This window comes from Sander lucioperca, chromosome 11 (genome assembly GCF_008315115.2).
Source record: "Sander lucioperca isolate FBNREF2018 chromosome 11, SLUC_FBN_1.2, whole genome shotgun sequence".
Lineage (NCBI taxonomy): Eukaryota > Metazoa > Chordata > Actinopteri > Perciformes > Percidae > Sander > Sander lucioperca.
In genome coordinates, this window is record NC_050183.1 from 33,953,640 (window position 1) to 34,006,513 (window position 52,874).

The 52,874-nt window shown below is 39.9% G+C and overlaps 3 protein-coding genes and 1 long non-coding RNA gene across 4 annotated transcripts in view; 1 reads left to right on the plus strand and 3 right to left on the minus strand.

Moving 5' to 3' along the window:
* Positions 1-28,749: 28,749 nt before the first annotated feature.
* LOC118496324 lies at positions 28,750-29,788 on the plus strand. The gene is made up of 2 exons (XR_004898886.1): positions 28,750-29,148; positions 29,197-29,788. It is a non-coding gene; the product is annotated as an uncharacterized LOC118496324 (long non-coding RNA).
* Positions 29,789-34,285: 4,497 nt separating this feature from the next.
* LOC116063366 (protein wntless homolog) lies at positions 34,286-38,327 on the minus strand. The gene is made up of 12 exons (XM_031318322.2): positions 38,051-38,327; positions 37,562-37,825; positions 37,340-37,464; positions 37,070-37,225; positions 36,826-36,962; positions 36,048-36,216; positions 35,862-35,959; positions 35,717-35,780; positions 35,461-35,604; positions 35,284-35,367; positions 34,997-35,162; positions 34,286-34,864 (listed from the first exon to the last, which is right to left on the minus strand). The coding sequence occupies exons 1-12, from the start codon at positions 38,154-38,156 to the stop codon at positions 34,764-34,766; spliced, it is 1,614 nt and encodes a 537-aa protein (XP_031174182.1). The 5' UTR covers positions 38,157-38,327; the 3' UTR covers positions 34,286-34,763.
* Positions 38,328-38,373: 46 nt separating this feature from the next.
* Positions 38,374-42,048, minus strand: dr1 (down-regulator of transcription 1). The gene is made up of 3 exons (XM_031318413.2): positions 41,165-42,048; positions 40,899-41,062; positions 38,374-39,583 (listed from the first exon to the last, which is right to left on the minus strand). Exons 1-3 carry the CDS (start codon positions 41,382-41,384, stop codon positions 39,437-39,439), a joined length of 531 nt encoding a protein of 176 aa, XP_031174273.1. The 5' UTR covers positions 41,385-42,048; the 3' UTR covers positions 38,374-39,436.
* A 1,678-nt stretch (positions 42,049-43,726) lies between these two features.
* zgc:109982 (uncharacterized protein LOC553564 homolog) overlaps positions 43,727-52,874 on the minus strand; it is a 16,971-nt gene continuing 7,823 nt past the window's right edge. The window contains 1 exon segment of the mRNA XM_036007702.1: positions 43,727-43,895. Coding sequence (XP_035863595.1) covers positions 43,727-43,895 — 169 coding nt within the window.

The following is a 52,874-nucleotide window of genomic DNA, read 5'->3' on the forward strand; positions in this document are numbered from 1 at the left end:
TAGAATGTAATCAGAAAATAACCTTTTATTCATCTGATTCATGGCCTTTACCTTACTAACGGCGCTCCCTCTCTTCATTCACTCTTAGCTCGCTCCACCACCACTGCATGCTCTCTCTCTCTCTCTCTCTCTCTCTCTCTCTCTCTCTCTCTCTCTCTCTCTCTCTCTCTCTCTCTGTATCGTAGAGCCAGGGAGGAGGGGCCAACTTTGAATGCTGCATGTTTACAAACAGTAAGCAATACCTCCTACATACAACATATTCTCACTCCCAGCGTGTCAAAAACCGATGCTTGGTCAGGTGCCTTTGGCGTTTGTTACTGACGCAAAAAGTCTCCTTTAGTGGTCAGTTTTTGACACTCTGGATCGGGACGTATGTTTAACTGACATGCTGCACAAGAACGGGACAGTTTGGTTTAGGAAAAGATTGTTGTACAAAATGTACAATTCAGTGACATGCAGGACAAGAACGGGACACAAACCCCCGGTCTCCTGGGTGAAAGTCCTGTGTTGTTTGACCCACCTATCTCCTTATGTGGATTTGCAGCCTTTCATACATGCTACCGTTGTCGCTCTTAATACTACGCAATCTTGCAGTGTATGCCTGGTGCATCCCATACAGACGCTAGAGCAGGGGTCTTCAATGTTTTTTAAGCCAAGGTCCCCTTAACTTAAAGAGAGATTGACCAGGGACCCCCTACTACATATACTGTATGAAATGAAGTTGCATATTAAACTGGGCCTACAATGACATGTAGGGCGGCCTAAAACCTTAATACATAACTTTTTTGCATAGAATACTAAGCTATTAAAATAGCCTAATAATTGTTGGCATGGTTTTATAAATCATGTTTTAATGTTAAAAATACATGTGGCACAGTGAATCCTTAGGATTATCTGTGGATGGCCTTAGTCACTACCTTACCTATAGGCCAGTAAGCAGTGGGGATTTATATTTGCTAATAATATGTTAGATTCATGTTAAGACTTTTTAATTTTTGAAAAAACTTCTTCATTGCATTGACTCTGAGGACCCCCTAGGGTTCCCGGACCCCCTATTGAAGATCCCTGCGCTAGAGGGTGATTTTTGAGTCGCTATCTGACGCTGAGAGCAACTGACCAAATATCAGTATTTGACGAGTTAGGAATGAGAACGGGTTGCTACATATTATAGCTCTAAGTTGATATCGCAAACTTGTTAGCAAACAGTTGCTTATTTACACATCCAGCATTTATGGGGCAACATTATCATTCATTTGGAGTTGTGGTTTGTCCGCCTGATGAATGCCAGTCCAATATTCACTCTCTTTTAGCTCTGCTTTTGGACCCTACCAACTCCTGAGGGAAATATATGGCTCTTTAGTTTATAAATGCTCCATAATGTTCACCAGCTAATTAACTAAATTAACAAAAAAAACTTTGTCTGCCGCACTGAGCAGGTGTACTTTTTTTTGCTGAAAACAGCTGCCTGCTGTGGTCGATTAGGAGAGCAGTGAGAATGAACCTAACAGTGAAGCTGCTGCCGGATGGCTAAACAGTAAAAAGCTCCTTAAAGGTGAGGGGAGCTGCAGGTTTGGGGGATAATTCTCTATAGGTTCACATTGTTTTCACATTGTCATTTGATACATTGTTATTATAAAAATATTGATTATAGCAACTTTAAGTAAAAGATGTAAGTACTTCTTCTACCACTGGGGATCTATAAAGTTTCATTTTTAGGAAACCGACAATACACAATTTGGCACAGTCAGGTTGTGCAGACAGGGGCCTTCAGCATTTCTGTTTATGTAACTTTATTTGAGATATGTGACAGTATTTGTTTCTTGTGAATGTTGGGTTTTCTGTTCATTTATTGTCTGAGTTTTCTGTGCTTGTCTGTACCTTGTGTCTCTGTTCCACCTGTTCATCAGCCCTCATGTCACCTGTCCCTCGTTACTATCCTCGTTACCTTGTGCTTGTGTTTAGTCTTTGTGCTTTCTTTGTCTGTTGTCAGATCATCGTTACTTCCTGCGTCATTCCCTGCATCTCTCCCTGTGCAATTTATTCTTTGTGATTTTTGCTCTTCTTAGTTTTCAGGGCTCCCATTGAGTTGGTTTTTGTTTGGATCTCCTTTGCCAGTTTTGACCTGCCTGCTTCAGGACACCTTTTTGTTTGTAAGCTAAAGTTTTAATTTATTAAACCGTCAAAATCTTCCTGCAGCCTCCGCGTCTCTACCCTCTGCATCTTGGGTCCAAGCCTGCAACTCCAAGTCATGACAGAGTTTCTAAAGCAGTGGGCAAAGAAGATCCTTCATCTTGAGGCAAAGAGAGAAGAGCCCATCAGATTCTCCATGAAAATGAAGTTTCTACTTAAGGCACACTTTTTGCACAACTCATCATGGTGAAGCTCTGCAAAATAAAGGACCAGATGGAGAATCTGACTTTCTTGAGGGACTTGTTTGTGTATGTTCAGTGTAGACAACTGTGCAGAGACGGATTCTACCATTAACAGGCTATGACATTGTGGTACAAAAGCTAAGTAGTGCATATATTCATGCATGTTTAATTCACGTATGCAGGATGCTGAATAGCACATGAGTGCCAACACGGGATTTTGACAGTTATGACATACAAACACACAAACAGCTTAAATATACATGTGCAAAGAGGGAATGCTGCAAGTTATATATGTATTTCTTATAAGGTCTGCATGCACACCAAATACCATAATCTCTGAAATCCAATCACAGGATCAATTGCAGGACTTCACAACTTTAATGTCAACAGGTCTGTCGTTGTTTCTCAAGAGACACGTTCTGACCTGATGTGTAAAACTTCACAGCTTTTCTCATGATAAAAGTTAACAGAACAGGGTTTGACAATGAAAGGTAAACAGAACATGCATTATCACGGTGCAGTAAATAATTTACATGAGTAACAACATTTATTCAATTCAATTCAATTTTATTTATAGTATCAAATCATAACAGGAGTTATCTCAAGACACTTTACAGATTAGGAAGAGTAGGTCTAGACCACACTCTATAGTTTACAAAGCCCCAACAATTCTAGTAATTTCCCCAAGAGCAAGCATTTAGTGCGACAGTGGCGAGGAAAAACTCCCTTTTAGGAAGAAACCTCGGCAGACCCAGGCTCTTGGTAGGCGGTGTCTGACGGTGCCGGTTGGGGATGTGATGAACAGTGGCAATAATAGTCACAATAAAGATAATGGAACAGTGACTACAAATGGTAGTCGTAGTAGTAGTTCATGTCATAGCAGGGCACTGCAGGGCGTTACAGGATGTAGCAGGGAGTGCAGCAGGACCATGGCAACAGCTGCAACCAAGATCTTGGTGCCATCCTAATCCAAGGAAATACGCTGGGTGAAAAAAAAAACATAAGGACTCCGGGGAGTAAACTCCCCAGAGCTAGGTTAGTAACAAGCATTTCTGGGAAAGGGATGCACACAAATGGAAACAAATGGAAAGAGAGAGGAGAGAGCAGCTCAGTGTATCAAAGGAAGGAAGGAAGTCCCTCGGCAGTCTAGAACTATAACAGCATAATTAAGAGAGACAGGTTAAGGAGAGGAGCCTAGTCGGGCTAGAACTCTCCCCAACCGGATCGGGCTGTACTGGCCTGCCTCCCTCTACTTTGATTATATTACTGATTATATGGTAGATGAATCTGACGATTATGAAGAGAAGCAGGTGGGCCAAACTAGGCGGACGCTGCAACTCCTCACTCCCTAACTATAAGCTTTATCAAAGAGGAGGGTTTTCAATTTATTCTTAATAGTGGTGACGGTGTCTGCCCCCCGAACCCAGACTGGGAGCTGGTTCCACAGGAGAGGAGCCTGATAGCTGAAGGCTCTGGCTCCCATCCTACTTTTAGAGAACCACAAGTAGCTCTGAATTCTGGGAGCGTAGTGATCTAGTGGGACAGTAAGGTACTAAGAGCTCTTCTAGATATGATGGTGCTAGACCATTTAGAGCTTTGTAGGTCAGGAGAAGGATTTTAACTTCAATCCTGGATTTTACCAGAAGCCAATGCAGAGAAGCTAATACAGGAGAAATATGATCTCTTTTCTTAGTTCTTGTCAGAACACGCGCTGCAGCATTCTGGATCAGCTGGAGAGTCTTAAGGGACTTATTTGAGCAACCTGATAGTAAGGAATTACAGTAGTCCAGCCTGGAAATAACGAATGCATGGACTAGTTTTTCAGCATCGTTTTGAGACAGGATGTTCCTAATTTTGGCAATGTTACGAAGATGAAAAAGATGGCTGTTCTTGAGGTTTGTTTTAGATGGCCGTTAAAGGATATATCCTGATCAAAAATAACTCCTAGATTTCTGACAGTAGTGCTGGAGGCCAGGGCAATGCCATCCAGGGTAGCTATATCTTTAGATAATAAAGTTCGGAGGTGTTTGGGGCCCAGCACAATAACTTCAGAAAATTGTAGGTCATCCAGGATTTTATATCTTTAATGCATGCTTGAAGTTTAGCTAACTGACTGGTTTCGTCTGGCTTGATTGACAAGTATAATTGGGTGTCATCCGCATAACAGTGAAAGTTAATTGAGTGTTTCCTAATAATATTGCCTAGAGGAAGCATATATAAGGAGAATAGAATTGGTCCAAGCACTGAGCCTTGGGGAATGCCATGGCTAACTTTAGCGTACTTGGAGGATTTATCATTAACATTAACAAATTGAGATCGATCAGAGAAATAGGACTTAAACCAGCTTAGTGCGATTCCTTTAATGCCAACTAAATGTTCCAATCTCTGTAACAGGATGGTATGGTCAAAAGTGTTGAATGCAGCACTAAGATCTAATAAGACAAGTATGGAGACAAGTCCTTTGTCAGCAGCAATTAGAAGGTCGTAATTGTCACTAGTGCCATCTCTGTGCTATGATGCTTTCTAAATCCTGACTGAAAGTCCTCAAATAAACTATTGCTATATAGAAAATCACATAACTGATTAGCGACTACCTTCTCAAGGATCTTGGAGAGAAAGGGAAGGTTTGATACAGGTCTATAGTTGGCTAAGACTTCAGGATCGAGGGTGTTTTTTTTCAGAAGAGGTTTTATCACAGCTACTTTAAATGACTGCGGTACATAACCTGTTAATAAAGACATATTGATCATACCTAGTAATGAAGTGTTAACCACGGGTAACGCTTCTTTAAGTAGCCTCGTTGGGATGGGGTCTAAGAGACAGGTAGATGGCTTAGCTGAAGAGACATTTAACATTAATTGTTGAAGGTCTATAGAATAAAAGCAGTCTAAGTATGTGTCAGGTTTTGTTGTTCTTTCTAGTAGTCCTGCATTTAAAGGTGAACCGTTAGAAGTTGAGGGAAAAAGGTGATGAATTTTATCTCTAATTGTTTTAATTTTATCATTAAAGAAGCTCATGAAGTCGTCACTACTCAGAGCTATAGTAATAGATGGCTCAATAGAGCTGTGACTCTCTGTCAGCCTGGCTACAGTGCTGAAAAGAAACCTTGGGTTGTTCTTATTTTCTTCTATTAGTGATGAGTAATAGTCTGATCTGGCATTTCTGAGGGCCTTCCTATAGGTTTTCAGACTGTCTTGCCAATCTAAACGAGATTCTTCCAGTTTGGTGGAACGCCATTTACTTTCAAGTTTTCACGAGATTTGTTTTAATTTACGAGTTTGGGAGTTCTACCAAGGTGCTAGTTTCCTTTGCTTCATCATCTTCTTTTTGAGGGAAGCAACAGAGTCTAAAGTCGTCCGTAGGCAGGCCATAGCACCGTCTACAAATTTATCAATTTGGGGGGGACTAAAGTTAACATAAAGGTCCTCTGTTATATTAAGGCATGACATTGAGTTAAATGCTATTGGAATATCTTCCTTAAATTTAGCTATAGCACTGTCAGATAGGCATCTAGTGTAGAAGCTTTTATCTAATTTCGTATAGTCGGGTATTAAGAATTCGAAAGTTATTAAAAAATGGTCTGATAATACAGGATTCTGCGGAAATATTATTAAATCCTCAATTTCAATGCCATATGCCAGCACAAGGTTGAGGGTGTGGTTAAAACAGTCCGTGGCCTTATACACACTCTGACTGAAACCAATTGAATCTAATAATGAGATGAAAGCGGTACTAAGGCTATTGCTGTCAATGTCCACATTGATATTAAAATCACCTACAATAAGTACTTTGTCTGACTTAAGGACTACACATGATAAAAACAAAAAAATACGGACCTGGAGCTCGGTAAATAACAACAAATATAATTGGCTGTAATGTTTTCCGTGTTGGATGTTGAAGATTAATAACAAGGCTTTCAAAGAGTTATAATTTAGTTTAGGTTTAGGATTAATTAACAGGCTTGAGTCAAATATGGCTGCAACTCCCCCTCCTCGGGCTGAGCCTCTAGGAATTTGAGTATTGTTATGACTGGGAGGAGTGGCTTCGTTTAGACTAACATATTCTTCATTGCCCAGCCAGGTTTCAGTAAGACAGAATAAATCAATTTGATTATCTGATATCAAATCGTTTATCAATATTGCTTTAGAAGACAGATATCTAATATTTAATAGTCCACATCTAATTTTCCTATACTGTTCTATCATTGCAGTGGTTGTTTTAATTCCAATTAGGTTAAGTATAGCCCCTCTTTTGTTTACCTTTGATTTGACCGATCTGAGTCGGGGGACAGACACCGTGGTTATTAGACTATGAGTGGGCGACTGCTCCAACGGAAGCACGGAGGAGCGCGTTGCACTGCACCTCTGATTACTAATATCAAACTTGGGTTGTCATGGTTTATGTCATCATGAGGTCACGAAGATCTAGAGAAGTCTGCTCCTTAAAAGGGCAGCCGATAGTTTAATGCAGTGTTAACCTGCTTATTAGACAAAACAAGGACCTCATCGACCCAAACCAAAGTTCCTATTACCTCAGTCAACAATGACCTACATTATATGATATTCACACTATTCCCACAGTCTGGTGCAGAGAGTTCAAATGATGACTGAGCCTTTTTCAGTTGTGCATTTTGGAGCATTATACTGCTGTATTCATTCAAAGCAGTGACCAGGATCTCACAGGGAAAATATGTGTGGGCCGGTTGCAGCGGTTTGTTTTCAGAACAGTGTAACTCCAATGGAACGCGGCTGCAATGCCGAGCAGCATACCGCCCTGTTTCGCCCCTAATGAACATCAATCAAAGGCACATTCTTACAGCAGCACAGACCACCAAGTGTATACTCGCAAGGCAATGCAATTAAAAGCAACTTATTTCTGGACTGGAAAATATTTCCTTTGCCACTTGGTGGAGGAAAATGTTTCAGAGAAAAAAATCAAAGCAGGAAAGATTAGCTTGTAGAAAAGAATCCCAGGCATGCAACCAGTGGCTAGGCAGATTTTCTGGGCAGGGTGACACCCTGACTGCTGCATGGTCTTCCTCTCTTAACTGCAAGGCCCTTATGTTAACTGGAGGGTAACATTCTCTGGATGGCTCCCGCAGCAAAGATCATTGTGGCTGGAATTCTTGTCTGGCAGACACGTGGCACAGGAGCGTCAAAGTGGACACAGCAGCAGATAAAGCAAGCTGTGTTTATTGTCAAGACCCTGCAACCATGAGCTGAGAGCAGAAGGCAGCAGACATACATACATACGTTGCTATGCAGAAGCATTTTCCTTCCAAAGAGTTTCTATCCATAGACATAGAGAAGACAAATACTGTAAGAACTAAAACAAGTCTACAGCTGTCAATAAACACAAGCTAAGGCTGATGGGGATTAAGGCTGTTACTAACAATTACTTTTTAATTGATTAATCTATTGATTATTTTTATGATTAGTCAATTAATCTAAAGATTCTTTTTTTCAATGTATCTATTGATTATTTTCTGATTAGTTGATTCATCCTTAGGTTAATTTACCAATAATTTATAACCATAACTTTTACCAATAATCTTTTATTTAAGTAATATAATATAATATCCAATATTGTTGTAAATAATGATACATTACTGTATTGTGTTATATTGTGTTGTATGTGTCAGTGTCTCAAGTGAATCAATAAAGATGAAAGTAAAATATTTGAGATTAACAATTTGTGACATTGTTTGTGAAATAGCAACTGTCCAGCCTGCAGAAGTGGACTTATCATATGTGTCTCGGGGTGTACAGATGAACTGACTGGATGTTATTCTCTTAACTGGAGTCTGGTCTTGTTTATCTTATTAATGAGTTAATTATAAATTATGTATTAAATTAATTTAATTATTAATACAACAACAAGCAAACAGATGACTAATAATAATAGAGATCTACTTTGTTGGAGAAACTCACAAAATCTGAAATTCTGAATAATTTACACTTGCGTTACCTGTTCATAGATCAGAGATTAGATCCACCCCCAGTAACTGAATATAATTTCAATAAGTAACCAGTATCATGTTCAAATTCCCATGTTTATAGCAAACCAAATTCCATGAAAATCGGTTTAGAATTAAGCTACGCATCGATGCATTCCACACAAATCGAAATCGATAACTTTGGATTGTGTAAATCAATAGGATTCATCCTCTGGGGACTGCTAATTTAAAGTGGAACTTTTCAACCTGTTTTTGTTTCTACGTGACTAATGGCGGACAACATTTTTTTTTAAATTGAACCAGTTTTGAGCCTCTCTGCCTCACTCCCAGCCGCTGATACTAACATTACTTCCGGGAGCATAGCAGACGGTAGCTCCAGAGACAGACCAGCTGTAGAAATTCGAATTTAGTCAGTAGCAAAGCCCAGTGCATGGGGTCACAGCTTGCTGGGTTTAACCAAAGGGGTAAGCCAGCCTCTACAAAGCGTACCTTCTATGGCGCCATTTTAATGCTACCTAGCACTCACCCGCCGTTAGCATTCCATTGACTGCCATTCATTTTGACACAGTTTCAGGGCACCTGAATTAATTTCATAATTTTACATTCAGTTTTAAGATGATTAGAGTTAATTTCCAAACTAATTTCAATTTCAAATTATGCTATTCAAATTCAGTTTTTCAATGCAGTTATTCAAGTTAAACAATACAAATTCAAATTATGTGATTCAAATACATTTTTTAATGCAATTATTCAAGTTGAGCAATTACAATTAAAAAATAAATGATTCAAATTCAGTTTTGAGTGAACCATATTTCTGCCCACTGCAGAAATAGCAGAGGTTAACTTAGGTTATTTGATAAAGTTACTGTGTTGACCTGGCATCAGTACACTAGAAAGCATGGCAGGATGATGGCAACTTCTTTGTCTTTCCATAATGTTGTCAGACACTTATTATAAAAATCTGAGCCTGTCAGTGGCAAAAACAAGCTTTTAGTGGACGACGGTCGCTATTGCCCTGTGCAATTATTGCAGCCATGTTCACTCTTGATCAATACTGGACCAACTTAAAAAAAAAAAAAAAAAAGTGTTCCCATTATTCCCATTAATCACTTTCACACAAAAACATGGGAAAAATAGGGTCCAGGTTGAAAGATACCGAAGTTCCCCTTTAATCCATCCAGCGTTGTAATGTCACGAAGTACAAATACTTTGTTACTGTACTTAAGGAGAATTTTCACGTATCTGTACTTTACTTTGTTATTTATATTTCTGGAAACATTCACTTTTACTGCACTACTTTTCCTAAATAAAATGTATAATTTGACTTCACTACATTTCCCCTCAGCGTCTTTGTTACTCGTTACTTGCAAGAAATGTTTTTGTACATAGGAGTGAAAGATCTTCTTCCTCACAAAAAATGAAAATTATTTGTTTAAGAAGGTGTGAAAATCCTGAATATTATGCTTTTTAAGGAAGCCACAATAAAGTTCAGAATCAAAGTTTTTATTTACTTTTCTTTTACTTCTAATAATTTAAAGTACATTTAATATCAGAAAATGACTTTTGATAAGATTTTTACTCAAGTAATATTCTAAAAGGTAACTTCTACCAAAGTCATTTTCTGTTAAGATACTTTTACTTTTACTCAAGTATTGCTTTCAAGAACTTTATACAAGGCTGAATCCATCCAATAGTTGTTGAGGTATTTCAGTCTGGACGAAAGAAGTAGACAGTAGTGATGGGCGAAAATGAACGAACAAATCTTTTGAACGACTCTTTTTATTATCCTGTATGTATCAGGTCAGCCTGTCAAACATACCGAGTGCTCGCTGGGTAACACTTTATTTAGCATAGCTAAAAAAAAATACATACATGTAACCCTCCTTGCAATTCTCTCCACAGACACAGGTGAAATAAGCACCTAGTAGGCAGTTGTGTGAAAATCCTATCCATGGAAACAGGATCTGCAGTGACCTAGTTGTTGAGTGGGCTGATACTGAAACTGCAGTAATAATTCATTCACGCTAATGGTTTTGTGTATGCACAATGTTAGCTGCAGTGGACATTCTGTTGTCTTCAAACGGGAAATGTTCCTGCGCTAATAAGCATCCTTGCTACATTTTTAGTATTAAAGCTGGGGTATGCAGTTTATTCTTGGTGTCATTGGGTAAGAAATCCGTAATAATCTTTCAGCATATTGTAATTCCAGTGGTCTGAGGGAAAACTAGACTTCTGCACATCCTCCTTGGCTCTGTAAGGCTTAAATCTAGCCGTCACAAGAGACTTTGGCCAATCACAGGTTATTTTAGAGAGAGATTCCTATTGGCTGTTCTGCCAATTCAGATGTGCATTAACATCTCTTTGGGTTTAAGTACTGATTACCGTAGTCAAAGGCTCAGGGCTGCAGCTAATTCAAGGCTAAACAATTAAATAAGAGACTTTATGTGAGCAATCTATATACAGTATATATAGGAACAAAATTGTGTAAAAAAAAATGTAATCCTGCTTATTGTGCAGGAAGCACACATTTGCTGTGAAAACAGTCAGGACAGCTGGTCTGCTGGGCTTAGCTTTTATTCTTTATCACCGGCTTGTTTGTCGTGTTTACGTTTACTTTCACACAGCCTCTAGCATCTCCTCGTCCTAATGGCAGCATTAGCCTCCTAAGAGGACCAAAGGCAGAAGCCTCGGCACCGGCCTACTGCTGCCTCTGAAGGAGGACACGCCAGAGGCTGTCTGAGAGGAAACGTAAATGCGGTACACAAGCCTTAGTTTAGCCTTCTGCTAACCCTAGCTAACAGCTGTGGCTAATTCAAGTTATTGTTTATATAGCTAACTAGAACCTTGATTCACAGTATGTCATCTCAGGGCTTAAGAAAACTCATAGAATTGCCGCTATATATGAATGGAGATAAATGGAGAGCCGCAGAAGGAGGTCTCACTCTAATTCAAATTCCAGCGTCTTTTCAAATTTTGCCTGCCGCAGCTTTAATCTACAGCATATGGTTCTCATTGTTAATATTTTTCGGTGAACAAGAGAAAAAGTAGAATTCGGTGGCTGATGGAGAACCAGCTACACACGAGTGACACTTTCTGTGCCCTGTGGTAAAAACGTGAGGCTGTTTGTCCTACTTCAAAGCCAATGTGTCTACATTATAGCTATGCAGATAGGGCAGCTAATCTCATGTAGTATCTGCATGCACCCAGGGCATTTGGAGGCCACCCAGTGCACACCGATCCTGGCTGAGCAGAAGAAGGTTAGAAGAACGTAAATCTCAGGAAGTCTAAGATTTATTTTTACAAGCAACAAAGATTACATTGCAGTTCCTGAGAACAGAACAGAGCTGCTAAATACATTGCACATGTGAACAAGAGGTCTTGAATGTTTCTTAAAGATCAAATAGTTTTCTTTTTCTTCCGCTTCCATGAAAGAATTGAAGTGGGGTATGTGTGGCATGAAGGAAACAATCAGTTTCATGTGCAGACACATGAGCTATTTCCATCAGTCAGTACACAACCAGCTGTCTTGCTGGTCATGGATGCAAGTCATCAGAACTGGTGATCAAATGAGTATTAACCACATTACTTCCTGCAAGGGGAAAAGCAACTCCCGCCTCTGCCCATAGCTAACCAACATGAGTAGGAGTGTGTATATGTGTGTGATGGAGGGTGATGTTCAGGAAGTGGGTGTAGTGCAACTGAGCAGAAGGAAGGAAGATGCCCATATATGAGCTGATGCTTATGAAACAGGATAGAATACATGCCTGAAGAGGCCTGAGATCTTCCTTGGGTGCGTCAATGATGCAGTAAATTTGAAAACTTCCTCATATTAACACACATTGGCATTTGTTGCACCAAGCCCAAACATCCTACCTAAAGCTGTTATGTGATGATCATGACAATTACTGTAGGTGTTGGCAATAATTATTATTTGCCACCACATAAAGCCACTGACCAGTGGTATCAGTGTTTGGGTCCATTAACAGAGAGTGGGTTTCTATTATGCAAACTGAATAGAATAGAATAGACTGCCTGATACTGCCATCATGTGGAGGAAATGTATAATCACAGAACACAGGAGAGTGAGTTACTTCAGTATGAGTTGCAGCAAAACAGCATGGCATGTCTTGCTTGCCTAATGAATAATAATAATATTAATAATAATAATACATACATACATACATACATACATACAGTTAATGAAACATCCAGACTAAACACTTTGGCCATGATCGGCTTCCAGAGCAAGACAATAAATAAATAAAATTATATAATATCTGATAACTTCCTAACAATTAATATTAGTTCTATATGTCAGTAATAATGCATCCATGTTATACAGAAACTTACATGCTACAACTCCAGCATTCAACACAAGTAAAAAACATAGCTTATATAGTATAGAATCTACAAGTAGAAACAATAAACATTCTGAGTAACAGTCCTTATAATTAATTCATATTAAAAAGCTACTGCAGCAATTTAGTGTTGCACTTTCATATAGTTGGGGGACTAACATGAGACAGACCGACTAAAAAAGAAGGGTCAAAATCAATGCAACAGAGGCAGAGAGATTCTAAACTCAGTCCCTAATAATTGTATAATAATAGTCAATCAATAGTTGTACTATGCAGTGATGTTGCCACCTAAGTCATCATCTGCTTACTTATAAAACAGTATTTCTTGTGAATCTTTCCTTTAAGGTTGTGAGACGAATTAAGCAGGTTCCAGCCCCTCCTACATGCATAATTGTTTGTTAAAAGTTAAAAAACTATCAAAGTTTATTTCACTATCAATTCAACATTTATAAGTAATTATAAAATGTTACCAAGAACAGACATGCAATAGATGTTGGTTATGTTCAATAACAGTGTTACACTGTTCTTATCCGAAGCGAGGGTCAAAGCAAAGAGGGTATCGTGTGCTATACAGATTTTATAGCTCCTTGAGGCAAATATGTGATATTGGGCTGGCATGTGATGAAAAAGGCCAAAACAACAGAGTTCTCTTTTAGAATAAGAGAAGAAACGTTAGCAGTTTGTTGGTGGTTTATTTAACTGCCAGTATGACTAAGAACATTTTCCAGCAATGTAAAAATGTAAAAGCCAGCTTGCTGCCATTTGCAACTGCACTGTAAACTTTTTATCACCTCACATTTTATGACCTGTGTTGGAAAAGACCCAGGCCCCAGGCTGTGTGACCAGCATAAATAGATAAGATAATGTTGAAATTACAAACTAGCCATGACAACAAACTAAACAGCAACATTTGAATGGGTTTTCAACAGCAGGTTGACAGACTTTGCAGTGAGCATGGAAGTTGAAAGGAGGTAAATGTGTGTCAGAAACACTGTTTATTTATTAGTCCTCAAACCAGTGGGCAAACACAACTGTGAGAGCATGAGCCTCCTTAGTGTGATGAATACCAGTCCACTGACATCAGCCTTCTCGTGATTTAGCATGCCAAATCTGCTGTGGGTGAAGATAATCTAGCATCTGCTCAATTTGCATTCATTACTGTACCACATTCCTGTGAAACCAGTTAATGGCCAGTTCTTTGGTCTGGGAACTCTGTGTCTCCATACACTTTCTGTAACAAGTGGAGGCAGGGTTTGGTGGTCAGAATTAGAGATCAGACAGTCCAAAATACTGTTTAGTTTTTCTTCTTCTGTATACTTGCATTCAGCAGTCACCACACAAAACCATTCCCAGATAATGCATCTTCACTAATATCAAACATTTTTTAACAACACCCAGTGCTACTTAAACCAGTTAAAACAGAGACACAGAAACAAAATTACAGTTTTGGAATGCACATAGCTTGAGCTTGCTTCTCACTTAAGATAAGTATACGCACACACAGAATCACTTTCAATTTGGGATTCTGATTGACTTTTATCTATAGTTTTTTTTTAAATCTATTATCTGTTTATTTATTGATAATAGTCACATATTATTAATATGTCCATCTTGAAGTTTTTTTTATTGCTTTGGTACTATTATCACAAGTATGTGGTACAATTTCACAACATTTTGTACAAAACTCCAAACTCCTCACACTTACACAGCCTTTCAGTCTTTCATTCAAAACTTGCCACTTGCCACTCATTTGTATTGTAAACATCTCTCACCACACAACCATTGATTCAAAATGTATTTTTTTTTTGTGAAATGTCATGGGAATATTTGGTTTAATCACCAGAATACAACATAATGATATATTTTCAGCTTAGTGGTTTTAACTACCAATGAATCCAGTAACAAACAATGCAAGATACATGGTTCAAATTGCCGTTAGAAGTGCTGAAAGTAATGTGCTACAGTAGTGTAAAATACAGGTTACAGTTTCCCCAACACTTGCAGAATCTATTATTTCCATATCTATCCTATGTGTAATCACGTTGTAATCAATGAAGACATACTCTACAATCATTATGCCAGTATTTACAGTAACCTCTCTGACCTCTCTGTTGGTGCCCATGCTCACCTCTCTTACAGATCCCTTGTCCACAAGCTCTTTCTATTCCATGCTGTCTTTCCCGCTCCATGTTGAAGGAAATTGTCAGTGTTTACACCCCCCCCTTACTGTAATAGGGTGACCAACTGTGGTTACCACTAGATGAAATCAATTAGCAATAATGAGTATTCATTATGTGTGGTTACATGTAATTTAGATGTTCAAACATACATACACACATTTTATATAGCTGACAAACCAATTTAAAATCTATAGTTTTACCAAACGGTTCAGTGATTAACCATTCGGAGCAGTTTGATTAAATGTTGGTGAAATGTATTTATGCAAATCAGAAGAGAAGCACATCAAAAGTATTGCGAGCATTGCATTGTGAAAGACAATTACTTCATATGAAAGGTACTGTCTTTGATGACACACTGATTAGGTGTAGTGAAAAAGTTACTGTGTAATGTAAAGTGTTGTACTTAATTCAATTCAATTCAATTTTATTTATAGTATCAAATCATAACAATTTATTTCAAGACACTTTGAAGATAGAGTAGGTCTAGACCACACTATAATTTACAAAGACCCAATAATTCCAGTAATTCCCCCAAGAGCAAGCATTAAGTGCGACAGTGGCGAGGAAAAACTTCCTTTTAGGGAGCAACCTCGGATGGTGAGGAAAACTTCCTTTTAGGCAGAAACCTCGGACAGACCCAGGCTCTTGGTGGGCGGTGTCTGGCGGTGCCAGTTGGGGGTGTGATGAACAGTGGCAATTTATAGTCACAATAAAGATAATGGAACTATGACTAGAAATAGTAGTTGTAGTAGTTCATGGCGTAGCAGGGCACTGCAGGGCGTTACAGGGTGTAGCAGGGCACTGCAGGGCATAGCAGAACGTAGCAGGGCATTGCAGGGCATAGCAGGACGTAGCAGGGAGTAGCAGGGTACTGCAGGATGTAGCAGGGCGTTGCAGGGCACTGTAAAGCGTAGCAGGGTGTAGCAGGGCATAGCAGGGCATAGCAGGGCATGGACCAGGGCCACGGCAACAGCAACAGCTGCAACCATGATTTAGGTGCCACCCTAATCCAAGGAAAACTTCTGGGCGAAAAAAAAACATAAGGACTCCGGGGAAAAAGCTCCCCAGAGCTAGGTTAGTAACAAGCATTTCTGGGACATAGATGCACACAGAGGGAAAGAGAGAGGAGAGAGGGGCTCAGTGTGTCAAAGGAAGGAAGTCCCCCGGCAGTCTAAAACTATAACAGCATAATTAAGAGCTGGTGCAAGGCAAACCTGAGCCAGTTCTATAAGGGTTGGTAGGTGCATCTGACGACTATGAAGAGAAGCAGGTGGGCCGGGCTAGGCGGATGCTGCAACTCCTCACTCCCTTTTGATATAAGCTTTATCAAAGAGAGTTTTAAGTTTACTTTTAAATATGGTGATGGTGTCTGCCTCCTGAACCCAGACTGGGAGCTGGTTCCACAGTAGAGGAGCCTGGTAGCTGAACGCTCTGGCTCCCATTCTACTTTTAGAGACTCTAGGAACCACAATTAACTCTGCATTCTGGGATTGCAGTGCTCTAGTGGAACAATAAGATACTATGAGCTCTTCAATATATGATGGTGCTTGACCATTTAGAGCTTTGTAGGTCAGGAGAAGGATTTTAAATTCAATCCTGGATTTTACAGGAGGCCAATGCAGAGAAGCTAATACAGGAGAAATATGATCTCTTTTCTTAGTTCTTGTCAGACCATGCGCTGCAGCATTCTGGATCAGATGGAGAGTCTTAAGGGACTTATTTGGGCAACCTGATAGTAAGGAATTACAGTAGTCCAGCCTGGAAGTAACAAATGCATGGACTAGTTTTTCAGCATTGTTTTGAGACAGGATGTTCCTAATTTTGGAAATGTTACGAAGGTGAAAAAAGGCTGTTCTTGAGGTTTGTTTTAAGTGGGTGTTAAAGGATATATCCTGATCAAAAATAACTGCTAGATTTCTGACAGTAGTGCTGGAGGCCAGGGCAATACCATCCAGAGTAGCTATATCTTTGGATAATGAGGTTCGGAGGTGTTTAGGGCCCAGCACAATAACTTCAGAAAATTGTAGGTCAGCCATGATTTTATATCTTTAATGCATGCTTGAAGTTTAGCTAACTGACTGGTGTCGTCTGGCTTGATTGATAAGTATAATTGGGTGTAATCCGCATAACAGTGAAAGTTAATTGAGTGTTTCCTAATAGTTGTTTAAAAAGGCTTTCATGTTTGCTGCACCTTCTACTTGGAATGACCTACAGAAAACACTCAAACTACAGTGTTTAATTTCCTTAAATGATTTTAAAGGTTATGTTAAAACCATAGAACATGAGTCCATCCACACGTGCAAATGTTTTAACTAATGGTACTTTTATTTAATTGAAATGTACTTGAGATGTCTTTGCCTCTTTTGTGATTGTTTTGTGATTGTAAATTGTTTTTATATGTAACAAACTTGTTCTGCTATCTTGGCCAGGTCTCTCTTGAAAAAGACATTTTATATCTCAGTAAGACTAACCTGGTTAAATAAAGGTTAAATAAAAAATAAAAAAAATAATATTGCCTAGAGGAAACATATATAAGGAGAATAGAATTGGTCCAAGCACTGAGCCTTGTGGAACGGCATGGCTAACTTTAGCGTACCTGGAGGATTTATCGTTAACATTAACAAATTTAGATCAATCAGAGAAATAGGACTTAAACCTATTTAATCGCTTAGTGCGATTCCTTCAATGCCAACTAAATGTCCCAGGCTCTGTAACAGGATGATATGGTCAATAGTGTCGAATGCAGCACTAAGATCTAGTAAGACAAGTACGGAGACAAGTCCTTTTTCTGAAGCAGTTAGAAGGTCGTTAGTAATGTTCACCAGTGCCGTCTCTGTGCTATGATGCATTCTAAATCCTGACTGAAAGACCTCAAATAAACTATTGCTAAATAGAAAATCACATAACTGATTAGCGACTATCTTCTCAAGGATCTTGGAGAAAAAGGGAAGGTTAGATATAGGTGTATAGTTGGCTAAGACCTCAGGATCGAGGTTGGTTTTTTTTCAGAAGAGGTTTTATCACAGCTACTTTAAATGACAAAACCTGTTATGTCTGTTAAGTGCCCCTATTATGAAAAAATCACTTTTTCTGGGATTTGGGGTGTTATTTTGTGTCTCTGGTGCTTCCACAAGCATACAAACTTGGAGAAAAAAACATCCATGCTGTTTTGAGTGAGATACGGGTTTCTGTATATAACCTGCCTTCAGTCTCCGGGTGAGCTGTTCAAAATCTGCAGGGCTTTCTACGTCACTAGCCGAAACGAGGGGGCTAACCGCTAGCATGTAGCCCCCTCGTTCTCAATGGCAAAACACTGCTACAACACACACCAGTTCACCATAATCTGCAAAAGAACTACTTACATGTCCCTGTTCTGCAGGTATTCCACGCATAGTTGGAAGTGCGCCCTCGTTTAGAAGAAGTCTCCCAGCTAATCCTGCCTTGTACTGACTGAAGTTAGAGAAACAGCTAGCTAGCTGATGTGATCCTTACCTAGCTACTGCGCACGTGTGACTCGCAACAAAGATGGTACAGAAGTGAGATGTCTCACTCTGTAGCTAAAACAGAGACATGAACACAGGGTGAAAAGAGGAGCTGCAGCAATGTGCAGTACAACAAAAATATGGTGTTTTTTGAAAATTAAACCATGTAAACCTATTCTGGTACAACCTCAAAATACAGTAATTAACCTGAAAATGAGCATTATATGGGCACTTTAATAAAGACATATTGATCATATCTAGTAATGAAGTGTTAACCATGGGTAACGCTTCTTTAAGTAGCCTAGTTGGGATGGGGTCTAAGAGACAGGTAGATAGCTTAGCTGAAGAGACCTTTAACATTAATTGTTGAAGGTCTATACACTGAAAAAAGTCTAACATTGCTGTTGTTCGTTTAATGTGTATTTTCTCGTTGAAATAGCTGAAAATTATTAGTTTTTTCATTTAATGTAAACGTTCTAGTTTATGTTTATGGTTGAATCCATTTTCTTTACATGGATACAATATAAATTGGCAGCGGGACATTAAACTGTATTTATTCATTTGATCAGAGCATTTTTATTAGATCTGTTGAAATTCTCGAGAAGCCAAACCCACGACACGCGTTCGTCCAATCAGCTGCCGGTCAGGGGCGTGGCGCATCAACCATGGATGTATGACGTTGCGACACCACGCTTCAGTCGTGTCGGACATATGGATTTCTACCGTAAGGCTCACACCTGAATTATAAAATATATGTCCCGGTAAATTCACCATGGGTACTGCATGATGTCTTAGGAGTTGTTCTACTATTCACAGCTCCATGATTTGTCTTCTGATGACATCAATAGTCTCGTTTTGGGTGTTAAGCTGAAGCTAAACACCCACTTCAAACATTTGAAACAGATGTTCAGTGTTATCAATTTATTAAACAATAAATATAAATGTGTTCTAAAGGAAAGTGTTCTGATTAGTCATTGATCAAAATGTATTAAAATCAGTTTTTTTCAAATTTGATTTACTATACGTTTGAAATAATGACAAGTGTTAGTTTTTTATTTGAAACAACCTAAAATAATTAATTTACTCGGATGTATAAATAATTAGTTTGACCCAACCTTTAAAAAGTGGTTGCTTGGAGTTAAACTTTTCAGGTTAAACTAAATTAAATTATTTACTTTGAGTCAATGTCAACTATTTTGTGTGATTGATTACTTCAATTTTTTTAAGTTGATCCAAGTTTTTTTTTTTTTCAGTGTAGAATAAAAGCAGTCTAAGTATATGTCAGGTCTTGTCGTTTTTTCTAGCAGTTATGCATTTAAAGTTGAACCGTTAGGGGTTGAGGGAAAAAGGTGATGAATTTTATCTCTAATTGTTTTAATTTTATCATTAAAGAAGCTCATGAAGTCGTCACTACTCAGAGCTATAGGAATAGATGGCTCAATAGAGCTGTGACTCTCTGTCAGCCTGGCTACAGTGCTGAAAAGAAACCTTGGGTTGTTCTTATTTTCTTCTATTAGTGATGAGTAATAGTCTGATCTGGCATTTCTGAGGGCCTTCCTATAGGTTTTCAGACTGTCTTGCCAATCTAAACGAGATTCTTCCAGTTTGGTGGAACGCCATTTACTTTCAAGTTTTCGCGAGGTTTGTTTTAATTTGCGAGTTTGGGAGTTCTACCAAGGTGCCAGTTTCCTTTGCTTCATCATCTTCTTTTTGAGAGGAGCAACAGAGTCTAAAGTCGTCCGTAGGCAGGCCATAGCACCGTCTACAAATTTATCAATTTGGGAGGGACTAAAGTTAACATAAAGGTCCTCTGTTATATTAAAGCACAACATTGTGTTAAATGCTGTTGGAATATCTTCCTTAAATTTAGCTATAACACTGTCAGATAGGCATCTAGTGTAGAAGCTTTTATCTAATTTCGTATAGTCGGGTAGTAAGAATTCGAAACTTATTAAAAAATGGTCTGATAATAAAGGATTCTGCGGAAATACTATTAAATCTTCAATTTCAATGCCAGCACAAGGTCGAGGGTGTGGTTAAAACAGTGAGTGGCCTTATGGTGCGTTCTATTATTTATCCGAGTTGGATGTTCCGACTAGGAAGACAGACGTTGCCTAGCAACACGCACCAATCAACACACCTCGGATTTCCGAGCTCGGAACTCGGACAACCGTGAGGACACCGAGCAAGAATTCCGATACGGATTCCAAGATGGCAGCGCCCTGTGTGACTTCTTATATACTGTCTATGCTTGTAAGTATGAATTGTTGTCATTGTTTTTTGGACCGCTTTGGCTGTATAAATGAAGATTTTAATCACTCGTATTACTGCAATACCTTACTGCGTCCGTTTCACTGCCTGTTGGTATGGGAATCGGTCTTGTTGTGAGTGCAATATTGAATGAAGCCTTGTTTGCTAACGTGGCTAGCGTTGCTAACTTGGCCAGTGCTACCATTGCAACAGCTTTCCGGGTGGCGTCCATGTTTTTTCTCCGACTCGGACGCGCAAATCATACCAGAACGCATGAAGTGTGGAAGTGACATCATATCCGAGGTCCGAGTCGGTTCGTTGAGAATAATAGAACGCACCATTATGCACACTATGGCGTTTTCACACCTACCTCATTTGGTCCGGACTTTCGGACTTTTCAGTTTGATCCGAACCAAAATTACAGGTGTGAAACCTCGCTCCGGACCACGGTCCGGATCAAAAGACCAAATTTTGGTCCGATAAAAGGAGGTGGTCTCGGTCTGGACCAAACATGGTCCGGTTCGTTTATACTGTGAAAGCATTTTTTGGATGGTTCGGACTTTCGGACCAAATACAAGAAGCTCTGACAGGCTCTCCTTGTGTACAAGACCTGGGAAGCTCCTTTAAGGAATAGCTCGGTGCTTAGTGTGTAGGCTACATAAGAGAGTGTGTGACGGTGAATGCGCTCAGAGCAGACAGCTATCGGCTATATCAGAGCAGAGAATACATCAGCAGTTTATTTTAGGGTGACCAGACGTCCCCGGTTTCGGTGACCTGTCCCTGGCTGGAGATGTCCCCGGAAATGTCCCCGGTTTTCACTGTGACTGACAGACCCGAAATTGGAATGAAATAGTCGTGCACCCTACACGCACAGGCTCAAGACAGTCAGAGCAAGCCACAGAGATGTTCTAGAATGCCCATTTTACGTTGCTAAAATTACTGTTTATTTACATGGAGCCTGGTGGGTTTAGCGAACGCAATTTCGCGGACTTTTTATGTTTTAAAAAATTATCTTACTCTTTAACAGAAAGGTCGACCTCCTTAGAAATATATATATATATATACAGTGAGGAAAATAAGTATTTGAACACCCTGCTATTTTGCAAGTTCTCCCACTTAGAAATCATGGAGGGGTCTGAAATTGTCATCGTAGGTGCATGTCCACTGTGAGAGACATAATCTAAAAAAAAAAAAATCCAGAAATCACAATGTATGATTTTTTAACTATTTATTTGTATGATACAGCTGCAAATAAGTATTTGAACACCTGTCTATCAGCTAGAATTCTGACCCTCAAAGACCTGTTAGTCTGCCTTTAAAATGTCCACCTCCACTCCATTTATTATCCGAAATTAGATGCACCTTTTTCAGGTGTCTTTAGCTGCATAAAGACACCTGTCCACCCCATACAATCAGTAATAATCCAACTACTAACATGGCCAAGACCAAAGAGCTGTCCAAAGACACTAGAGACAAAATTGTACACCTCCACAAGGCTGGAAAGGGCTACGGGGAAATTGCCAAGCAGCTTGGTGAAAAAAGGTCCACTGTTGGAGCAATCATTAGAAAATGGAAGGAGCTAAACATGACTGTCAATCTCCCTCGGACTGGGGCTCCATGCAAGATCTCACCTCGTGGGGTCTCAATGATCCTAAGAAAGGTGAGAAATCAGCCCAGAACTACACGGGAGGAGCTGGTCAATGACCTGAAAAGAGCTGGGACCACCGTTTCCAAGGTTACTGTTGGTAATACACTAAGACATCATGGTTTGAAATCATGCATGGCACGGAAGGTTCCCCTGCTTAAACCAGCACATGTCAAGGCCCGTCTTAAGTTTGCCAATGACCATTTGGATGATCCAGAGGAGTCATGGGAGAAAGTCATGTGGTCAGATGAGACCAAAATAGAACTTTTTGGTCATAATTCCACTAACCGTGTTTGGAGGAAGAAGAATGATGAGTACCATCACAAGAACACCATCCCTACTGTGAAGCATGGGGGTGGTAGCATCATGCTTTGGGGGTGTTTTTCTGCACATGGGACAGAGCGACTGCACTGTATTAAGGAGAGGATGACCGGGGCCATGTATTGCGAGATTTTGGGGAACAACCTCCTTCCCTCAGTTAGAGCATTGAAGATGGGTCGAGGCTGGGTCTTCCAACATGACAATGACCCGAAGCACACAGCCAGGATAACCAAGGAGTGGCTCTGTAAGAAGCATATCAAGGTTCTGGCGTGGCCTAGCCAGTCTCCAGACCTAAACCCAATAGAGAATCTTTGGAGGGAGCTCAAACTCCGTGTTTCTCAGCGACAGCCCAGAAACCTGACTGATCTAGAGAAGATCTGTGTGGAGGAGTGGGCCAAAATCCCTCCTGCAGTGTGTGCAAACCTGGTGAAAACTACAGGAAACGTTTGATCTCTGTAATTGCAAACAAAGGCTACTGTACCAAATATTAACATTGATTTTCTCAGGTGTTCAAATACTTATTTGCAGCTGTATCATACAAATAAATAGTTAAAAAATCATACATTGTGATTTCTGGATTTTCTTTTTTTAGATTATGTCTCTCACAGTGGACATGCACCTACGATGACAATTTCAGACCCCTCCATGATTTCTAAGTGGGAGAACTTGCAAAATAGCAGGGTGTTCAAATACTTATTTTCCTCACTGTATATATATATCCCACTTACAAATATGAATATATAGTTCTACTGGTATGCTTCCTAGTGACATTAATGCAAAAATATGAAGAAAAAAACAATTCCACCTGTGTGTGCATGGTTATAATTCTGAAGTGCAAAATAGTTCAAGCTACAGCACAAATATTTCCATCCATAGATAAGAATAATCAAGTCTAACCTCTGAATTTCTTTTCAAAGTGCACCAGATTGATGCATTTAAACGTTAAAGTAGACAACATTTTCTTACAGGGGAGCATGCCCATGGACCCCCCCTAGGGGGGGCTTGTGCCCCAGTGCAGCTCTAGGTCTAGTGACGCTCCTGGGGCAGTGTCCCCATTTTAAGTTTTACAAAGATAAAAACACAACTTTTTTTGGAGGTATTTACGCTTCTGAGCTGAAAATGTCCCCGGATTTTGTCTCAGAAATCTGGTCACCTTAGTTTATTTGTTAAGTGGTAGTAAATGTACAGTGTAGGTTTCCGTTTGTCTCTGAATAAATGCTCCAGAAAGAAAGTTCCCGTGTCTTGCTTCTCAACATCACAACAAAACAAAAAGAGCCGTGGCAGTAGGGGAGAGCAGCAGTCAGTTGAAAAAACTCCGACACAGAGAGAGGATACGAGCGGACGGGGAAGCCCGACTACAAACCAATCAATTATAAGTATCTGGAGACGCAGCTCACGTATGTGATGACAGCAGGACGTAGTTTTGTCACGTAGAGATCTTTAGTGCGCTTGCATAACTACAGTGTGAAACCAAAACTTACCGGATCATGAACCTTGGTCCGGACCTTGGTTCGGACTTTCAGGTGTGAAAACGCCCTAAAACCAATTGAATCTAGTAGTGAATTGAAAGCAATACTAAGGCTATCGTTGTCAATATCCACATGGATATTAAAATCACCTACAATAAGTACTTTGTCTGATTTAAGCACTACACATGATAAAAACTTTGAGAATATAAGATACAAATTCAGAATACGGACCTGGAGCTCGGTAAACAACAACAAATATAATTGGCTGTAGTGTTTTCCATGTTGGATGTAGAAGGTTAAGAACAAGGCTTTCAAACGAGTTATAATTTAATTTAGGTTTAGGATTAATTAACAGGCTTGAATCAAACATGGCTGCAACTCCCCCTCCTCGGCCAGAGCCTCATGGAATTTGAGTATTAATATGACTGGGAGGAGTGGATTCATTTAGACATATTCTTCATGGCACAGCCATGTTTCAGTAAGACAGAATAGATCAATTTGATTATCTGATATCAAATTGTTTACTAGTACTGCTTTAGAAGACAGAGATCTAATATTTAATAGTCCACATCTAATTTTCCTATTCTGTTCTATCATTGCAGTGTTAGTTTTAATTCCAATTAGGTTGTTAAGTATAGTGCCTCTTTTGTTTACTTTTGATTTAACTGATCTGAGTCGGGGGACAGACACCGTGGTTATGGGACTATGAGTGGGCGACTGCTCCAACGGAAGCACAGAGAAGTGCGTAACATTGCACCTCTGATTAATGATATCAACCTTGGGTTGTCATGATTTATGACCGATAATAGACTCGGTCAGATTTCTTGATATGAGAGCTGCTCCGTCCAGAGTGGGATGAATGCCGTCTCTCCTAATCAGACCAGGCTTTCGCCAGAACGCCCTGCAGTTATCTACATAGCCCACATCATTAGCTGGGCACCACCCCGACAACCAGCAGTGGAAGGATGACATGCGGCTGTACATGTCATCGCTGATGAGGTTTGGCAGGGGTCCAGAGAAAATTACTGTGTCCAACATTGTCTTTGCATATGCACAAAGTGACTCAACATTCATTTTAGTGATCTCCGATTTGCGTAATTGGGTATCATTACTACCTACGTGAAGTATGATCTTACTGTATTTACGGTTATCTTTAGCTAGCAGCTTTAGGTAGGATTCTACATCGCCCGCTCTGGCCCCAGGGACACACACGACCACAGCCGCTGGAGCCGCCAACTTCACGTTCCGCAGTGTAGAGCTCCCAATAACCAGAGTTGGCTTCTCAGGGGGTGTTTCACTGAGTGGGGAGAAACTGTTAGAAAGGCGAAGATGTTGGTGGTTAGCCATAGGCTCCAGTTTAGAGCGACCGCCGCCATGTGCGCTCCCCGGTTTAGAGCTAGCGCTACACTTCCTTCGGACAGTCACCCACTCGCCAGGCTGCTCGGGGCCTGCTGGGGGACTGCTAACAGAAGCTACAGTATGTTGGTCCGCACCAGCTACAGAGCGCTGGCTAGCTACGGAAGCATATGATTTTGATTCCATGGTGCGGAGCCGTGCCTCAAACTCACCAAGCCTTGCATCCAGAGCAGTGAATATACTACATTTATTACATATATCTTTATCACTAAAGGAGGCAGCGGAATAGCTAAACATCTGACACACAGAGCAAGAGAGAGCAGGAGAGGGAGAGGAATTAGCCATTGCTAATGGCTAAGCTAAAGCTAACAGCGTTTTAACAATTGTGAGAACAGCGAGGCAGTCGCTGTAAGAGAAGAGAACTATAAGTGCTTGAGTATAACTAGTGTAGTTTAAATGCAATCCAGGCACTTAACAACAACAAAACAGCAAACCTGTAGCAAACAATAAAGCAGAGTTGAGTAAGTTTTTGCTGGAGCAGCAAAGTTGCATCCGTGAGACGGGAGCACCGGAAATGAGACAATACGCTTACCGTAAACGTCAGCAAGTCGTCACCCTCTCACGTCACGTCTGGTCTCACTTAGTCAATAGAACATGTGAAAATGATCTGCTTTGAGTTTTGTACTAAGAGTTGTGAGGTTATTAGGGCTGTAACGATATGCGATATGAAACCGAAATCGCGACACTCAGATCCACGAACCTGTGTCGCGGAGTGAGAAGGCAGAATCGTGTCACTAGGGTGACCAGACGGCCCGGTTTGACCGGAACAGTCCCGATTTGACCGGGACGATCCCGATTTTAAATTGCGTGTCCCGAGTCCCGGCAAAAGCCTGTCGGGACGCTAAAATGTCCCAGTTTACACCAACCACTATGAAATTGTCCCAGTTGTCAGCGATTACATAGCTGCCGTGGTCTTATTATAGCCTGACCATTAACTAAACCCATGTAGAAAGACTAATAAAGCGTCCAGCGTATGCATTTAATGTGTGTGTGTGTGTGTGTGTGTGTGTGTGTGTGTGTCAGTCAATTGTAGCGGTCTGCGTCTGCATAATCTGTGCCGCCAGCGTTACAATGTATATTTGTAAACATTGTTGCAATGCCTCTTCTCATCTGTCTCATTTTAACCAGTCCCTCCAGGATTTCGCGGCCTTTTTTGAGACTGTTGCGGCCCAAAATGCCGGATTTTGCGTGAGCTGTCCTAATTTAGGTCATCGTGTCGTCTCAGCTCCAGTTTTTCCTGCATCCACTGTGTGTGTGTGTGTGTGTGTGTGTGTGTGTGTGTGTGCGTGTGTTTGTGCGAGCGGCCCCGGCCGCTGCAGAGAGCCGACAGGATTGAAACAGCAGCAGCGTCGGCGACTTTAGAGTGAAAAAACGTTACAGCGTAGCTTACATTGTTAAAATGTATACAGGTTGGCAGGACGGTATGAAATGTTTTGCACGGTCTTTTGTTGTACGTTTTGTTGGTAAATGTGAGATGTTCCGAGTCACACACGTCTCATCTTCATATCAGAAACAAGGAAATGAGTTTGGCGACATACGCAAATTCTGATTTGAACACAACTTGTGCATAATTATGTACCCACCTTACCTAATGCTTTAGTTGATGTGTTGTTCATGCATGAGGTCATGAATGAGAGGCTATGAACTCATATCAATTCCTGATGATTCATAAGATATAAAGGAATGAAGTAATGCACAAATCATGAATTAATTCATGCATGAATTCATAATTCATGTACACTTACCGTAAAGTGTTACCATAACTTTAGTTCAAGCCTGTGGCAGCAGTTCCAAATAATTTGTTTAGTGCCATGCAATGAAAAATACCTTTTCACCAAGTTTGTCACAAGTTCAGTGGGTGGATTTTCCAAAAGAATGCTTTAATTCTGAAAAATAAAGTTGGTGCCACACGAAACTCACTCAATGTCTTTTAATATTATTCAGTCCCTCCAGGATTTCGCGATCGCGCCAATTCAACCAATCAACGCGAATTGGGTGCGACTCGCAATTTTGACCAATCACCGCAACTTTTCCACACATTTGATCAATAACCTGAAGTTGGTTGAAGCTGAAATTGGTTATCTGAGAGCCAATGACCAATCAGGAGTGAGAACGGGTTGACCATTTCCTTGTTTTTGATATGAAGACGAGACGTGTGTGGGACTCATTTACCAACAAAGCGTACATTGAAAGACCGTGCAAAACATTTCAGACCGTCCGATAAATTTTAACATCAATGTAGACTTTAACGATTTAAAAGTCGCTGAAGTTGCTGCCGTTTCCATCCTGGCTGTCGGCTCTCTGCAGCGGGTGGGGCTACTGCTCCGTACCCTCCGCGACTGACGCTTGCACACACACAAACACACACACAGACACACACACAAACAACACACACACGGTGGATGCAGGAGAAAAAGGAGCTGAGACGACACGATGACCTAAATTGAGGACAGCTACGCTCGTTATTGTAAGTGCAATGATCATTCGAACAAGTTGACCACTGAAACGATTTTGGAAACATTATTTTAAGGTACAAAATAATCTTTGGTGTTGGATTGATCGATATGGAAATCAATCAATATCAATAAATAAGGTCTCTGTTGTATTACTGTGTTGCAAAGTGGCATGCAGTTAATATGACAAAATTATGCCATGTGGCAGAAAAAAAGCAGTATTAGGGTTACTGAGTATAACTCTTTGTGTGACATTGTATCATTTACAAGTCACACAACTCAACAAAATATATAACATAGGTATAGTCGTTTTTAGACATTTTAATGCAGAAATGTTACATATTGTACCTTTAAAGTAGTTAATTTATCTTATTTATCCATTATGACTGACTGTCAAAGGATAATAAAAGAAAGTTCTCTGCCATTCATTCTCTGTAATATCTGTATTTGTTCATGTTTTACAAAGAGTTTAACCTTAGCCAGACCATACAACAATGATAGCAACCATATTACATCCATACAGGGATAGTAGTATACAGCTGTTAAAAAATATCATATATATACAGTACATGTATATTTTGGATCGGTACTCGGTATAGGCTGATATGCAAGATTAGGTATTGGAATTGGTAACGGGTAGGAAAAAATTGTATCCAAACATAATAAAGAAAAATAAAAGTCATGCTTAAATTACCAAAAAAGTTTAAACCAAAGTTGAGTAGCCAAGACTAAGAATCAGGTGTACAGTGACTCAGATAACAGACTCCTTGAAAAAAAAGATGGCTCTAATATTTAAATTGCTGTCATAACAACACTGAGTGGCACATTCCAGCAAAGTCCACATTGTTTTGTTTTTTTATTACTTTAGTTTTTATTGAATTTTCAGTACATTATAACAACTGAACACTGTCACATCAATTTGTGAGTGATATATGAAAAAAAAAAAAAAAAAAAAAAAAAAAAAAACATAAACATAAAATCAAAACAGGTCCTGTGAGGAAAGGTGATGATAGCCACAAAAATAGAAATAAAATGTATACATTTCAAATCGCTGCTTTATCCACTAATGAGTCCAAGCTGTGAACCAATGTCCTTATGCTTTATTTAAGTAAAATGTCCACTTCTGCCATCTTTTGGCATATAAACCTTCTCTCAAACCTAGCACAAAAGTCAACCTTTCCATTGCCCTTATTTCATTTATGACCTCAAACCATTGTTGCCGTTTAGGACAATCGGGCTTATACCAGTTTCTGGTTATGGCTTTCCTCGCTGCTGTGAGGAGTATCTTCACCAGGTATCTGTCCCTCTGTACTGTTACAAGTGAAATATGACCCAAGTACAAGACAGTGCATACAAAAGGAATCTTATAGCCAAGTACATTACTCAAAACTAAATGTACATCCTCCCAAAATGACTTCAATTTTTCACAACTCCAAAAAACATGTGTGTGATGTGCTTCTAAGCAGCCACATTGTCTCCAACAGGGCTGGTGTGTTGAAGATGTTTTACTGCTAATCTTAGGTGTGATAAAGAAACGCACCAAATTCTTCCAGTTAAACACCCTCAATTGTTGTGAACTTGTGGAAGTATGTTGGGTTTCACACATATCGTACCATACATCTGATGAAATTTCCACTTTCAGTTCCTTTTCCCACCTTGATTTCAAATATAATGTTGAGTTGCCCCTACATTCCATAATTCTTTCATAAAACATAGAAATGATTTTAACGCAGTTACTATTCGGTCTATAAGCATTCATCATATATCTTATAAATGGATTAAATTCTTGTGAGCTTTCCATTTTCAATTCTTTGTTGTAGTAATCTCTAAATTGTATATACCTAAATAAATCTCGATTGTGAAGGGAAAATTTTTCTTTTAATGTTTGGAAAGTCTGTAATTCCTTGTTGTCTATTATCGTACACACTGCCTTAATACCTTTTACTGCCCAATCCTTGAATATGGCATCATTAACTCCTGGCTTAAACTGGGTGTCAAAGGCTATCCATCTAAGCACTCTCTGGTCTCTCCTTAGTTTTAGCTGCCTCACAAAGTTAAACCAGAACTCTAGAGCACTAGAAGTTATAGAGTCTATTTTACCTTTGACTAATGAAATAAAAATGTTCATCTTAATTACGCTAATCTTACTACTAAAATCCAATGGGTGGGTAGACCATCTCTCAATATCTTTTTTAATATTTTGATTAATTAAATTATAGTTTACCTCATATAATTTGTTTAGATTTTTAATTATGTTCACCCCTAAGTACTTTATTGATTCCATATCCCATCTTACATCATATCTACATCTTATTTCCTTTGAAGGAGTATAGTTGAATGACAAAAGTTGTGTCTTTGTAATATTTATTTTATAACCAGCATAATAACTAAAATCCTCTAGGATTTCCATCAGTATAGGTAAGGCGGCCTCAGGGTCGATCAAATGAACCAAAATATCGTCCGCAAATAAACTAATCAAGTGATCTTTGTGTCCAATTTTAATGCCTCATATTTTTTCATGTTGACGAATTGCTTGGGCCAGGGGTTCAATATAAAACGCAAATAGTGTGGGACTGAGACAACAACCTTGTCTAGTGCCTCTCTCCAATGTGAAAAATTGAGACAATGATCCGTTGAATTTTATTCTTGCTGTCGGTTGTTGATAAAGTGTTCTAATTATCCCTATTGATTGTTCGCTAAAGCCAAATCTATTCAACGTTTGATATAGGAAACGCCAATTAACCCTATCAAAAGCCTTTTCGGCGTCAAGGCTTAATCGTATCGCAGCTTTATTTTCCTTTTCTATTCTATCTATCAAATGTAGTGTCCTTCTGATATTGTCATGTGTTTGCCGGTTTTTAACAAACCCAGTTTGGTCTTCGTCAATTAATTCCGGGAGAAGGTTCTCAAGTCTTTTTGCAATAATCGCTGTGTACAATTTATAATCCACGTTGAGAATTGAAATAGGTCTATAGTTACTGCAGTATTCCCTGTCTGTTCCCTCCTTTGGGAGTACTGTAATAAGTGCCTCTTTCCATGATGGGGGGAGTTTACCTTTTCCTTTAATCCAATTAAATGTTTTCAGCAGGAGGGGAGCTAGCTCTTCTTTAAAGGTTCTATACCACTCTGCTGGAAAACCATCACTACCTGGAGTTTTACTTGACTTTAAGTTGGCTATTGCATTATTTATCTCTTCTAGTGAAAACTCTGCTATGATACAGTCATTTTGTCTCTTGCCAGTACGAGGTAGATCCAGATCGATAAGAAATTGTTCCATTGCTTCTACTTTAGTACTGGAGGTTTTGGTATATAATTTTTGGTAGTAGTTTAGGAAAATGGCTTCTATTTCTACTGGATGATATTTTAGTTGATTTGTTTCTGGGTCCCGCAACTTATGTATGGTACTATCCGCTTGTTGTTTACGTAAACGTCAGGCAAGTAATTTAGCTGCCTTAGGGCCTGATTCAAGTCCACATTGTTTTTTAACATTAGTATTTGGTAGTCAAAAAAAGTTTAGTACAAAAATACTAAACTCCAGACAAGACTAATCTGAACTTTTTTATATTTTTGATTTCTGAACACCTGATTGGACGCCTATTGCTTCATAGGTTAGAAAGCCACCATGGCTGACTAAATGTTTCAGTGTAGCCTGCCCTACATCGGTGTCACAATGACAACAGGATGTTGATCATCATGCCTTAGTGCTGACACACCTCGATTCAGCCCTCCATGTTTCCCAAACCAACTACCTATTTCAGTAGATTGATGCAAACTTTAGCTGAGGTCAATAGACCTTTTTCACGGCAGACATGTTGACATGTCATAGTAGGAAAAGCACAGGTGTATTCAAAACCATTAATGATGGCTGCGTTCCACTTAAGAGAGGCCCTGGTATTGTGCATGCTGACTCACTGAAATAGCTTACTGGGACACTTGATGGAATTGAGCCATCGTTAAGGTTATCAATTTCAGCAGTGCTTTTCCTACTATGACAAGTCAAAATGTCTGCTGTGAAAAAGGTCCATGATTACCATATTTTAACTCCAATATACAAACCAACCAACCAAGGTTCGATCACATGGCCCTGGTGTAATACTGTATTCCCTCATTTTCCAGAATGTCCCATAACTAAGTTAAAGTGTTTTCATTTATGACTTCTGGATTTATAACTGGGACTTTGTTGTTCAAAGAAAGTTGTAAAGCAACATAACGATAGTTACGTGTTGTAACTCCAGATTCTATGAGTATAGGCATGGCCCTCTAAGAGCTGTTGCTATTGGGTTTATCCCTTTGCGCATGCGCAGTCTTGAAGATTTCTTTCACGCCCTTGTGCCCTGCATGGGCCTCTATTACATCCGCAGTTACTGTATATCACAGTTGCTGCTCCCAACATCAGCATTTTTCTTCAGCCAACGTTGGTGAAGCAGGTGGCCTGAATCTTAGAGGGCTAGTTACAATACGTCACTATCGTTCTATTTCGTATAGGCTTCACCCTCTAAGAGCTGTTGCTATTGGGTCAAGGGCGAAGCTGGCGTAGTCAATGCCACCTGCAACACAAGGTCCACAAGCAGAACATAGACTAGTTCCTCTTTCTATTGACACTGAACAAGTTTTAATGTATCAAACAACATATTATTTTGATAAAAAACCCTATCATGATTATGAATTGGCTTATTACTCCGATTGTAAGGCCCATGTCATGTACGTTGTGAAGTGCTTTATAATGGCAAAGGATTAATGACACAACTAATAGCCGCACAAAACCCGCAGTCCTCACAGCCACTTAAATGCAGGAGGATGGGGACAGCAGCAAACAAATCCAACAGCGCGTCATCTGCCGCCAAGTATGGATAAGACCGAGTGAGTCATGGAGGACTCGGACACATCACGCAGATAAAAACGGATGAACGGGAACGGGGATGCCCAGGAAGCCGCTGTGCAGATGTCAGCCACCGTCACGCCTCTGAGGAGGGCCGCGGACGCTGATAGCGCTCTTGTGGAATGAGCCCGGATGCCTTGAGGGCAGGGGCCCAACTACCCAGTGTCAGAGGGTATGCAGCAACAATTTTGTTTTTGTCAACAAATTTATTATTGTCATTATCCATTAATCTGCTGATTATTTTCTGAATTCATTGCAGTGGTGGATGAGCTATTCCGATTAAAAGTAGCAATACAACAACATACAAATACTCTTTTTAGTAGTTTTTAAGTAAAGGTCCTGCATTTAAAATCCTACTTAAGTAAAAGTACAGAAGTAGTAGCCTATGTCCCCTGTCACTGTTGTATGTGAAATTATTAGTGTTAATACTGATGCATCAATGTGCATTTTACTGTGCTTGCTGCCTGAAGTGGAGCTAGTTTTATATACACTTAGCTAGTCTAGTGTAGTCCAGTGGTTCCTAGTCTCGCATTGCCAAACCTACCTTTACAGCGCTGTGAAAGAGGGTCTGGCTAGTCCACACAACATTCCGGGATGGGAGAAAAACGTGCTCTGGTTTATTGGCATTTCTTTAAACCAATCACAATCATCTTGGGGGGAGCTAAGCCCCGGACGCAATAATGGTGCCTCTGCAAAACAGTCTCCGGAAGGAACTTGTTTTGTGGTGAACGTGCACCTTCAAAAGTTGTTTTAGTCGTGCAATATAAAACTCGACAAATAGTCTAGCTTATTGTCTCGATTTACCCTACAGAGATCTGAGATCTGAGGAGCAGTTAACCATAGTCCTCATAAGTCGACCGGAGTTTAGAATGCCAACACAAAGAAAGCGGAAGGTGAGGGACATCCAGCGGATCTTCCGGCGGCACCTGAGTAATCCCGTAAATGAATCGCCATTGATATAGACTAAGTGGTTCCTAACCTGGGGGCCGGGCCTCTTCCAAAGGGTTACAAGATAAATCTGAGGATGAATGGGAGAGAAAAGAAGAAATAACAAACTTCTTATACACAGATTTATATTATTTTTATTATTTTGTTTTAGTAATGAATCTTTGCTTTAATATGAAACATGGGATAATTGTACCTCTGTGGGCCTCAAACAGATATTTAAATGAAACCACCTGAGAGGTTTCGAGGGAAAATGTCTCTTGGATAGAATTGCAAACAACATCTAATAATAATGACAAGGAGCCCAACTCCGCATTGTATTTTAAAGGATTATCATATTTTGAATCTTAATTTGTAAAATAACTAATAACTATATCTTCCAAATAAACACAGTGGATTAAAAGGTACAATATTTCCCTCTCAAATGTCGTATAGAGTAATATAAAATGGAGGTACGTGTACTTTACTTGAGTGTTTCCATTTTATGCTACTTTATCTACTTTACTACATTTTGGAGGCAAATGTTGTACTTTTTACTCCACTACATTTATTTAACAGCTTTTAGTACTTTGCAAATTTAGATTTTTAAAAGAAAATAATATAAAAATATTGATCAACTAATAAATTATAATATATTATGATAGGGTTAGCTACCCAGCAATATATAAAGTAATTAAAATTAGCCCCACCTTCACCAGCTGCAACATCAAAGTAACGCTTAGACATTAATGCATCACTAATCCAAAAATTTGTGTTCACATTAGTTACTTAGACACCAATGCATTGAAAATAGGCTCCAGGTTGACAAATAACAAAATCACCCTTTAAATTGCCTCTGAATGAACATGGAGGCCCGTGGAAGTTGCATCGCTAATCTATCATCTACATCTCAAGTCATACAAGTTTCATTGCAATTAAAGTGATATTATTCTAGACAGTCCTACAGTGTTTATAATGTGGTTACAATATTTTCAGAAACAAAAGTATAGTATATACAGTATAACAAAATAAAACAACAAAAAATGATTTTCTGGCAGTTATTCCTCGGTCATCTTCCCAGTGATCCTGTAGGTCTCCGTCGGCCCCTGCTCTCCACATGTCAGCTGGGTCTCTTGGCTTTCTGCCTTCTCAAGCACATCTGTCAATAGTGAACATAATCTCAAACAAACATCTGAACATCTGATATGTTTGCCAAGTAAATGCCTCCTTTCATTGGTTTGGGTTTTTCTTAAGAACTGGATTCTAAATATACAGTTGAAACCTTACAGACCTGTTTGTTGACCATCTCCTGACTTGTTTTTGTTGTAATTGTGGGAGGGCGCATAGAGGAAGATAACGGTGAAAACATACAGGTTCCACATGCCATAGGTCCCTGTGAGAAAAGCACTGTGGACTTGGATAGTGTGGTCTCCCCAGTGCCAGTGCCCCTCACTGACCTGGTGTGGCAAAAAGAAAATTTGGAATCATTGTTAAGAGCCCAAAACATGCCATAATATCAAATACTGCAATGACAGAACTATAGACTTCCATGTTGATCATTAGAGGGGTAATACTTACTTGATTTAGGATAAAGAAGATGACAGTCATTGCTGCACATGCTAGAGTTGCCAGCATAAAAAACTTGAACCTGAAGACTATACCCTGCCAAAACCAGCAAAAGAGGAAAAACAGACATAATGTTGTTTAATCTACTGTGCTTTAGATATTAAATTAATTGAATCAAATAAATCAAACCTTATAACGCAGTCTCCTAGCCTCAGGCATTTCAGGAAGTTGGTGTATTTTCCCGTCAATGTTCCTGAACACACAACGCACCATGCCACACAAAGAGAGGAAATACAGACAGACAGAAATTCCTGCCACAATAACGAAAGTAATCTGTGATGACAGTCAAGGAAAAAGCATGGATGACAAAGAGAGACTCACATGTAAAGTATATTGTTATGAGGCAGAATTCTTTTCTGATACACTATGAATATCTGAGGGATACTGCCACCTTCGTCCCAATTTCTGATGCCCAAACACTGTAGAAAGGGTTGGTCAAATGAACCCCCCTTTAAGAAATAAAGCACAATAATATTAAAGCAAGATAACTATAACACAATAGACCTCATCAAAAGCAGTCATGGACTTACCTTTCATTCAGGTCAAATATAAGAAGAATAGATGAGCTGAACATCACCAGCCCAACCTGCCACCAGTACGCTGAAAGCCGATTCCTCTGACTTTGGTCCTACATGGTTTGTTGTTGAAAGAAATTGCATAACTGGCCTGCAAGTATGGAAAAAAAATATAGTAGAGTAGAAGTTAAAGGTGCTAACCATAAGGTGTTCACCACAGAAGATGATCCAGAAACAGAAGAGTGTGTAGTAGAAGACGCCCTGTTGAGCATCTTCAAATAGCAGCATCCACGTCCACTCAAAGCCCAGGGAGAGCCACTCCACCGGCATGTTCAGGAACGTCACAGAAATACCCAGGGCGAAAATCACCCTGTACAAGAAAAATACATATTATTAATGACTTCCATTTGCTCTTAAAAGACAAGTAACCTTCTGCTGCAAGCATAGTATTGACCTGGTTCTACCAGGCCGAGCAAGCATTTTTCATTTCCCCTGCTCTCAACATGTCACCCAAAAGCACTGCAGTGCATACCTCTAGTATGACAGAGGGTTTACCTGTGGCTTTAAGTCTGCACTGAGTGACTAAAGAGCCTGGGTTGCACTCAGTTTCAACTTAAGAGCAGTAGAGCTGTGTTGTATAACTTCACTCTACCTTCTAAAAAAAAAGATGTTGTATTCAGTCTGTATCTGAAGCCTACAGATGTAGGGACGGTATGGAGGCCCAATAGTTTTCAACATAAAAAAATAAATAAATTATTAACTCATTATTATTAACTCACATTTATCCCTATGATTACTTATTATTATAAATGTATCATATTGTGTAATTTCTCTTTTTAATATTGAACACTTTAGGGTTCCATATATCTGTAATTTTATTGCTCAATATTCATGATGTGGCTATACATTACTAGTGGTACAAAGTCAAAGCAGTTGTTTTGATAAATACATTTAGCCATTCTTTCTTAATGGCTCATACTTTTCTAAAAGGACTGGATGTCTTGCCATGAGGCTGATCCTGTGCCAGTACCAAACTGTTGCCACAAATATCCAGGGACTGAACACAGTCTTCATGCTGATCCACACTCTAGTGAAGCCTCCATTCTGGTGTATGCCCTTAGAGAAGAGGGACATTAAATGTTTGAATGTAACACATGCAGGCTTTGCGGTTTAATTCCATCAAAACATATAATGGAAGTTAAATTATAAGAAAATAAACTCACCACTAAATGGATGTCCTTTATTTCTCCAATTCCTACATTCACTGTGTCATTCACTGGCAAGCGAAGGTTAATCAAAAAATATTTGTGGGCCACACTTCCCAGTTCCATTAATGGTATGGGGTCACAGTGATAAAAACGGCCTTCATTTTCATATGTCTGCAAAAGCATGGGCTGTTACAGGTTACTAAGCAGAGATATTAGAGCATAAATGTATATATTATTTGTACAGACATAAATATATTTGTATTAAATGCAGTCATGCAGGTTTACCTTGGAAACTGCAAATATGCACCTGAGTGGCCTTTGCTCCACTGAGTGAAACTTTGTGGTCCACTCAGATATCAAATCATCCCTGTATGCAAGGCCAGCATCAATGGTGATGATAGCATCATCTTCTACACAGACAGGGACAAGATTTGGTTTATTAGATATCTACCACAAGAACTGAGGAGCTTGGTCCTATATTATTTAAATGTAGGACACAACTCTTACCAATCTGATTGATAATTTTAAATGCAATGTCAAACTGTAGAACAGCAAGCATATACTGAAACCAGGGACTCATCTCCTTGTTGGGAAGAGGTATGTGCACAGCAAAAACAATGTCGTTGGCATCCAGTGTTTTTGCCAGAGGCTCATCGAAACTGTGGATGTGCTGGCACCGATTTGATCCCCACGGCACGAGCCAGGCGCGTGCCCTGTGGCGATTAATACATTTGGTGGCCAAGTAGCGAATAGCACTGGTGGGACTGGGAGCTATGGTAAATGGGAATAAACTGTCAGAGACGAACAGTTATGTTCTATGAAGTACAGACAGAACAAAAGGTATACATATCTTATTTATTTAGCCACATTGAGAGAAGCTGTTTCAAATAAGCCAATTTTTGTTGTGCTTTTAAAACAAACTGTATGTAGGTTACTTTCTATAAATACTATTTCTTATTACAACAAATAAACAAACAATAAATTCTGACTACTTACCGATTAGTGCTCCAACCATGATGAAAATAACTTGGAAAACAAGAATAAAGAAACCAAAGAAAACCAATTTCTTAGTGCTCATGTTCTCTATGATTGCTCCTGCCATTTTCAAAAGATAATTTAAAAAAGTGACACAGAAGCATGTGGTCCCAAAAGGCTAAGTGCTCCACTGCTGCTCCTGTACCTGCTCACACTGACTCTCCCAGGAGTCTAAAATCATCGTCAGAGTGCAGAGGGGGGTGGGAGTGGAAACATCATGTGTTTGGATATAGAACAATAAAACACTTACTTGGTTTTGTATGATTAAAAACACACGTGTATATAAAACATGATTCCTTTATTGCTTAAAGAATACAACTTTCTAGCATAGGCGAGTGAATGTGTATCACAACTAGGTTACTTGTCTTTACACTGAGGATTGACCACAGTCACAATGCAAATGTTTGATACTGCACCCGAAGAGAAGGGAAATAACAAATTCAGCCTGGATATCAAAGCATCTTACAAAGTCATAGGTTAATAATCCTTAACATTGTTTACACTGACCTGGAGTCAGCAACAAGAATCACAGTAGCACCTACACCTTTAAAAAACATTAACTCTGCGCTGTTAGTCTGTCCTCTATCTTTGGTTCTATGACACAAAAATATACATTTTCTGAAAGGTGTCGCTAATTAGCAATACTGTGGGTGGCTCAAAGATGAAAGGAAATGCAACATAAAGTATCTGAATGAGCTAAAATTAAACAAAATGTCCATTTATTTCTCTACTAACAAAATAATTCCTATATTGACAACCCCTCAAATGATCGTCTGTTGAACAAATATACCAAGAGGGGGTAGAGAAAACCCTTTCTGTAAAAGTGACCAAACCACAGGAAAGGAGAAATTGACTGCTCTGAAATTATTCTGAAGCAGTTTCCTTAAACCATCAAAAGTGATCTAGTACAACGGACATAAATAAGCTATCTGGTGCAGTACCTGAAGGAGTAAACACTTGCTGCATTATCACCAAAATTCACTGACATATCCCAGGCAATGTCTTCCTTCAGTGTCCACAACACATCCAAAAATCTACAAATTACTCACAACATAATATCAAGACATAATTAAACAGAAGCAACTGGAAAAGGGGGGAAGATGAGACTTCATTAATAGCCTCTCAATCCAAATCATTTTCAGGTACTGGTGTCTGAACATGTGGCTGTCATGAAATCCCCCTCCATTTTTCTTTTCAGTGTCCATTCCAATGTGCTTTATCCATGTTACACTTATGTATACCAGCAGTCAAACACGCCTCATGTCTCTGCTGATGACAGCACTGGGAGATTTGTGTGCCAACACTGTCCCAGGAAAGGATTCGGACAAGTAGAACGGCGTCCTAGGATCAAATGTCATCCTCTTCATCTTCATCCTGAGAGGAACCAGCCTGCTGGGCAGCGCTGGCAGATGCTGCTGCCATCTGTGCCTGCTGGGCAGCCTGCTGCATCTGTAACCACTCTTGCTGGGCGAGCTCTGCCTGCTGCTGCCGCGCCTGCAGGAAAATAGCGACATAAGACAAAAGAAGGCAAATTAAGAGCTTATTATGGCTTAGCAAAATATTACAGTATTTTGACTCAGATATTATGCTGTTATGCATTAGGCATGAGATGAATGCCCACAAAAAGTTTAGTTTTTTGCAATACATTAGTGAGGCTGAATTAGGATGCATTAGATGTTGCAAGACGATTGATTTATAGTAGCACGTTCATTACATAGATGTGTCATGCTATGTTAAACATATTGTTGTGCATTTATAATATGCACAATGTAGAGATGTTTGTATTATCCCATTTACTTAGAGAGCAACAGCTGAGCAAAGGAGACAGTTTGCATTGGAAATTGCTTTGCTAGATCACAACATGCAAACCTGAGTAGCACTTGTAAAGCATTACTTGCAGGAGCAGATACAAAACAAGCCAGATTAATCACAGTTTCTGTTGTGTTCACAAAGCCACCGCACATAGGTACAACAACACTTCAACATGTTCCAAATGTGACAGAGACAGGGCTGTATAACAGCAGATATTTAAACAGCCCTATCTTCTGCCAATTAATGTATTGTTGTTACATTAAAATCACAGCAAGATTCAAGGATTTATTTGTCACATACTCATATTTCTCCATATGTGCAGTGAAATCGGGGTGTCAAAATCTAGAGAGGGTGCTAAAAGGTTAGTGTGCAATTATAACAATAGTTAGAATAATTAGAATAAAGTAATCTTAATAACTTTGGCCAAGTTTTACTGCTCCACGATGTTTATCACACATAATTATTAAAGTGAAATCACATTTCAATTTAGTAAATAGATACATCATGACTGTTTCCACCTCCGTCCACAAATAATTTTACACCATAGATTAAATGCCTTTACTTGCTTAGACCACACCCCTCTTTAACTTATATTTTTTGGCTCTTATTACCATTTCTTGTAATTTATTGCCATTTATGTAAATATTTATTTATGAATCATAACTCTGCATGTTTAAATGTCTCTTTCCTTTCCTGTTTGTACACAATACTGTATTGCGTAACCCGATATATGAATACCGTTTTTCTGATTGTGAACTACACAAAAAAGTGTTTAAAACACAATTTTTTAAATGATTATTTTCAATGTTTTATCTCTTTACTTACACACACCGAGATGCAATCTTACAATATACCACATATTGCAAAAGTGCCTGTCTGCCTTATTGTAGGAACTGAAACTATAATGTTGCATTAAATCATACAGTGTATGTACAGTAAAATGGGGGTGCTCATCCACAGCATAGAATTGTAATTTGTTAGTATTTTCTGATGATACCTTGGCAAACAATTCCTGTTGTTGTCTGAGGAGCTCTTCCTCTGGGATACCCAAGTTCTCCAGTCGAGAACTGGCTTTCCTCCTCTTCAGAGCTACAGTTTTACACTCCTGCAGGACGTCTTTCACCTCCGTGATGTACGATGCGAAACCAAGGCTCTCTAGGGCTGTGGTGTGAAAACAAGCGAAAGCGAAATATTTACTCTTTATGCATACATTAACAGTTCGCTAGTTGTGCAAAGACGGAGTAAACGCGGACCAGGACTCACCATTGATGACATGCTCAGGAGATATGGTCTTCTTGTCGGACTTGTTGCATATTTCATTAGCTTCTGAGGATATGAGGTGTATGAACTCTGTGCAACAGTTCACCACAAGCTCCCTCGCGTCGTTAGCCACTCGTACGTTAGGGAGAGTTTCCTTAATCATCTTGTTGATAGCTGCTCTGGGGATGGTGAGGTCATCGTCGTTTCCAGAGGAAGAAGCCATCGTGGCAGGAAAATAACCACAGAAATGAAAGCTCCGGTTTTTGACTGGGTGGTGAAAAATGTTAGCAGACGATGACAGGCCTTCTTGAGTTAATGGAGATTATTGCCCAGGTGAAGGCAACGTCAACATCAATTTAAATGTCATAAAAAAAAGACGTTTCCTCAAAGTTGGCCGGTTAGCTAGCTTGCTAACAACTAATTTTACGTGTTAACACAAACGAGGTGCAGTTTCTGCAGAGCACCGCTGTTACACTGAATGCGACAGACACTAAAGATCCAACAAACAACGCGAGAAACACAAAAACGTTAATACTGGAAAATATGCTTAGCTAGCCAGCTACCAAGCTAGCTAGTAGCTGTGGTCCCTGTCACAAGCAACCCAAAAGACAAGTGAAAGCGGAGTCTGAGAGCATGGCTAAAGCTAGGCTAACAATGAACTATCCCTGCCATATGTAAGTAACTAAATAGTTCGCTAGGTAGAGCGGACGAGTAAAATGAAGTCGCCACATGCAGATTACTCTCCCTTGCGTCGACCAAATGAGCCAAACATTTCAAACAATCTTAAAGCTACCAGTAGTTCATTTAAAATATTGTATTCTGGCTAACATTAGCCTAAATTTGTCCGGATACCACGTCAAACAAAGAACCGGATACGGTGTAAGGTGTCAAGCCTCTAGCTATTGTTTACCGCCATCTACTGTTCAATTAGAGAATAACCCATTTCTATTATATTCAATTTCATTATATTCCGTTGTTTTTTGCTCTCAGCCTGCGCCTGTATATTAAGAACTTATGAATGTCTATATGAAAGGTTTCTAAGTAAAAGTCCACGTGGTGTGAGGCTCAGAGCAAACAGCTGAATACCAGATTAGCCGTGTGTGTGTGTGTGTGTGGAGGTTTAGCAGTTAAGAGAGTTATGGTAGACGGTTGAATGGTGTGGTTTAAAAACCTGCAGCAGTAGCTTTTAGACACACGAGAAGAATGTATTGTCCCAATTATGTATTGCTTTTATATTTTTATTTGTTACAATCATTGTTTCAGCATTTCATCAAAAAGATGTCTTCCAGCTAAAAATTAAATTCAAATGAAATAAAGGAAAATTAGGCCTAGGCTACTGGTTGAAAACCTATACATAGCAGAATGTATCTTGCCAAAAATAACAAAGATGAGACTCTATTAGTTGCTCTTGTTCTTTTCCAAAGTAGCCTAAATGTCATGATGTCATCATGGCAGCCCGTGCTTCTTTTTTGGTTCTGTGTGTTTTTGTTTGTTTTCTCTCATGTCCCTCCCTCCTGTGACAATTACTGTGAGCTGTGGGCGCGGCTTAGCTGGCAGGTGGCACCAGGTGAAGCTCATTCCCTAATGACCCTCCTGCAGTATTTAAGGCTGGCTCTGTGATCCACTCGTTGCCAGATCGTACCGTCTACCAGTGTGGTGTAGTTGCACTCCTGGCTCTCTGTGTTATTTGTTATCCTGGTGTTTTAGCTTGTGTAGCTAAAGTATTTTCTGTGTTTATCTCTTATTGCAGCCTGCCTTGCTTGCTCCTACTCCTGCCTGCCTGCCTTCCTCTCTCTGTAAGGATTGGACTCAAACTCAATTGTTTGTTGGACTCTGGAGGAGGCCTTAGCACATGGTCAACGCCACCACTTCACTGGGTACGCTCTGGAGAGCGCACTGCACCCACCACTCACCACTGGATTCCCTCGACACAACCCTCCTTTTTGCCACCAGCACAATTATTGTATATATTTCACTCATTAGACACTTAATCTTGATTATTGTGTTTTTCGTCTGCTTTTGGGTTCCACCTCCTGTGCCGTTCCGTAACACTAAAGGTCTTTCTACTTCTCCAAGGCAGAAGTTTGAGGAAGTTCAGACTGGCATTGAAGACCTTGTCGTGTTCAAACACCACTTTTTAAAATGTGTCAATTGGGAGGTCGTCATTGGGATCAACATATTTAAGTGTGGTCATAGGGGTGTAAAGCGCGTTTGTCTGATGACAAAAAGGGGGATTCTCCATGGTGATGATCTTGAGAGTATGCTAGGAAGAAAAACACAGAGCAAACATAAACCAGGTGCAGGCAATGCACAGCAATTCATCTCAGTTGTAGTGTTATGACAAAACAAATGACAAGGTGAAGAATGTTTGGACGAACAATACCTCTGCTGTCAGCAGTCTGTCCAAGGGTTATAAGCAGGGTTCAAAATTAGCACCGTTTACCAGCCAAATGCTGATGAAAAATGCAAGTGGCTGGTAGATTTGCTTCACTCACCAGCCAAAGAACCTGATGGTAATCTATTGAATGGCTGGTAATATTTGAACGTTCACGGTGGATGAAAAAGTTATGTTTGAAGCCTGGTTATAAGGATTTGATTGTAGTTCTTCAAGTAGATGTTTGTGAACATGTCAGCAGTAACTTTGTCAGATTTGCTGAGATCAGTCTTCAAGCCCTCCTCATAAACTTTACGCTCAAACTCTGTTATCGCTGGGTCTGGCTCTATCAGGCTGATACTGAGGAAAGAAAAACGAGAAGTACAGTACAAGCATAATCATATCCCTCCCAATAGAAAGCTGAAAAGCCGCATACAAAGGTAACTAAATGCTACAAAGCTTTTACTGTTATAATATACACTGTAATACGTGCTACACCCTCCATGTAGGTTTAATATATATATTTTAAATAGTTGTGATCTAATTTATTTGATCTGTTTTATCTTAAAACGTATCAATATACCTTGCCTTTACAATGTGTCAGTATATACACAATATATTTTAAATAAAACTATCAAAGTTTCAGTAGTTATTAGGCTACTAGGCTACGTGATTATTGTGTAGCCTACATGAAGTGTTATAAAAGTGATTTGATATACACAATCTATGTGAGTAGTTATGTCTGTGATTGCTGTATCAGGGCTCCAGACTGGGACCAAATGGTAGCATTTTGCGACCAAAATTTGACAGTGTGCGTCTGAATTTACATCCATTCGCACATGTGCGACCAGTAAATGTACCCTTTTTTACACGTTAAACGTCGAAATTTCGGTACCTGAGACCGCGTAAGCTCAAGCTTATCTGTCCTCTCTGAAAATTGACAGAGAGCGGAGCTCTGACACAAACACACACACTCGCACACACGCATAAATGCGGACGGTGCAAACTACGTCGGCTCTGCAGTTTTGTTGAAGTCACAGTGAGTCACGGAAATGCCGATAAAGTGGTTTCAAGTGTGGTTACAGTTTTTCAAAACTTCACGCAGACAGCGTTTGCTGCAATATGATATTAATGGAGAGCCGAAAGCGGTCGCGGTGCTGTTGACTTTACACTTCATAAGCAGGCACAACAGTGGTTTCTGTGCCCTGGTGACTGACTGACAGGCTGAGGTGGTAAGGCAAGGCAACTTTATTTCTACAGCAACAAGGCAATTCAAAGTGCTTTACATGAAACATTAAAGAGCAATTAAAAATGGTCATGAAAATAAAACAGGCTAAAAATGAATATACAAATACAGAATAAAAGTTACAGTGAGTAAGAAATGAATAAATATTCAATTTAATAGGTTGTAGGGATGGGTTTGGGAGGAGAGAGGGAGGGGTTTTATTTTTATTTTTGTTTAATTTCTTTATAATGTAACATATTCTAATAAAATAACATCATGTTCTAAGTACATAGGATAAATAGGTTTGACAATAATTTTTACAACTCAAATAATTGTTTTGTAATTATAGAGGGAAAGTACCAAAAAAAAAGGTACCGTTGGGTAACGGAACCGAATTTCAGGTATCGGTACAGATATCTGTTCAGTAGTAGCCTAAACAATGCATATTTAATTTTAAGTTGAATTCATTGTAATTGTAGACTAGAGCTGATAAATATATATATATATATATATATATATTTAAAAAAATATATATATTATACCTTCTATGTTGCATCTTCAAAAGTGACACTGAATTTGAAACAGCACATTGTAATTTCTGCATCTATTATCAAAGTATTTATTAGTAATACAGTGGAAATTAGTAGAAATGTGAATATTTAGTTAGCATGTTGATTTACAGTGTGTGCCCCTAAATTTTCTGGTTGCGCCCCTAAAATTTGCAGTTGGGGGCCACTGTGCTCCTAGTGAAAAAAGTTAGTCTGGAGCCCTGCACTGTATACACGAAAGGTTATAAAAAACAAGTAGTTATCACTTTCCCCCTGATGCGTCTGAAGTGTCTATTTGACCTGGGCGGACACACTAGAGGTCCTGTTCGGCAGTTAACGTTAATGTGCAAAACGGACCTGCATGCACGGCAAACTAAGTTAGCTGCCCAGTGGTCCTGTAAGTTACCTCGGCAGTCGGGGCTGTCACTGTGTTTAACGCATTCTAACGCTAGAGTTAACTGAAAACAGACACCCGAAGCGGCGATATTCAATGTAGGCTAAGCCAAGCTGATTTAACTGAGATTCAATACAAGACAGGCTCAGTGTTTCCAACAGAATTAGATTCTATAGGCCTTTTACGCACTTCTGCATTTTTGCGATTGGAAATACATCAACGAAGTGTATTTGAACTTCCTGTTATCGTAGCGGCAGATACGAAAAATGGCAGAGTCTGAGGGTCGCAGTTACTGTTGTGTTCCAGGCTGTTCGTCTTCCACCCAAAAACAGCCCTACCTTTCATTTAATTCTTTTCCTGTGGATCCAAACCTGAAACCCAAATGGATACAGGCGATCCGAAGAGAGGAAGGGAACAGTTTTTTTTTTTAAATTATTATTATTTTTTGGGCATTTTAGGCCTTTAATTGACAGGACAGCTAAAGACATGAAAGGGGAGAAAGAGGGTGGAATGACATGCAGCAAAGGGAGTTGAACCCGGCCCGCTGCGTCAAGGAGTAAACCTCTATATATGGGCGTCCGCTCTACCAACTGAGCTATCTGGGCGCCTGGGGGGGGGAACAGTTTTAATATAATAAGAGGTAGCACCTATGTCTGCAGCCGGCACTTCGCTCCGGATGATTACATTGGTGGCTGCGTCGTTTGCCGCCTGAAGAGTGGTGTTGTCCCAAGCCTATTCCCTTGCAACAATTTTACTGCTCCTTTGAGAAGGGAGTCAGTATATGACAGAACCTTCAAACGCCAGTCTATCCAGCTATGCTGTGAAGATAGCGACATAGTGGCTAAGGCAGTAAGGATGGATCATGACTACGTGACACACCCACCTGCAGGTAAGATTTGTCATAATGTGTTTAGTAAGTTAACGCTAGTCAACTATGTGTACCGTTAATGGATAAATGCATTTCTAACTGAACAACTTCATTTGTCTATAACATAAACTGTTCACGAAATTCAACTAACGTTAGCCTACATCTGTAACTCTGTAACATAGTCTGTTGACGAATTTCAAATGTAACATTACTAGGGCTGAACGATTAATTGCATTTGCAATAATATTGCGATGTGTTAAAACACGATTTCCTAATCGCAAAGGCTGCGATTTGGTCATGTGCCTCGCGAGAGCAAATCAGTCTGCACTCCACAGAGAAAGCATCAACTTAGCATGCTAACGCTACACCGTACCTTGAGCAGATTTCTGTCATTCAAACAACTCTGAGTTGTAGTTTAAAACTTTTAAAGCCATTTTATAAAATGAAGGATTTTTTTCAGGCTCGAGTCCATACATGCAGTTAATGGATACAGGCATGCAGAACTGAAGGCTCGGTTAGCAACGATTAGCTCTGATTAGCGGTTAGCTCCAGTTAGCTAGCTCTGTTATAAAGATATGGAGCGGAGGACACTGCCGCGGGGAGGGGTAACAACCGGACTCTGATAAATGACGTTCGGGGAGCTTTCACAGCAGCGTGGCCGCGTTGTTTCAACGGTTTTATTAGTACAGTTAATCTCACGACAAGACCTGCAGCAGCATGCTACTGCTAACGTAACGATAGCCTCTCTGTCTCTGAGTGCAACATTGACGATGTCATGCACGCAACTTCATGAAGGGAGGGAGGGGCTGGAGGCAGCTCCTCTGTGTGCACTGTAAAAAAGAAATACACCATTGTATATACTGTATATACTATATTTTTACTTAACTGTCTAGTAAAGTTCAAAGACAGTGTTTAAAAAGTGCAATCCACATGTTTACAGTTAATTACAGTAAATAATAATTAAATAATCTAAATACTACTAAGTGTGGTAAAGCCACATATTTGTTTTTATATTTCTGCAATCTGCACTTTAGTTTCTGTGATTTGTTTCTGACTTTCATATGAATGTTTTCACCAGGCTTGGTCAGTGCTCAATATACTACTGTGATTGAAGTAATTAAATAAAAGATGTCATTCATATAAATTCATGATTCACGTAATTTCATCATCACATACAGGCCTGGCCTCCAGGAAAGAACAGTTTGTTTAATCTATCTAATCTTGTGTTGTTCATACTATAGAATGATTTATTGCTTGTCTTTGTTGAAAAATTCAGAAGACAAAGAGCTTAAAAAATAATCGCATATTAAATCGCAATATTTTTGAAAAAAATCGCAATTAGATTATTTTCAAAAATCGTTCAGCCCTAAACGATACTGTAGCAAGATGCTCGCGCGACATTTAAATGTTGCTGACTTCTAGCGCCGAGGATATTTACCCCCTGTTAGACTGTCCCCAGTGTTCCCCCTGTTTTCCCGGTCTGAGCGCGTGTGAGTGTCTGTGTGTCTCCCGCTCCCTCCTGTGTCAATCATGCTGTCTAGCTGTAGGGGGCATGCTCTGAATTGCATTCTTTCTGCAGTGATGTCATTAAAGAGTTGACACGACATGATTACTGTCCTGTGTTGTGTTAAGACAATTTAATTTCTTTATCTTTACAGGTGCTCTGGATGAGGCTTTGGATTATATCCATGACTTAGAAGCCATGTTGCAAAACACTGAACTACCACCACCTACTCTCTTCAGCCGATACTGTTCATCGGACGACCAAATTCGTTTCTACACCAAATTTCCATCCAACGAGTTTTTACTATTTTTTGGGAGTCGATTGCACCATCTGCCCTTAGACTGGTGTACTGGACCAAAGCAAACAGAGCAGGTGAGGAAGGCTGCCAGGATCCCAGCCCACCACGCATTATGCCATTAATAGATGAGTTCTTGATGTACTCCATGCGGGTTGCTGTTGGCATAAAGGAGCAGCTCATTGCAGACATGTTTAATGTGAGTATTGCCAGGGTCAGCAGGGTTACCATCACCTGGGCCAATTATCTTTTTATGATGCTGGGCTCACTTCCCATCTGAATAAGCAGGGAAAAGGTTAAGTCCACTATGCCCCTTCAATTCCAGAGGTATTGTCCCAATGTCAGAGTGATACTGGACTGCACAGAACTTGCCCTGGAGACAGCCTCATCCCTGACCTTACAGTCAGAAACATTTTCAAACTACAAAAACAGGACGACATTGAAAGGGCTGATTGGAGTTGCTCCCAATGGTTTGATGACATTTGTCTCACCCCTGTATACTGGGTGCATCTCAGATAAGGAGATCACCAGGATCAGTGGAGTCCTTCCCTTGCTGGAGCCAGGAGACGATATCATGGCGGACAAAGGGTTCCTCATTAAAGACCTCCTTGCTGACGTTGGAGCTAAGCTCATCATTCCACCTTTTAAGCGTTCAGCTCAATTCAGCAAGGAGGAAAGGGAACAAACCCAAGCCATTGCCCGCCACAGGATTATAGTGGAGAGAGTGATCGGTAGGGTAAAGTCCTTTCAAATCTAGGACTCTCCCGTGCCACTCACACTGACTGGCAGTGTTACGATTTAAACTGAATTTGAACCCAAATGCAGACAACTACACCGAGCCAGAGAAGGTTTAACAGGTTTATTTCAATGTTAAATTGTCCAGGTTTCCAAAAATAGGGGAAGAACAAGTCCAGGTCTACAGGGAGGGTAACAGATCCAGGGTTCTGAGCAGGAGTGGTACTGTACTGTCCGTGGTGAGTCCAAATGTGAGGTCCAGTAGTGGAAAGCAGGATGGTGGTGTCAGGAGTCAGGAGTCAGGTTCCAAAATTATATGGTCGTCTTGACTATGATCTGACGATGAGTGGCAAGTTTGACCGGGTATTTAAGGCTGAGGTGATTATGGTGAATGAGCTGCAGCTGGAACCCTGACTCCTGCACACCAGACTTCACTCCTGCAATTAAGAACAGACAGAGGGGAGGGGGAGAGCAGAGAGAGAGAGCTACCTAGCAGCAGTAGGCCTAACAGGCAGTGTGTATCAGATCTGGCTTAACTGCTGTGTTGTAGCAAATTATCAAGGACCTTTTTGTCTTGAAGAGTGAATGAATTCATGTTTTGTATGTAAATAATGTATATATAATGTGTAAATAGTATGTAAATAATTTAGTGTTCCCACATATTCTTAAACATCAAATGTGGTGCGTCAGGGTGAATGACGACTCCTGCTGGTAGCACATTAATTCGCATCAGTTCAGCATAGTTTGCCAGCACTTCAGGCTCCACCAGCAGACCACGCTTCATTGCAGCTGTTTGCTTTGTGGAGCCTCTGATCATCTGAATAGCTGCAGACTCCTGCTCTGCATGACACGCCCTACTACAACAAGCATCCCAAAAACGACTGGCAGTCAGCCTTGGTCGCCATAGCTGTGTCCACGCAGGACATTTGGACTGCTGCTGAGTTTCTTTTGCTATCTCACTGGACAGCTGCGGTGACACTTCAAGAGACTGGAGATGCATTAACTGATGTAGGGTCGGGACGAAATGCAACCTGGGAAAAAAAAAGTGTTCAGAAGGAAATTCTGGAGCCATGTGGTGTAGGATGAGGTCACTGGACTTCTTGGGTGGACAGTGATAGGACATGGGGGATCCACGAGGGACAGACCCAAATTTAAATGGCGTCAGCTCCATCTCAGAAACCCCATCCAATACAACAGTCATGAGAGGCTGGGGCTGCACGTGGCTTAATTTGCTTCCAGATACCATCATATATGGATCTGGCAGTGGTCCTAGACAAAAGAGCAAAGAGATACACAAGATTATTGGTCACACAAAAGAAAAGTTAGACATGAGTGCTTAACTACATTTACATTTACATTTTATTCATTGTATCTGTCAATACTTGTACTAGAGAATAGAGTGTCTACATTATAAGTACTAGTAAAAGTGTGGTAGGATGAGAAAGTAGTAGAGGAGGAAAGAGATGGAGGTGGAGAGGAGGGAGGGAAAAGAAGGAAGAGCATGGTAAGTGTGCGTCATGCGTGTCAGGTTGTCAAAAAAAGTGATAGGAAAGGAGGTATCCTTGGAAGAGATGCGTCTTCACAACTTTTTTGAAGACAGAGAGGGGCATCCCCTGCTCTGGTGGCACTTGGCAGATCATTCCAACATCGGGCGATCACAAATGGAAATGGTCTTGAATTAATAATGATGTTTCATAACATTAAAAAAAAACGTAACTTACTCTCACAAAGCAACAATCAGTTAACAAATTAATCACCTGTATATGCCTTGTACAGTGTGGACCTCAGACCGTTCTTGCCCACTGTTTTTGGCTTTTGCACCACCAGCTCACTAACAGGTTCAGGATGGATTCCCTTAAAAGTAAAAGACAAAAAGCAGTTACAGTCTGTAGTCACTACTGGGGGTGTTTTTAAAATAATTTACAGTTGTTATAGATACGCATCGGTTCTTAAATCATAATGACATGTTTATCACAAACCCACCTGTGTTTTTGGTCTGTGCCATCTTTGCAAGCCGCTTGTGGAGGCCAGGGGGAGTGGAACAGCCTGCAGACCCAGCTGTGAATAATGTGCGGTACAGGATGGCAACTATGTGATTGCAGAATCCTTTACCAGCTGCTCAACTGCAGGAGAAAGCTTTCAGATTGGCACTTTCTGCTTCCAGTGATATCTAGACACAATAACAAATTAAATAGGTTACACTGAAGTCATACTTATGCTGTTACACCAATGTTCATAATAACATGAAACTGTAACTTTCAGTAGGGTGAAGTTGATTTGAGGTGGTAAAAAAGAGGAGTGAAGTGAGTGAAGAGTTTGTGAGATATTTCATCGAAAGTAATGGGTGTGCAAAGCTGTGTACAGAATGCAAATATGATTACATTTCATGTAAGTTCAATGTTATTTTTTTATATCTGTGTGACGAGTACTCCGCGAGCAATTTAGTTCAACCTGGACGTGAGATTGTTCTGGGACACAGCAGTTCAGTCATGTCCCCTGCTAAGGTAGAACAAAATCCCGGACGATTTAGACGCATTATTTAGGTAGGTATGTCTGGGAAAAAGAGGACGTCTGGTCACCCTACTTTCAGTAAAGAAATAGTAAGTGAAGAAAGGCCGCAACCGCAGCAAGAAGAGTGAACACACAAGAACGGGCAACTTTTGACCTTTTGCCAACTGGCATTCTGTCTCAAACCTCCAGTTTGTGAGGCTCATCCCTCTTCCTCATTGACCTGAAGCATCTACCTCTCACTACAACCTGTCCCTGGAGTATATATTTGATACTATAACCGCATGCAACAAGAAAACATTACGTGTTATCTCACATAGAAATACACAACTTCACTTTGTAACATTAACGTTAAGTCACAACACAATGTCTAACATTTCACATTTACCTAGTACAGCTTCACCAAATTACTGGTTGTTATGTTATCTCATGCCATCTCACTTAGACATACACACGACATCTTCACTGCGATGTGTTATAACTTATATTACAAATTCACAACACTTAAGATTTACCATTACTTACTTTACAGTTAACGTTAACAGAGTTATAACCGGAGATATGGCTAAAGCTAGCTATAGCAATTTCTGCTTTACTTACCTTGGTAATTGTGGATAAACTCTTCGTTGAAGAATTTATATCCCTTGTCCAGTTTGTTCCTTTTAGTGGACGAATGTATCTCCACACTCTTCACCACATCGGCGCTGGTAAACTTCGGAAGACAAGTCAGGCTAGTCGAGAACACTCTAGCTGCCATTTCTCCATCAACAAAGCATACAACGGAACTGGGTTTACGCCTCCTTGACGTTTTTCCGTTTTGTGCGTAAATGGCCTATTTGCGGTAGTAGCTGACCCTGGGATGGGGGATCCACACACGGAAAGAGGTGCAGAATTCTTATATTAGTTGTATTGCAAATATTTTTGCCAACTTTGTATAACAGCTTTAATAGACAATCCCATCCTCAAGGCTATAAGGGTGCAGGGGCAGTTACAGCACCATCGATCAGGCTGGATCTCTGTCTTCAGCTTTCAAGAGAAGACAGTATTTCATATAGCGATTTAAATCCTGGAATCAAAAATTTATATAGCCTTATAAAGTAGCCTGAGTCAAGAACTACAGCTTTAAAGAATGCTAAGTCTGTAATACTGCAGTGGAATAAATAGTGGAAATACAGGTGTGTGAGTTGTGCTGGTGTCATCAGGCAGTGAAGTTTGAACAGGTTTACATTTTTGATAGGATCCATCTGCCTCTGTGGAGTAAA

Bases quoted from the DNA above. Each gene is read 5' to 3' on its own strand.
- LOC116063366 (XM_031318322.2), bottom strand. From the start codon at position 38,156: ATGGCAGGAGCAATCATAGAGAACATGAGCACTAAGAAATTGGTTTTC. The intron at 37,826-38,050 runs GTAAGTAGTCAG...CATTTACCATAG, and splicing joins CATGGTTGGAGCACTAATCG to CTCCCAGTCCCACCAGTGCT. The intron at 35,781-35,861 runs GTAAGTCCATGA...TATTTCTTAAAG, and splicing joins ATATTTGACCTGAATGAAAG to GGGGGTTCATTTGACCAACC.
- dr1 (XM_031318413.2), bottom strand. From the start codon at position 41,384: ATGGCTTCTTCCTCTGGAAACGACGATGACCTCACCATCCCCAGAGCA. The intron at 41,063-41,164 runs GTGAGTCCTGGT...TTCACACCACAG, and splicing joins TCCTGAGCATGTCATCAATG to CCCTAGAGAGCCTTGGTTTC. The intron at 39,584-40,898 runs GTATCATCAGAA...ATTTTCCTGCAG, and splicing joins AACAGGAATTGTTTGCCAAG to GCGCGGCAGCAGCAGGCAGA.